Raw genomic sequence first — 72,089 nt, 5'->3', positions numbered from 1 at the left:
AAGCTACCATAGCACCCTACTAATCAAAATCATCTTATATTATATAGGAATCTAGGGTTTGGAGATGGTATACCTTCCTTGAAGTGGTGGGAGGAGCTAGGAAGCCTTAAGAAGCTTTGAGAAGTCTTAAGAATGCTTGGATCTTCAAGATAAACAAGAAAAACTTCAAGTTAAAAACTTGAAAACACTATTCATAGTCTTCTTCTTTGATTAAATGAAGAAGATTGAGAAGGAATTAATGTCTTAAACTCATGATATAGTCCTAACTAAGCATGAAGATGATTAGGGAATTTACTCACCAATTTAGGAAGCTTGGATCTTGAATTTTTGAAATTTTTGCCCATTTGCAATAGTAAAAGCCGAGAGCATGATGAACCATGCTTTGGTTTCTTTTTGATTTTGATGAAAATGATTTTGCTTGGCTTGGTTGGCTTGATTTTTGTGTTTGATTTAGTAAATTACCTAGTTGCCCTTGATTTTGTGTGGTTAAAAAGTCACCACATCTCCTTCCTTTCTTGTCATGCCTATGTCACCTTGCACATGTCATAATGCTCCCACTTGTCCACACCTTGTGGTTTGATGATGTCACAATCCCTGGCTTCTTGTACAAGCTTGTCTCTTGGTCACTTATTTGTTTTACGGTTCGCTTATCTTTCGTTCTCGTTTATCGTTTGAGGGATCATACCCGGGATCTTATTACTTAGGTTCCCTTAACCTTTCTCAATATATTATATTCCTTCTATGATCCTCTCTTATAATCCTTTAATTTAAATCCTTTTTATCATGTTACCTTATACTCAATTCTCTCCGTATCTTGTGGATTTCCGGGAAAAATCAAAATGTTCGGAATTGGATTCTGACGATCTTTACATACACTTATATACCACATAGAGTACTAATAATATCCCATAAGATCAATAACAGAACCCCTACATAGCGTGGCATGAAAAGTTTTCTCGTTCAGCAAAACACTATTCATAAGGGTTTCAAAATTTCTCAAAAATTGGGGTTATTACAGATACCGGTGGAGTGCTTCACACTTGAGGAGCAACTGCTAAGGATCTCTGATCGTTGTCTCCGAATTATTTTTAAAGGTTAGATTCGATCCCTCAAATTTTTATTCACGATTTATATGCTTTTATTTGGATTTTATGTGTGTAAAAGTGTTTTTCCACGCCCCCGCTGCGTTTAAAAATCCAACAGGATCTGGAAAATTTTTGGGATTAATGGTCTCCAAGAGAGGGATCGAGGCCAATCCCGAAAAAATAAAGGCAATCCTAGACATGGAGCCACCAAAAACTATCAAAGATGTTCAAAAGCTCACTGGAAGGGTTGCTGCGTTGGGACGCTTCATGTCCAAATCTGGGGACAAGTGCTTGTCATTCTTCAAGACCTTAAAGAAGGTTAAGGATTTTGTATGGAGTGAAGAAAGCCAGAAGGCATTCGAGGAATTGAAGAAATATATGGCCCAGGCCCCGTTGTTGGCCAAGCCAGCTTTGAATGAGGTTTTATACTTGTACTTGGCCGTTTCAGAAAGTGCCTTGAGCGCTGTGTTGGTTAAGGAAGAACTGAAAATCCAAAAACCCGTATACTATGTGAGCAAAATTTTTCATGGAGCTGAGTTAAATTATTCAACTATTGAGAAGTTTGCTTTAGCCTTGGTAATGGCCTCAAGAAAGTTGCGCCCTTACTTCCAGGCTCATAGAATTGAGGTGCTAACGAACCAACCCCTGAGAAGTATCATTCATAGTCCCAAAGCTAGTGGAAGGTTGATCAAGTGGGCAATAGAGCTGGGAGAATTCGACATCAAGTATAAGCCACGAACGGCAATAAAAGCCCAGGCATTGGCTGACTTCGTGGTAGAATATACCATACCCAACCAAGAAGTCGGGGGGCAGGAAGATACCATACCTCAAGACAAGGAAGTTGATAAGGGGGACAAAGAAAAGGATGATAAGGAGAAGGAATATTGAGTCCTCTATTTTGATGGAGCATCAAAAACAAATTCAAGTGGAGCAGGTTTGGTTTTACAAAGCCCTGATGGGTTCTTCATTGAATATGCTATAAAGTTAGATTTCCCGACCACAAACAACGAGGCAGAATATGAAGCTCTGATAGCTGGCCTCGGCCTAGCAGGGACACTGAAAGTCAAGAACTTGAAGGTCTGTGGAGACTCGAAGTTGATTATATCCCAGGTGAAGGGAGAGTTTGAGGCAAGGGATGATATAATGGCTAAGTATGTCTGCCTAGTAAGGGCTGTGATGACTCAATTCGATGAATGCCATGTTGAGCACATTCCAAGGGAGGAAAATGCTAAGGCATATGCTTTATCGAAATTTGCTTCTTCTGAGATAGAGGAAAGTTCCGGAAGTGTATACTTCCGCGTTTTGAAGACACGGAGCATTGATGTTAAGCTTGTAGCTCCTATAGGCCTGGGGACGTCATGGATAAATCCCATTAAGGCTCACCTTCAAACCGGTTGGTTGCCAAATGATGCTACTGAAGCACGGAAGTTGGCTGTTCGAGCACTAAGATACTCCTTGATAGATGGGATTTTTTATAAAAGATCTTATGTGGTTCCTTACTTAAGGTGTCTCAGGCCCGATGAGGCACGATTGGCTCTCGAAGAAGTACATGAAGGCATATGTGGGCAACACTTGGGGGCAGGGCGCTAGCTCATAAGATAACTCGTTTAGGCTTCTATTGGCCAGAAATGATGGCTGATGCCAAAGAGTATGTGAAGAAGTGTCACCACTGTCAGAAGCATGCACCTGTCGTCAGACAACCCCCCGAGATGCTGACCTCCATCAACCCCCCGAGGATTGAGAAATCCAGGAATAATTGGGTGGATGAAATACTCCAAATACTATGGGCTTACAGAACTACTTGCAAAGTCACTACTGGAGCCACTCCCTTCATGCTGGCGTATGGGGCAGAAGCAGTTGTTCCCATAGAAATATCGCACTCATCTCCCCGAATCTAGGCTTTTAATGCTGAAGAAAATGAGGAAGGGCAAAGATTAGCCTTGGACTTAATTGATGAGGTACGGGACGAAGCACATGCAAAGATAGTGGACTATCAGAAGAAAGCCTCATTCTAATACAACCTAAGGGTTATGGAAAGGTTCTTCAAGCAAGGAGATTTAGTCCTTAGAAAGGTGGAAGCTTCTTCAAGCAAAGAGTGTTCAAGGTAGAGGAACCTACAAACTGGAGACTATGGATGGTTTTTAAGCCCCGAGAACTTGGCATGCACAAAACCTGAAGGTTTACTATGTGTGAAGCAATTGAACATGATTCTCACTTGTTAAGATGACAAGTAGGTTGAAAAGCACCTTGAAGCTTTGCTTGCTTAGGATTTACATGTTTTAGCTTTATTTTGAGGTTTATTAAGACTTATGTAAGGGATGAATCCCAATAATTTATGAAGTTCAGAAAGTTTTCGAAATATATTTGAATCTTTATGGCATGGCAAGTAAATTAAGTGCATGATATAAAAGCCCAATAAAAAGGCCCAATTCGGGAGAAATAATAAAGTTAAGTCTTGTTGGGCCTGGAGGTAAGTCAAGCCCAGATAAGGGCCCAAATGTTCAAATCAAAGCCCTGTATCAGGGTCCAAAACTTGGAAGAAAATATATCAGGAAAAACCAGGGGCCCAATAAACAAGCCTGTAGAAAACGGGCCCAAGATAAAACCCAAAGGGTAAGCCCAATGCAGGAGTTGAATTGAGAGCCCAGAAAAGGGGTCAGATAAATGGAAGCCCAAAAATTGGTTAGACCAAAGTTAAGGCCCAAAACAAAACCTAGCAAAGGGTTGGCCCAAAGGAAAAACCCAGAAAAATAGGGGCCCAAGAAATTATTTATGCAAAATCCCTGACCCAATTCAACCAGAAATCGTATTGAAATCCTGATCAAAGTGTTTGAGACCGAAAAGGCTTCGACTAGGGCAAACAAAGGGGTTAATTAGGTCAAGAAACATAAATCTTGACCCAAATGGTTAGGATTCTTGATAGAAAAAAAAAGGGGTGGAAGAGAAGCCCAGTTAAAACAATGGGACCAAATGCCAAAGACCCAGGACATAGTCTGGTCCAAGTTTAAGCCCAGAAAAGGGCCCGGTTAATTAAAGAATTAGGGCCCAAATGCAAAACCCAGATAAACCCAGAAAAATGGGCCCAAAATTTTGTTGAAGCCCGGAAAAAGGAGGGATGCTGAAAACGGGCCCAATAAAGGGGATGGCATAAGATAGAGGCCCGGGGATAAGGCCCACTATATTTAAATAGGGTTAAATCATGCCCATAAGCCAAAGCCCGGTTGAAAAAATAGGGCCAAAGATCAGCCCAACAAATTCAGCCCAGGTTTAAGGGCTCAAATCCTAGTATATGCAAAAAGGAAAATAATAATAAATATGTTCCTGACCAAGTTCGATCAGGACTTGCATTATATTCCTGGTCGAATGGCCTGAGGTCGAAACCCTTTCGATCAGGGGTAAAAACAGCCTTAATTCGACCAGAACCAAGACCAATTCGACCAGAAAATATAAAAGATTCCTGGTCGAAATCCTTGAGCCCGAATTCTCGTCGACCTGGGCAACCAAAAGGAGGTTAATTCGGTCAAAACTACGGCTCCTGACCGAAAATCCTGACCGAAATTGAAATTTCCTACTCGAAAATTTTCTGCTTGAAAATTCAAAAAAAAAAAAATCCTGGCCGAAATTCAAACAGGATTCCTGATCGAAAATGCCCTCCTCGAAATGCCTTCGACCAGGGCTTAATGAAGGATAATTCGACCAGGATCCTGGTCGAATAGGATTTCTGGTCAAAATATGTAAAAAAAAGAAAAAAAGGGAAGAAAAAGAAAAATTCCTAGAAAATTATAGAAAATTAAGGAAATTACTTAAAATATTTTCTGAAAAATGTTAATATTTTCAGAAATAAGGAATAAATCCCAGAATTAAGGAAAAATCCCAGAGGGGAAAATCCAGAAAATTAAGGAAAAATCCCATAATTAAGGGAAAAAATCCTGGAAAATTAAGGAAAAATCCCAGAATTAAGGGAAAAATCCTGGAAAATTAAGGAAAAATCCTAGAATTAAGGGAAAAATCCAGAAAATTAAGGAAAAATCCTACAATTAAGGGAAAAATTCCTGGAAAATTAAGGAAAAATCCCAGAATTAAGGGAAAAACCCTGGAAATTAAGGATAAATCCCAGAATTAAGGGGAAAATCCTGAAAATTAAGGAAAAATCCCAAAATTAAGGGGAAAATCCTGGAAATTAAGGATAAATCCCATAATTAAGGGGAAAATCCCATAATTAAGGGGAAAATCCATAAAATTAAGGAAAAATCCAGAAAATTAAGGAAAAATCCTAGAATTTAGGGAAAAAATCCTGTAAATTAAGATAATTCCTGAATAAAAGGAATAAAAGAAAATCGTTGTAAATGTGTAGGTCGCTCCACACTTTACACAAAAACGATACCCTGTAAGGGAACGAACGAACTTAACTTCTGCGAAATCTTTTACAGTTTCCCAGAAGTTGGGGGGCAAATGATAGGGAGTAAAATAAGCCCTGATTGTGTAATTAATATCGCATTAATTGTATTAACAATGGGCTGATAGTTAAGCCCATTAGAGGAGGCCCAAGACCCTTGATAGGGGTCTTGAATAGCCCGGGAGTATATTTGGTGTTAAAATTAATTAGACCAGATACGGTCCAATAATGAAGCCCAATTAGAAGGGGCCCAAAATCCTGAATATTAATTAATTTCGTAATTAATTAATAAAGGATAAATCAGTTGTCAAGATGAGTCCCAATGAGGATATAAATCCTTGTGGATTGACCTCCAAGGAACCTGGTGATATAAGGAATCAACTTCCTACCTCTTAGGACTCCAAAGTCCATTCTAATTCTGAGACTTGCCCACCAAGTCTCCTTACCCAAGTCCAATTCAAGGACTCCCAACATCTATATAAGGGGTCTCACCCCACAAATCAGAACTACGTTTTTTGGCTTGATTATCTAGATTACAGAGATACGTAGGCATCTCGTAAAGGTAGATTTAAGCTACGAAACACGAGAGCAGCCATTAAAGGCCTTGAGCTCCCGAACCTTAGTAATAAATACAGCAATTAATATACCCTAGTTTTTAATCCATAACACAATTCTTTCAGACCTAGTTGTAGGATCTGTGTCACCTAAGTTAAAATCAATCCACATAGATTCAATAATTATGTCACTTTCAATTTCTACTTCTTTTTCTTCTTCAACGGATATTCCTCATCCGTTGATAAGTGGTTGTTCTTCAACGGATAAGCTTAACAGTAGTTATCCGTTGATACCATCAGTTTCCACTTCAACGGCTACTTCTCATCCGTTGATAATCTCTACACAATCAACTGAATTAATTCCAAGTGTAGAAGAACTGGTTACTGTACAATCACTTCTAGGGCTGAGGGAAGGGAGTGAAAATTTGAGTGAGAGGCTGGGTTGCTCCCAGGAAAAAGGAGAGCTTGAGAGTACAATTATGCATGCTATTTCTTCCAGCATGGCAAAAGAAAGTGAGAGGAGTACCACCTTAGTAGGTGAAGGTGAGGTTGTGAGGCGTGTGAGCCAGGGGGAGCCCTTGATGCAAGAAAATAGAGAAATTGAGAGAAAGGCAGGTACAGCGGATATAAGGGTGGAACCGGCCATTGCTAGTGAGTCAATGATTGTGGATGATGTTGAAAAGGAAAGACAATTTCAACAACATTACAAAGCTATAATTGATAACATTTCCTTGGATGCTGACACTTTTACTCATCTTGTGTCAGCCTATCAATTGTTGGCTACTCAGGGCAATGAGGAGGCAGAAAAGACTTTAAATCTAGTACATACTTCAGAATCTCTTCAAAGGGATAAAGTTGCTGTCAATAGAATGCCTTCTATAGCTGGTGAGCCATCTGAGGAATTTGGAGTAAATTCTAATGATGATGACTCTGTTTCATTTGATGGAAGCATGAACTTAGGGGGAGATAAAGGCCCTAGTTCTCTTCCAGATTTACCTGAATGGGCACTGACAAAGGAATCTACACCAGGACAATTCAATGTCTCCTTAGTCAAACAAATCATGTCTATCCAAAAGGCCATTCAGAACACTTCACATGCTGGTACCAAGGCTATTCTTCAAGCCCAGTTGGATTCTCTCCATCTCATGAAGCTACAACAATTAAGACAGAATCTAAGTGTGGATGAACTCAAACAAGAAATTGCTTACTTGAAGTCCTACAATTCTGAGAAGCTGGACTCAATCATGCCCTTTGTTACCATGCAGGAATTATTGCTGAGACTGAGAAAAGAATCAGATGCTGATAAGAAGATGACCAACTTGGAAGCAAGAGTTCAAGTTATTGAAAACTCCTTGGTCACCATTCTTCAAAATCAACAGTCTCAGACTAATATTCTCATGCAGCTGGCTAAAGCACAGGGCTAAACCACTCTCCTTGATGATAACAAAAAGGGGGAGAATAAAAGGGAGAGTAAGGGGGAGCCATCTACACAAGTTCAAATATCCAAAGTGCTAGTTCCTGCCAACACTACTTCTCCAGCACTTCAACTCAAAGGAAAGCTTGATGGAATTGACCTAATCCAGATAGCAGCAGCTGAGATTCAGGTGCAAGAGCAATGGAAGAAAATTGATGGAAGGATACACCAAGTGTTTAGCTCTACAACTACAAAATCTTTATCTGTGAAATACAAAACAAAAGTTGAGCCAATCATTATGGAGCAAAAGCCATTAAGGAGGAATAAGGTTGGAGAAACTTCTTCAAGGAACCTAAAACCTATGATACTCAAGCCAACCACCAGATTCAACAAGGACTCTACAAAGAACCCTCTAAACTTTGCTCAACTAAAGGAAGTGGATTTTCCCCTTCCAAAGCCTGATGAAGATAAAGTTTTGGGAGGTAATATTGTTAGGAATATATGTGCATTAGGTTGATGATATGTTGAACAAAACACTTAAGTAGAAATCTAGTGATTGTAGCCTCAACGGATAAGACCACTTTGGCTATCCGTTGATGGTGTAGCTTTACTTAGAAATAAGTTTAGTATTGTAGCACATTTCAGTCTCTGTATTCAAGTTATAATTCTTAGAGGTTGTAGGAAATTATAAGTCATGTTGACTACTGGAGGATATGCAAATAGGAGGGCTAATTGTAAATATTTCATGCCTTATAATTTTGTATAAATGAAGTGGTATCAACTGATAACTTAAAGGCCTTCAACGGATGAGAAACAAAGCTTCAACGGATGTCTCTAAAGCTTCAACGGATAACATCCATCAACGGATGAGTGCATCAACGGATAAAGCTTCAACTGCTAAAGCATTAACGGATAAAGCCATCAACGGATGAAAGCTTCAATGGATGCTCAGTTCCATAGCAGTTGATAGTGACAGTTAACAAAGCAGACAGAGGTACATGGGTTGACAGAGACAACTGGAATGCAGTAGCCTCTCTGAGGAACAGCAGAAAAAGCAGCCGTTTTCACTCTGGTACAAAAAGGAAAGTCAACGGATAATCCTATATTGTACTGGATAAAAATGGAGTAGAAACAAGTGGAGAACTATTTTTTAATTGTACTTTATCTTTGTCTTCACTTGTAAAACTTGGTGATATATAAACCAAGTTGTAGCTAGTAATTAGAAATGTATTTTCCAGAGCTGTTTAGAAAAACCGTGAGAGAAAATTATCTAGTTTGTACTAGGACGCAGCTGTGATCAATTCTTTGAATCACATATTTTCTGAAATACCATCTCTGGTGGAACAACAAATCCACCAGAAAAGTTTTTAAGGTCTTTGTGTTATTTACATTTGTGTTTCTGAATTTACATCTGTCTACACTTGCTTAAATCAATTCACACACATTTGTATTGTATTCACTTAGCCTTGAAACTGCTCAAAACTTGAAAAAGTTTTGAGATTTACATTCAACCCCCTTCTGTAAATCTCAGTGTTAGTTCTTTATAAATAACAATCGGTATCAGAGCAAGCTCTTGACACACAAAGAGTTTAAAGATCTTGGAAGCTAACAAAGATGAGTAAGAAGGATATTGGTATAAAGATTCCAATCCTGGAAAGAGATAACTATCATCACTGGAAAGTGAAGATGCATCTACATCTTCTCTCTCAAGATGAAAGCTACATCAACTACATTGAAAATGGTCCTCACATCCCTCACAAGGTGGCCACAGCTGCTACTACAACAGTTGCTGTTGGACAGTCTATTCCCAAGCCAAAAGCGGAATGGACTGTTGAAGATATTGAAGAGGTTCATAAGGACAAGAAAGCCATGAACATTCTGTTTAATGGCCTAGATCAAGATATGTTTGACAATGTCATTAACAGCCAAACTGCTAAGGAAATCTGGGATACTGTGCAACTTATTTGTGAAGGTACTGAGCAAGTTAGAGAAAACAAAATGCAGCTTCTCATTCAACAGTATGAATATTTTCATTTTGAAGAAGGAGAATTATTGAATGATACCTTCAACAGATTTCAGAAACTGTTGAATGGATTGAAGCTATATGGCAGAGTGTACCAAGTCAAGGACTCCAATTTAAAATTTCTGAGGTCTCTACCAAAGGAATGGAAGCCCATGACTGTTTTTCTAAGAAATTCTCAAGATTATAAGGACTTCACACTTGAAAGATTATATGGAATTTTGAAGACCTATGAACTTGAGATGGAGCAAGATGAGCTGTTGGAAAAGGGAAAGAGAAAAGGTGGATCAGTTGCACTTGTAGCTGACAATGAGAAGACTGAAGCCAGGAATGAAGAAAAGACTATGCCAAGTCTCAAAATTGGCACAAGCAAATCAGAATCAAGCAAGGGAAAGGAGCAAGTAGCTGAGGTTGAAGACAACTCCAGTCAAGATGACTCTGATGGAATTGATGAGCATCTTGCATTCCTGTCCAGGAGATTTGCAATGATGAAATTCAGGAAAAACACTAGAGCCACTAAACCACATAAGAACATGGTGGACAAATCCAAGTTCAAGTGTTATAATTGTGGCACAAGTGGACACTTTGCAAGTGAGTGCAGAAAGCCAGCTTCTGAAAAGAAGAAATTTGAGCAAGTTGATTACAAAAAGAAATATTTTGAACTGCTCAAGCAAAAGGAGAGGGCTTTCATTACTCAAGAGAAAGACTGGGCAGCTGATGGAGCTGAAGAGGATGAAGATGTGGAATATGTCAACTTGGCTCTCATGGCTGATTCTGAGGAAAATGAAGTTAGTTCATCTAGCAACCAGGTAATCACTACTGATGTATCACAACTTACTAAAGAAGAATGCAATGATGCTTTTAATGACATGTCCACTGAATTGTATCATTTGCGTGTGTCTCTTAAATCTCTTGCTAGGATTAAAGAGAACAATATGTTTTTAAGTGATAGAAATGATGTGCTAGAAAATAAGTTGATTGACCTTGAGAAAATTAAACTACATTGTTTATCTGTTGAAAATGAACTAGCTGAATCTGTTAAGAAAGTAGAGATACTTTCTAAACAATTAGAGAGAGAGCAAGAGGTGATTAAAGCCTGGAAAACATCTAGGGATGTTAGTGCTCAAATTGCCAAGGTTCAAGGAATTGAATCATTCTGTGAGAATGCCTGGGAGAAAAACAAAAAGAAAATAGAATTAATTGATGGATTGTCAACGGATGATGAAAGTTATCCGTTGAAGGAAGAAAAGGAGCATCCGTTGAAGGCTCATCAATTAAAACAGGCAGATGATTCTAAAAGAGAAAATTTGAAGAATCTCAATAGGAAGTTTGGTTCAACTTCCAAGAACTTTGTCAAAGAAGAAGCTAGCACATCCAAAGATGCCAGTAAGGTGAATATAGGACATATGACTCTAGATCAGTTGAAGAATAGGCTTAAGTTGGTTGAGGATAAAAAGGAAACTAAAAGAAAATCTAATAGGAATGGGAAGGTAGGGATTAACAAATATAACAATTACACACCTGATAAGTATGCTCCTAGAAAAAGCTGTGTGCATTGTAAGAGTGTTAATCATCTATCTAATAACTGCAAATCTGTTAAGAATGCTCCCATGCCTTTAACTTCTTCCATGCCTAACATGTCTATGTCACCTCTGCATGCTATGCCTGTCATGTCTCAACAGAATCCTTATGCATATTTTGCAAACATGCCATATGTTAATAATCCTTATTTTGCTGCATTTAGTATGCCTCAAATGCCATACAACATGCCTATATGGAATAACATGTTTGCACAATCCATGCCTTATCATATTCCTAATGTGCTAAATGATTCTGTGACTAACCCTACACTTCAACCAACTACATCTGAGACCAAGGTTGACCCAAAGTTACCTAAGTCAAAAGATACAGGAGGAATGAAGTCTAGGAAAAAGGCTAACAAGAATGGACCCAAGGAAACTTGGGTACCAAAATCAACTTGATTGATTTTGTTGTGTGCAGGGAAAGAGAAGGAATCTATGGTACTTGGACAGTGGTTGTTCAAGGCACATGACAGGAGATTTCACCCTACTCACAGAGTTTAAGGAGAGAACTGGCCTTAGCATAACCTTTGGAGATGACAGCAAAGGGTTTACTATGGGATATGGCTTGATTTCAACAGGAAATGTCATCATTGATGAAGTTGCATTAGTTGATGGTCTCAAACATAATTTACTGAGCATCAGTCAACTATGTGACAGAGGGAATACTGTTTCCTTCAATTCTGAAGCCTGTGTTATCACCATCAAGAAGGACAGCAAAGTGGTTCTAACTGGAGTTAGAAAAGGAAATGTGTACCTGGCTGACTTCAACTCTATAGATGCAGAATCAGTCACTTGTCTTTTCAGCAAAGCAAGTCAAGAGGAAAGTTGGCTATGGCACAAGAAGTTATCCCATTTGAATTTCAAGATAATGAATGATTTAGTCAAGAAGGACTTAGTTAGAGGAATCCCTCTAGTTGAATTTTCAAAGGATGGTTTGTGTGATGCTTGCCAGAAAGGTAAACAAAGGAAAGCATCATTCAAAAAGAAGCTTGAAACAGTAATTGATGAACCACTACAGCTATTGCATATGGATTTGTTTGGACCAGTCAATGTACTGTCAATTGCAAGGAAAAGATATTGCTTAGTGATTGTAGATGATTTCTCCAAGTTTTCATGGACATACTTTCTTGGATCAAAGGATGAAGCAAGTGAAATCATTATCAATCACATTAGGCAAGTCAACAATCATCCTGACTTGAAGGTTAGGAATATCAGGAGTGACAATGGAACTGAGTTTAAGAATTCCACAATGAGGCTGTTCTGTGAAGAAAATGGAATCATGCATGAGTTCTCAGCTCCAAGAACACCACAGCAAAATGGGGTAGTTGAAAGAAAGAACAGATCCTTGATTGAAGCTGCTAGAACAATGCTTGAAGAATAAAAGCTACCAACATATTTCTGGGCTGAAGCTGTTAATTGTGCTTGCTACACTCAGAATATTTCTTTGATCAATCAAGCTAAAGGCATGACTCCTTATCAGTTGTTCAAGAGAAGAAAATCAACTCTAAACTTTCTTCATGTCTTTGGATGTAAATGCTTTATACTAAGGAATCAACCTAACCACAAAGGGAAGTTTGAAGCAAAGGCTGATGAAGGGATATTTGTTGGTTATTCAGCTGGAAAATCATATAGGGTCTACAATCTAAGAACCAACATTATTATGGAATCTGTGCATGTTGTGTTTGATGATAAAAAAGATTGATGGACTAACAGATGAGGGACACCATGAAGGACTCAAATTTGACAACATTGAGATATATTGTGATGATAGTGAAGATGAGAATGGTGGAGATGACACTCCAAAAAGGATTTAAAATCTGCCTTTGGATAATGCACAGAATGCTGCATCCGTTGAAAGTCATAATTCAGCTTCCGTTGATAGAAGCAATGCAGCATCCGTTGAAAGACAAAGTGCATCATCCGTTGGAGTACAAAATGGAGCATCCATTAATCATAGTTCATCAATGGATAATCAAATTACATCATCAGTTGATAGAACTCCAAGTTCCTTGCAAAGGACCAACAACTCAGGGGGAGTTTCAACCAATCAACACTCTATCTCACATCATGACAATATTGAGGCCACCTCATCTAGAGCAAATTTTCCACCTCAAAGGAAATGGACCAAGAGTCATCCCTTTGAACTGATCATTGGTGATGCAACATCTAAAGTGCAAACTAGAAGAGCTTACTCAAGATTATTGTCTATATAGTAGTTTTCTATCACAGGAGGAGCCTAAGAGAGTGGAAGAAGCTCTATTGGATCCAGATTGGATATTAGCTATGCAGGAAGAGCTAAACCAATTTAAGAGAAACAAAGTTTGGAAGCTGGTACCCAAGCCAAAGAACAAGAGTCCTATTGATACAAAATGGTTATTCAGAAACAAGATGGATGACATCGACATTGTCATAAGGAATAAAGCTAGATTGGTTGCCAAGGGCTACTCTCAACAAGAGGGAATAGATTTTGATGAGACATTTGCTCCTGTTGCAAGACTTGAAGCCATCAGAATCTTTCTAGCCTATGCAGCCCATGCCAATTTCAAAGTCTATCAAATGGATGTCAAGAGTGCATTTCTGAATGGAGAATTGGAGGAAAAAGTTTGTGAGCCAACCTCCAGGGTTTGAAGATCCAAATTTTCCAGACTATGTGTACTATCTGTTGAAAGCACTCTATGGACTAAAGCAAGCACCTAGAGCCTGGTATGAAACTTTGTCAAAATTCCTTTTGGAGAATCACTTCACTAGAGGTATTGTTGATAAAACTCTCTTCATTAGGAATGTTAATGGCTCTAGTATACTTGTTCAAATTTATGTAGATGATATAATATTTGGTTCTACAGATGATAAACTTTGTAAAAAGTTTGCTAAGCTAATGCAAAGTAGATATGAAATGAGCATGATGGGAGAACTAGCCTATTTTCTTGGTTTACAAGTTAAACAAGTTAGTGGTGGAATCTTCATTAGTCAAACTAAATACATTTATGATCTTTTAAAGAAATTTGACTTAATGGAATGTTCACCTGCAAAAACTCCCATGACCACTGCCACTAAGCTTGAATTAAACATGACTGAAAAGTCTGTGGATATTACAAGCTATAGAGGCATGGTTGGTTCACTTTTATATTTAACTGCTAGTAGACCAGATATAATGTTTGCTACATGTCTTTGTGCTAGATTTCAAGCTGATCCTAGGGAGTCTCGCTTAATTGATATTAAGAGAATTTTCAGATATCTCAAAGGTACACCAAATTTAGGTATTTGGTACCCTAGAGAGTCTGGCTTTGATCTAATTGGCTATTCAGATGCAGACTTTACAGGTTGTAAGATAGACAGGAAAAGTACAACAGGCACCTGCCAATTTCTAGGAAATAAGCTTGTGTCATGGTTCAGCAAGAAGCAAAATTCAGTCTCTACTTCTACAGCTGAGGCTGAATATATTGCTGCAGGAAGTTGCTGCTCTCAAATGTTATGAATGAGGAATCAACTCCTTGATTATGGACTTCATGTTGATAGAATTCCTATCTTTTGTGACAACACAAGTGCCATAGCCATAACTGAGAATCCAGTGCAGCATTCAAGGACCAAGCACATTGATATCAAGTACCACTTCATAAGGGAGCATGTCATGAATGGTACAGTGGAACTACACTTTGTTCCAAGTGAACAACAAATTGCAGATATATTTACCAAGCCACTTGATGAATTAACATTCACAAGGTTGGTAAGTGAGCTAGGTATGCTTAACTTCTCTTAAAATTCATGTCTATATTGCAATTTGTATTGGAGCCTGAAATAAATTTGTTGCAAATAACAAAGTTGGCTTTAAGTAAAGATTATTCTATCAATGGATATTCCCTATCCGTTGAAAGTCAAAATTGTTCTATCAACGGATGTCCATTATCCGTTGAAAGACAAATACATTTTTGGAAATTTTATCCTTCAACGGATAAAATTGTGTTGCCTTTCAACGGATGACAGTTTACTTTATCCGTTGAGATGTCACATCAGTCGATTCAAGTGTATCACAACCGTTGATTCTATTTTCTTAACCGTTGATACTTATATATACAGCTGTATGTATTTGTATTAAAGGCAGTTTTTAGAATACTTATAGTTTATTCTTAAACGGTTGTAATCTACTTAAATATTGTTTAATCATTTTATTTATGCTTTTTAATTTGAGAAAGTATAAAAGCCCTTTTGATTTCTCATTTTTACTTTACGCTTTCTTGAATCTTCAAAAGCTTTTATTGTCCTTTTTCTGCAAAACCCTCAATCTTTTCTCTGCAACTTCTACTCACAAAAATGGCACCAGTGGTAAAGATAATGTCCCAATCTGGGTTCATCTATGAGAAAAACAATTTCATAGCTTTGGTGGAAAAGAATGAAGCCCACTCGGATTATCACAAGATGATGGATTTCATCAAGAACTGCAAACTAAGCTATGCAATGCTGGAGGCCCCAATGATTTACTGTGAAGTAGTTGAGGAGATTTGGACAACTGCTGAGTTCAATCCCACCGATATGACTATCTCCTTCTCTCTCAAAGGTAAAGATTACTGTATTAACTGTGATGATATACAGTCATGTCTTAAATTACCTGAGAACAATGCCATGACACCACACACTAATAATGATGTATCTAGCATGTTAGATTCCATAGGCTACTCACTCAACTCTGCTAGTCTAGGCAGTATTAAGAGAAAAAGCCTTAGGAAAGAATGGAGTTTTCTTGGTGATGCCTTTATCAAGGTTTTCTGTGGGAAAATTAGTAATTTTGATGCAATAACTTCATCTCTTGTTAATATGCTCTATATGCTAGTTTCTGATAGGTACTTTAACTTTAGCAATTATGTTATGCTAGAATTGGGTACTGGGTTAGGTAACAAAGCTAATAGACCAAATAACATCTATTATGCTAGATTCTTTATGTTATTGGATAACCATGTTGCTGAAGGTTTAGTCATAAACAATGAGAATAGTAAACTCATGTGTTGGGCACAAGAGAAGAGGGTCCTTGCAGACCTTTTAAGGATGGACCTCAACAGCAGTGTGCCATTGGTATATTTACCAATCATGAATGCACCTCAGGTAAGTGAGGTAAATGCTTCTTCAACTCCTACTACTTCCAACCTCATTATTTCTTTGCTTTTAAGTGTGGCCATGGAATCTGTGTCTTTGCCCCAACAGATTCCTACCAAGGCCACCAAACCTAAAGTTTCAAAACTAAAGTCAAAGAAAACCACCTATGTTGTTTCTCAACAGGCAACAGTTGTAACAACTATCATAAACCCTGAGGGGAGTGAACAGGGTGTAAGTGGTGAGGGGAGGGGTGAACATCAAGAAAACCCCCAGGATAAGGTAGGAGAGGTGAGTGATACCCCAGCTAGCCAAGCCACAGTTTCTCAAAAGACTGTGGTGGTTGAAAAGAATTCAAGCTCATCCCTAGTTGCATCCTCCCAAAAGGGTGCAGCTATTGAAAATAGTCCCCATCCAGGGACATAGAACAAAAGAGGGAGGGACACTGAAGCCACACACTCACTTGCAAAAGCCTTCACAAGAAGAAAGAGGGTCAAAACCCAAATTTCTACATAGGGTGCACATACTGCACAGATACACCCACCTGTATCTGTGCCTTCTCAAATTCAGCTTGATGTGACTCCAACAAATGTGGAGTCACAGCCTCATTCTCTAACAATTGACACACATCAATCACCAAATTCTCCATTACCATCTCTGGATGTGGACATGTTATTCACATCAATTCCTGATTCTCCCTCTTTACAACTCAGGGAGAAGCCCCACTCAAATACAGGTGATCATCATCTTTTAGATGATTTTTTGGATCATCAGCCAATTCTTTCAGACATAGTTGACGGATCTGTGTCACCAAAGTTAAAATCAATCCACACAGATTCAACAATTATGTCACTTTCAATTTCTACTTCTTTTCCTTCTTCAACGGATATCACTCATCCGTTGACAAGTGGTTGTTCTTCAACGGATAAGCTTAACAGCAGTTATCCGTTGATACCATCAGTTTCCACTTCAACGGTTATTTCTTATCCATTGATGGTCTCTACACAAACAAATGAATTAATTCCAAGTGTAGAAGAAATGGTTATTGTACAATCACTTCTAGGGCTGAGGGAAGGGAGTGAAAATTTGAGTGAGAGGCTGGGTTTCTCCCAGGCAAAAGGAGAGCTTGAGAGTACAAATATGCATGCTATTTCTTCCAGCATGGCAACAGAAAGTGAGAGAAGTACCACCTTAGTAGGTGAAGGTGAGGGTGTGAGGAGTGTGAGCCAGGGGGAGCCCCTGATGCAAGAAAATAGAGAAATTGAGAGAAAGGCAAGTACAGAGGATATAAGGGTGGATCCAGTCATTGCAAGTGAGTCAATGATTGTGGATGATGCTGAAAAGGAAAGACAATTTTAGCAACATTACAAAGCTATAATTGATAACATTTCCTTGGATGCTGACACTTTTACTCATCCTGTGTCAGCCTATCAATTGTTGGCTACTCAGGGCAATGAGGAGGCAGAAAAGACTTTACATCTAGTACAAACTTCAGAATCTCTTCAACGGGATAAAGCTGCTGTCAATAGAATGCCTTCTACAGCTGGTGATCCATATGAGGAATTTGGAGTAAATTCTAATGATGATGACTCTGTTTCATTTGATGGAAGCATGAACTTAGAAGGAGATGAAGGCCCCAGTTCTATTCCAGATTTACCTGAATGGGCATTGACAAAGGAGTCTACACCAGGGCAATTTAATGTCTCCTTAGTCAAACAAGTCATGTCTATCCAAAAGGCCATTCAGAACATTTCACATGCTGGTACCAAGGCAATTCTTCAAGCCCACTTGGATACTCTCCATCTCATGAAGCTCCAACAACCGAGACAGAATCTAAGTGTGGATGAACTTAAACAAGAAATTGCTGACTTGAAGTCCTACAATTCTGAGAAGCTGGACTCAATCATGCCCTTTGGTACCATGTAGGAATTATTACTGAGATTGAGAAAAGAATCAGATGCTGATAAGAAGATGGCCAACTTGGAAGAAAGAGTTCAAGTTATTGAAAACTCTTTGATCACCATTCTTCAAAATCAACAGTCTCAGACTAATCTTCTCATGCAGCTGGCTAAAGCACAGGGCTTAACCCCTCTCCTTGATGATAAAAGAAAGGGGGAGAATAAAAGGGAAAGTAAGGGGGAGCCATCTACACAAGTTAAATATCCAAAGTGCTAGTTCCTGCCATCACTACTTCTCCAGCACTTCAACTCAAAGGAAAGCTTGATGGAATTGACCTAATACAAATAGCAGCAGCTGAGATTTAGGTGAAAGAGCAATGGAAGAAACTTGATGGAAGGATAAAACAAATGTTTGTCTCTACAACTTCAAAATCATTATCTGTGAAACACAGCACTAAAGTTGAGCCAATCACTATGGAGCAAAAGCCAGTAAGGAGGAATAAGGGTGGAGAAACTTCTTCAAGGAACCTAAAACCTATGATACTCAAGCCAACCACCAGATTCAACAAGGACTCTACAAAGAACCCTCTAAACTTTGCTCAACTAAAGGAAGTGGATTTTCCCCTTCCAAAGCCTGATGAAGACAAAGTTTTGGGAGTCAATATCATAAAGCACAAAGAGACCAAGGATGAAGTGGAAAGAATGAATATGGCTATCATTTATAAAGAGGGGAAGAGAATCTGTGTGATTCAAGGTCATCCCAAATTCTCAATAGCCAAGAAGGAAGAGATCATGAGGTTAAAGGAAGAAGGTAGAAAGTTGGGAGCTGACAAAAGAGCACATGCAAAAGCTGAAAAATAGCTAAAGTCAAACCAACTTGAAGGAAAGAAGAAAGGGATTGAAGACAGGAGTGAAGACAAGACTGAAAACACAAATGAGGATGTTGGGAATCCACTTGGTGAAAGAGTGGAGGAAAGGAGTGAGGAAAGGAAGGAATGGCAGAAGGGGAACAGAAGAAAGGCCAAGGCACAAAGGAGGAGTGAAGATAACACTGAGGAAACCAAATCACAATCTAAACCACTACCTTCCATTCCTGAGCCTGTTATTGTTGATCCCAATATAAATATCCATGGTGAACCAATCATCCCTAAAGAGGAACCTATTGATTGGGACACCATCCAATTGCCTACCTTCTTAAATACTCCTCCACCACCAAAGAAACAGAAAAGGAAATCCAAATCCACACCTCCCCTAACCTCAATGAAATTCACTCAGAAACAGAAACCTAAGCCCAAGCCACCAATCTCTAAAGATGATTATGTTCACATTTGTGACATAAAAGAATGCTCAGATATTGAACTCTACCTAGATGAGCTGGAGGAAGTAAGATGAATAGATGCCTACAGACACCTACCAGAAAGACTAGTGTTCAAATATAAAGGCACAAGAAATGAAAGGACTTGGCCACTTCATAGAGTTCTTAATGAGGGTTATTCTACTTTGATCAGAGTTTACTCAGCTATAAAAAGGGACACTGGTTTTACCAGAATTGCAAAGACTGAGATTCTCAACAAGGTTGCCAGCATAATGAAGACTTGGAGGGAGCCAAATTCATTGCCTAGAACATTATTCATCCCAGAGCATGGAATTGCAATTCATAAATCACCTCATTGGTTGATGGAGTTCAGAGATGATAAAGGAGTCAGAAGATTTTTCAGACTTGAAGACCAGCTCAAGATTGCCAGCAATGAAACTCTCAAGGACATGCAATCTAAGTTGGGTATCAGTGATGAAGATGAAGCTGAATTCTACAGACAACTCCAACTCCAAGTTGAGGAAAATGACAGGGGGCTAGGAAAGAAAACAAGGGAACAAAGGAAAAGAAGATGATTTGCTCAGGCTAAAGGAGCACCCTTGGAAACACTGTAAATCTTCAATTCTATCTCAGTACATACACTTTTGCAGCTTTTTTGAATTTCTATTTAGTTTCAACTCATATATTTGTTACGTGTTTTGTTATCATCAAGTTAACCCTGAATTTATGCCTACAATTCTTATAGACATAAATAGGGGGAGATTGTTATGAATATATGTGCATTAGGTTGATGATATGTTGAACAAAACACTTAAGTAGAAATCTAGTGATTGTAGCCTCAACGGATAAGACCACTTTGGCTATCCGTTGATGGTGTATCTTTACTTAGAAATAAGTTTAGTATTGTAGCACATTTCAGTCTTTGTATTCAAGTTATAATTCTTAGAGGTTGTAGGAAATTATAAGTCATGTTGACTACTAGAGGATATGCAAATAGGAGGGCTAATTGTAAATATTTCATGCCTTGTAATTTTGTATAAATGAAGTGGTATCAACTGATAACTTAAAGGCCTTCAACGGATGAGAAACAAAGCTTCAACGGATGTCTCTAAAGCTTCAACGGATAACATCCATCAACGGATGAGTGCATCAACGGATAAAGCTTCAACTGCTAAAGCATCAATGGATAAAGCCATCAACGGATGAAAGCTTCAACGGATGCTCAGTTCCATAGCAATTGATAGTGACAGTTAACAAAGCAGACAGAGGCACATGGGTTGACAGAGACAACTGGAATGCGGTAGCCTCTCTGAGGAACAGCAGAAAAAGCAGCCGTTTTCACTCCGGTACAAAAAGGAAAGTCAACGGATAATCCTATATTATACTGGATAAAAATGGAGTAGAAACAAGTGGAGAATTATTTTTTAATTGTAATTTATCTTTGTCTTCACTTGTAAAACTTGGTGATATATAAACCAAGTTGCAGCTAGTAATTAGAAATGTATTTTCCAGAGCTGTTTAGAAAAACCTTGAGAGAAAATCATCTAGTTTGTACTAGGACGCAGCTGTGATCAATTCTTTGAATCACGGATTTTTTGAAATACCATCTCTGGTGGAACAACAAATCCACCAGAAAAGTTTTTAAGGTCTTTGTGTTATTTACATTTGTGTTTCTGAATTTACATCTGTCTGCACTTGCTTAAAGCAATTCACACACATTTGTATTGTATTCACTTAGCCTTGAAACTGCTCAAAACTTGAAAAAGTTTTGAGATTTACATTCAACCCCCCTTCTGTAAATATCATTGTTAGATCTTTATAAATAACAAATATCATAAAGCACAAAGAGACCAAGGATGCAGTGGAAAGAATGAATATGGCTATCATTTATAGAGAGGGAAAGAGAATATATGTGATTCAAGGACATCCCAAATTCCCAATAGCCAAGAAGGAAGAGATCGTGAGGTTAAAGGAAGAAGGTAGAAAGTTGGAAGCTGACAAAAGAACACATGCAAAAGCTGAAAAACAGCTAAAGTCAAACCAACTTGAAGAAGAGAAGAAAGGGATTGAAGACAGGAGTGAAGGCAAGACTGAAAACTCAAATGAGGATGTTGGGAACCTGCTTGGTGAAAGAGTGGAGGAAAGAAGTGAAGAAAGAAAGGAATGGAAGAAGGGGAACAGAAGAAAGGTCAAGGCACAAAGGAGGAGTGAAGATAACACTGAGGCAACCAAATCACAATCTAAACCACTACCTTCCATTCCTGAACCTGTTATTGCTGACCCCAATATAAATATCCATGGTGAACCAATCATCCCTAAAGAGGAACCTATTGATTGGGACACCATCAAATTGCCTACCTTCTTAACTACTTCTCCACCATCAAAGAAATAGAAAAGAAGATCCAAATCTACACCTTCCCCAACCTCAATGAAATTCACTCAGAAACATAAACCTAAGCCCAAGCCACAAACCTCAAAGGATGATTATGTTCACATTTGTGACATAAAAGAATGCACAGACATTGAACTCTACCTGGATGAGCTGGAGAAAGTAAGGGGAATAGAAGCATACAGCCAGCTACCAGAAAGGCTAGTGTTCAAGTATAAAGGAAGCAGTGAAAGGACTTGGCCTCTTCATAGAATTCTAAATGAGGGATATTCTACCCTGACTAGAGTCTACTCAGCCATAAAAAGGGACACTGGTTTTACCATAATTGCAAAGACTGAGATTCTCAACAAGATTGCCAGCATAATGAAAACTTGGAGGGAGCCAAATTCTTTGCCTAGAACATTATTCATCTCAGAGCATGGAACCACAATTCATAAATCACCTCATTAGTTGATGGAGTTCAGAGACAATAAAGGAGTCAGAAGATTCTTCATACTTGAAGACCAGCTTAAAATTGCCAGCAATGAAACTCTCAAGGACATGCAATCTAAGTTGGATATCAGTGATGAAGATAAAGCTGAATTCTACAGACAACTCCAACTCCAAGTTGAGGAAAATGACAGGAGGCTAGGAAAGAAAACAAGGGAACAAAGGAAAAGAAGATGATTTGCTCAGGCTAAAGGAGCACCCTTGGAAACACTGTAAATCTTCAATTCTATCTCAGTACATACACTTTTGCAGCACTTTTAAATTTCTACTTAGTCTCAATTCATATATTTGTTAAGTGTTTTGTTATCATCAAGTTTAGCCTGAATTTATGCTTACAATTCTTGTAGACATAAATAGGGAAAGATTGTTAGGAATATATGTGCATTAGGCTGATGATCTGTTAAACAAAACACTTAAGTAGAAATCTAGTATTTGTAGCCTCAACGGATAAGACCACTTTGGCTATCCGTTGATGGTGCAGCTTTACTTAGAAATAAGTCTAGTATTGTAGCACATTTCAGTCTCTGTATTCAAGTTATAATTCTTAGAAGTTGTGGGAAATTATAAGTCATGTTGACTACTGGTGGATATGCAAATAGGAGGGCTAATTGTAGATATTTCATGCCTTGTAATTTTGTATAAATGAAGTGGTGTCAACTGATAACTTAAAGGCCTTCAACGGATAAGAAACAAAGCCTTCAACGGATGTCTCTAAAGTTTCAACGGATAACATCCATCAACGGATGAGTGCATCAACGGATAAAGCTTCAACTGCTAAAGCATCAACGGATGAAAGCTTCAACGGATGCTCAGTTCCATAGCAGTTGATAGTGACAGTTAACAAAGCAGACAGAGGCACATGGGTTGACAGAGACAACTGGAATGTGGTAGCCTCTTTGCAGGACAACAGAAAAAGCAGTCGTTTTCACTTTGGTACAAAAAGGAAAGTCAACAGATAATCCAATATTGTACTGGACAAAAATGGAGAAGCAACAAGTGAAGAACTATTTTTAATTGTACTTTATCTTTGTCTTCACTTGTAAAACTTGGTAATATATAAACCAAGTTGCAGCTAGTAATTAGATATGAATTTTCCAGTGTTGTTTAGAAAAGTACAGAGAGAAAATCATCTAGTTTGTACTAGGACACAGTTGTGATCAATTCTTTGAATCACAGATTTTCTAAATACACATCTCTGGTGGAACAACAAATCCACCAGAAAAGTTTTTAAGGTCTTTGTGTTATTTGCATTTGTGTTTTGAATATACATCTGTCTGCACTTGCTTAAAGCAATTCACACACATTTGTCTTTCACTCACTTAGCCTTAAAACTACTCAAAACTCAAAAAGTTTTGAGATTTACATTCAACCCCCTTCTGTAAATCTCATTGCTAGTTCTTTAGGAATAACAGTAATATGTCTAAAAGGGATGAGATGCCTCTTAATGTGCTTCTCAAGGTTGAGGTCTTCGATGTTTGGGGAATTGACTTCATGGGGCCATTTATTTCATCGTGCAATAATCTGTATATCTTGTTGGTCATTGATTATATCTTAAAATGGGTTGAAGTCAAGGATTTACCGACAAATAATGCGAAGGTAGTTTTAAATTTTCTTCACAAACAGTTATTCACAAAATTTGGTACTCCAAGAGTCATAATCAGTGACGAGGGATCGCATTTTTGCAATCGCAAGTTCACTGCTATGATGCAACAATATAATGTGAATCATCACATTGCTACTGCCTACCATCCTCAGACTAATGGTCAAGCTGAGGTATCTAACAGAGAGATCAAGCGTATTCTAGAGAAAGTTATGTGTCCATCAAGGAATGATTGGTCTTTGAAGCTTAATAAAGTTGTTTGGGCATATAGAACAGCATACAAGACTCCGTTTGGCATGTCGCCATTTCAGCTGGTTTATGGTAAGGGGTGTCATTTGCCTGTAGAGCTCGAGCACAAGGCCTATTGGGCTTTGAAGAAGTTAAACCTTGATTTGGATGCAGCTGGTAAGAAGAGGATGCTTCAATTGAATAAACTCGACGAGTTTCGACTTCAAGCGTATGAGAACAACAAAATGTATAATGAGAAAGTCAAGAGGTGCCATGGTAGGGGTATAGTGCTCAAATCATATGTGCCGGGGCAACAAGTTCTTTTATTCAACTCTCGTCTCCGTCTTTTTCCTGGAAAGTTGAAGTCGAGGTGGTCAGAGCCGTTTGTTATCAAAACTGTGTTTCCATATGGAGCGGTGGAGATTTTTGAAAATGATCCAGGCCAAGCGTTCAAAGTGAATGGACAGAGGTTAAAGCATTACTATAGGGATACGGAGAATCGCGAGGTGGTTAGTGCTATTTTATTGTCAACTTGATCTCGAGATTCTACGTCAAGCTAGCGACGTAAACCAAGCGCTTCTTGGGAGGCAACCCAAGTTTATTGTACATTAGTAGATAGAGAAAGAAGAAAACAAGGAGAAAAAAAATAGAAAAAGGAAAAAATTCAAGTTCAACTACAGAAGCACGGCGCACCCGCGCTGAGGAGTGTGGCGGCCGTGCTGTTTTTCCACAAAGCGCGTGCGCCCGCACTGGAAGCAGGGCAGCCGCGCTGGATTTCCAGTAGCAAGGCGCGCCCGCGCTGCCAGGCGTGGCGGCCGCGCTGCACCCTTGTGGTCGAAAAAAAAAGAAGGAAAGTAACAGAATTTCGGGGACTTCAATACAAAATCAATTCCTACCCAATTTTTCCTCTTCCACTTCTCTTATTTCCCTTTCCAAATCAATTTCAATCACCCCCATTATTCCCATAATCAATTCCCACTTCTTTTCTATAACTAATTCTCTCCCAAATTCCTATATATACACACACTTATACGCAAACTCTTCCATCACTTCTCAAAGTCTCAAACATAAATCTCTCTATACACACATCTCTTATTCTCTCTTATTCACTTCCAATGGCACCCAAGATACAGCGAACCCAAGTTAGCAGCAGCACTACCGATGAGGCGGAGTATGTGAGTCCTAGGTTTTCAACTCCGGAGGCTGAGGCGGAGTATGTGAGGCTGCTTTCGAAGCCCATAGCCAAGGAGCAAGGTTTGCTGCCATCAGAAAAGGATGGTAAGTTGCTGGAGATGATTGTGGAGATGGGGTGGATTGCTTTTTGTGAGGCACCCGTTGCGATACCGATGAGTGTGGTTCGCGAGTTTTACGCAAAGGCGTAAAAGAATGGTTTTACTGTGGTGAGGGGGTTGCTTGTGGACTATAGTGCTAAGACTATTCGTAGGGTGATTGATCAGTCCGAGAGGAGACCGGGGCAGGAGGATTGGAATGCGAAGACCGGTGATGATTTTGACTTGGATTTGATAGTTGCTACGTTGTGTGTGCCAGAGACTCATTGGAAGTTCAAGAAGGGCATGAACGAGTATGCCACTTTCCCTCCCTCGTGCATGAACAGGTTTGCACGTGCATGGAATTCCTTTATTTATGCCAACATCATGCCATCTTCTCACGTGCATGATGTTACTGTGGAGCGTACATGGTTGTTATGGGGGATTCTTCAGGGATATTATGTGGATCTTGGGATGGTGATTTATCAGGGTATCTTGAGGTTCTTGCGAGGGAGTACTACGGGTTCTATACCCTATGCGTCGATTATGATGAAGTTATATGTGGCGGTTGGAGTTCATTGGCCTGTACAGGAGCAGTTGCAGCTTTCTAGTGCCCCAATTGACAGTTCTATGTTGTTGAGTATGCATGAATGGTATGGTGGACAGCCAGATCCGAAGGGGCTTGGTTATTCTTATGACCACTTATCGGGTGGTCGTCAAGCTGATTAGACGTATGCTGGTGGTTCTTTCCAAGCTAGGAAAGCAGCATGAAGAGCTTAGTTGGGTGAAGAGGTCGGTCCTTCACGATCACAGCAGCAGCAGCAGGAAGCACAGGGTAGTGCTGGTATGAGTTCAGCGCAGTATAGGCGCTTGATGAGGAGGATGGATGCGATGCATGACGTCCATAGTCGATTTGCACAGGACTTCACCCAGGCGTTAGGGACTGCATTCAGAGCTACAGGAGTTGATATCCAGTGGCCAATATTCGGTAAGGATGTTGCGTACCCGCCTCCAGACACTCCTGACACACCACCCCATGAGGGTGATGACCCTGATTCTGAGTAGGTATGCCTGATTCCTTACTATTACCTTCACTGAGGACAGTGAATATTTTAAGTTTGAGGGTAGTAGTTTAATGAATATATGTTTATGTGTGTCTCATATAGTTGCATATTCATGATAGTTTAGTTCATATAGTTGCATATTTGCCATGTAGTAGTTTTTTTATTTTGCTTGATAGTTGTTGCATATAGTTTCAATAATGTGCATTATATCATGATCCCTTAGATGATTTTTCTGATTGATTTGTGATATTGAGGCTAGTGTGGTGATGTCGTGTTTAGTGATATTAAGTCTTATCAAGTTGATTTCCATGCTAGAAACAATAAATTTCACCAAGTCTTATAGGTTGCTTGAGTGCTAAATCATGATCATGTTTTATTGTTTGTTGAGGTTTAATCACTTGTTTATATTTAGAATTTAGGATATTCTCTTATTGATAAAATAACATGGAAATTTAAAAATTGGAGAAAAAATTAGATTTCATTGCTAGTTATTGTGGCTAGGTGTCAAATGGCTAGTAGCCGGCTCATTTTATATGAGTAGTCTAGGGTTGAACGAGATGGAGCGAAACACACTCGTTCAGAAATCATTCGAAAAGAAAAAAAAAGACAAGAAAAAAATAAAAGACAAGAAAAAAAGAAAAAAAATGTGTTGATACATAATTAATCACGAGTGGGCTCTTTAATACTCGAGTTATTAAGTTCTTAGGGGACTTTGTGCCTAGTAACCTAAGGCTTTCATAGTCTGGGATCCACTAACCTAACGCTCGCAACATGGGTATTAATGTATAAGTCATGGACCTCATGAAAGGAATATGTCATAAGTCCAATCATGTATTAGGATTTAGGAATAACTTTTATGTAATCTGTTTTGATTTCATTGATATTAATAAAGACTTGTTTTGTTTTTATTACGGGCTTTATCTATTTAAGTGTTTAAATAAGATATACCATAGTTTAGAGTAAAGCTTTTTATGGATTATGATGAGATCATAATAGTGAGACCTAAAAAGATGATAACTCTAAACTTAAATAGTTCCTGATCATAGGATTATTAACTGGTAATTAATAATCCGTAAAGATCGGTACATACTATGCTTGCTTCATTATGAAGGATGTCTGTTCTCATAGACATTTGTGTGGTGACACTATAGCTAGTATGTAGGTACTTATTATAGAATAAGTTCACTGAACATGACTCGCACAGCTGAACAACTGATGGAGTTCACTCACGTGTCAGCAGTTGTTCACTTAGTGATAGTTGTACAAGTATCCTTTGACTTGAGGTCATCATAGTCATCTTGTGTACACTGAACTATGCTTTGGTTTAGTTCTTAGTCTCCAGGGACAATTATTAGGGCTCTACTGGGTATAGGAATTTTTACACGAAGATAGTGTATGATCAATAAAGGATCTACCCCTTCCAGTGAAGGAAGCGAATGTTCAAGGCTGATCCAATTATGCTAGTTCAGGAATCTCAATTTTTGGAAATTAAATCAAGAGAGAGAATTATTTCTAAAGTGTTTAGAAAAAGGATTAATGATTAAAAGGTGTTTTAATTATTAATGAGAATAATAAATGGGATAATAATAATAATATTTATGGGAAAATTTCAGCTGAAAATTTTGCCTATAAATACACTATTATAGACACTATTTTTATGTTAACCCCAGAAACCCAAAAGTTTTAGAAAAACAAATTCTCTCCACCTCCCCCTCCTCCTAAAAGTCGTTTTCTTGGTGGATACCGGTGGAGTGCTTCACACTTGAGGAGCAACTGCTAAGGATCTCTGATCGTTGTCTCCGAATTATTTTTAAAGGTTAGATTCGATCCCTCGAATTTTTATTCACGATTTATATGCTTTTATTTGGATTTTGTGTGTGTAAAAGTGTTTTTCCACGCCCCGCTGCGTTTAAAAATCCAACACCTCACTCATTGCACGATCAAATAAGCATATTTGTGTTGTTTATGTGTTAGCAATAAAAGCATGAATCCATATAATAACTCCGATATAAGAATTAAAGTGTTATAAGGCATTTTGAGTTTAGCTTTTATTCTATTTATAATCTTGATGAGTAGTGAGTCATGATTAGTGATCTAGTTGCGATAGTATATTTGATAAGCAAATACACACACACATGTTTTTGGCTTGTAAGTTGATTTACAGGATTTCATTGATCTTTATGCGAATAACTGCATTTGTTGAGATGTTGTTGGTTGGTTGGTTAAGTTATTCTATTGGGATCGTTGCATTCATATAGTTTGCATTCATGCATTTTTATTTCTTGTTCTTTGAGTCTGTTTATGCTTGAGGACAATCATCGGTTCAAGTTTGGGGGTGTTAAGTGGCATTTATGTCTACTTAGAATGCTCTATAAAGGTTTGAATTGATGTTTTGTACTTAAGTTTGTTTTTTTGATGTGTTTTGTAGTATTTTTGCATTTCAGGCAAATAACAAGGATCCAGGTGATGTAGCATTGTTTTTTATGCTAAAATGGTGTTAGGAAAGTGTCATGAAGATTGCTTGTGCAAGGGCCATCTCAAACCAGCAAAATAAAGAAGGCAAAAATAGTTTCTCCAGAAGGTCAGCGCGCCCGCGCTGTAGTAGTGCGCGGTCGCGCCGAAGTACAGAAGGACAGCGCACCCGCGCCGTGTAGGGATAATAAAATCTTGATTCCACTACAAATCTGTTTCTTGGACTCCTGGATTGATTGGACTGCTATATATTGATAACTTAAGATCGTTTTTGAAGAACAAGACGTACCATAGCTTAAGGAGAAGGCGAAAGAAGACCGCATAGCACAATTTAACCAAGGCGAAGAGGATCTAGTTTATTCTTGTGATTCTTTGTTTAAGTTGTAATCTTAGATGCTAGTTTTCTTATTTGTTGAACCTATACTCTTGTTTATCGTACTTGGTTTATTATTATTCAGTATAAAGACTATGTTTATTATACCATATTTTCATCAGAACCCACGTTGATGATGAGTCCGATTATGGGCTAATCGTTATCGTGGGGTTCTAGCGAATTTACTTATGAATTTCTTTAGTTAATTTGTTTTGATACCTTAGTGTGTGGTGATTGTATGATAACCTGGTATTGGTTGTGCTTATTCATTTTATGAGCGTCGCGAACTTATAAAATAGTGTGTTAATCTCTAGTGAAGCAAAAGTGAATTTAGGGGTTTAGAACTTGCCATGCTAGCATAGGTTCATGTATTTGTTATACATGATTCGTAGATAATTTTAACCATCTTACTTGCCATGTGTAATCACGATAGATAACTTGCACTTTAAACCGTTATGTTGTCAAATTCTATAGACATATAGGGTCTCAATATAAATGGTGTCTATTCAGCTTTTATCTCTTTTGTGGATGTCTGGTAGTAGGGTATCCGTACAACGAAAGTTGGCATTTACTAGTTTCGTGTTATCTGATTAGTGTCATCACCATTGCATGCTAAGGTTAAGAAAAAAAGGCTATTGAATGAAGTAGTAACGAAGTTATAATCACATGTTTGTGTCATATAGTAATCAATCCCTTTTTAATCTCTTAGTTAATTGCATGTTAGTTAATAATCTTAGTTATAAACAATCTCAACTTGTGATTATCTTAGCATTGAATAATAACCATAACAATGTTGCATAAGTACATTGATTAAAATTAACCTAAACCAGTCTCTGTGGGAACGAACTAGAATTAATTCTATATTACTTGCTATATCTGCGTGAATATTAGCGCGTATTTTTGTCCTAACATCCAGAAATAAATCGGAGCTGAAACGAATGGAACTCGGTTTCCAAATAATTCTAGTAGGGGGTAGTACACGGGGTATGGAGGAAAAATTGAGGCGGCCCATTTTTTTGGATATCTTTTAACAATTTGTTTTTATATATTTATGAAATTACATTCACATTTATTTGGGATTATCCGAAAGTGAATCGGAGCTCAAACGAATGGAACTCGAAATCCGAATAATTCTCGTTGGGGGTAGTACATGAGGTATGGAGGAAAAATTGAGGCGGCCCTTTTTTGGATATCTTTTAATAATTTACTTTTATGGATTTATGAAATTGCATTAGGGTTTATTTGGGATCGTCCGGTAGTAAATCGGGCCTGAAACGAATGGAACTCGATTTCCGAATAATTCTTGTAGGGGTAGTATATGGGGTATGGAGAAAAAATTAAGGCGGCGCGTTTTTTTGGATATCTTTCATACTTTGTCCCTATGGATTTATGAAATTCCATTCGCGTTTATTTGGGGTCATCCGGAAGTGAATCGGGGCTGAAATGAATGGAACTCGGTTTCTGAATAATTCTCGTATGGGGTAGTACACGAGGTATTGAGAAAAAATTGAGGCGGCCTGTTTTTTGGATATCTTTTCATGATTTGTCCCTATGGATTTATGAAATTGCATTCACGTTTATTTGGGGTCTACCAGAAGTAAATTGGGGATGAAACGAATGGAACTCGGTTTCCGAATAATTCTTGTAAGGGGGTAGTACATGAGGTATGGAGGAAAAATTGAGGCGGCCCATTTTTTGGATATATTTTTATAATTTGTACCTATGGATTTTTGATATTCTATTCGCGTTTATTTAGGGTCGTCCAGAAGTGAATCGGAGCTTAAACGAATAGAACTTGGTTTCCGAATAATTCTCGTAGGGGGTAGTACACAGGGTATGGAGGAAAAATTGAGGCGGCCCAATTTTTGGATATCTTTTAATAATTTGTACCTATATATTTATGAAATTGCATTCGCGTTTATTTGTGCCCGTCTTTAAGTGAATCGGAGCTGAAACGAATGGAACTCGGTTTTCGAATAATTCTCGTAGGGGGCAGTACACGAGGTATGGAGGAACAATTGAGGTGGCCCGTTTTTGGATATTTTTTCATAATTTCTCCCTATTAATTTATGAAATTGCATTCGCGTTTATTTGGAGTCATCCGGAAGTGAATCGGAGCTGAAACGAATGGAACTCGGGTTCCGAATAATTCTCGTAGTGGGTAGTACACGAGGTATGGAGGAAAAATTGAGGCAGCCCGGGTTTTGGTAATCTTTTAATAATTTGTGAAAGGAATATGTCCTAAGTCCAATCAGGTATTAGGATTTAGGAATAACTCTTTATGTAATCTGTTTTGATTTCATTGATATTAATAAAAAACTTGTTTTGTTTTTATTACGGGCTCTATCTATTTAAGTGTTTAAATAAGATATACCATAGTTTAGAGTAAAGCTTTTTATGGATTATGATGAGATCATAATAGTGAGACCTAAAAGATGTTAACTCTAAACTTAAATAGTTCCTGATCATAGGATTATTAACTGGTAATTAATAATCCGCAAAGATCGGTACATACTATGCTTGCTTCATTATGAAGGATGTCTGTTCTCATAGACATTTGTGTGGTGACACTATAGCTAGTATGTAGGTGCTTATTATAGAATAAGTTCACTGAACATGACTCGCATAGCTGAACAACTGATGAAGTTCACTCACGTGTCAGCAGTTGTTCATATAGTGATAGTTGTACAAGTATCCTTAGACTTGAGGTCAACATAGTCATCTTGTGTACACTGAACTATGCTTTGGTTTAGTTTTTAGTCTCCAGGGACAATTATTAGGGCTCTACTGGGTATAGGAATTTGTACACGAAGATAGTGTATGATCAATAAAGGATCTACCCCTTCCAGTGATGGAAGCGAATGTTCAAGGCTGATCCACTTATGCTAGTTCAGGAATCTCTGGCCAGAGTAAATGAAATTAGAAAGGAGTTTCTAATTTGCATAGAACTACGCATAATAAATGGTAAGCAAGTGATTAAATTAGATAGGCTTGACACGAGATCCATGTCTTGTATTTAATCGGGACATTGTAGGGTAGAAAGAGTTTATTGTATGGTAACTATTCACTGAATAGGTTCTTAGTATTCTAAGCAGTGAATTCATATTATCCGGATAGTCGCGATATGCTGAGAAGTATCCCTCACGATGTAGAATAAATGTGATTAATTAATTAATCATATTTAATAAATTATAGAATTTTTATAAATAATGATAAAATAGTTTTATTATTATTTATTTCTACTACCGGCTTAATATTGAACCTACAGGGTCACACCATAAAAAAGAGAATGATTTTATGGTGGAGGAATTAATTAATAATGGCTAATAATTATTTATTTGTGAAATAAATAATTAATTGGCAAATTTAATAATTGATTAAATGAGATTTAATTGATTATAAATTAATTAAGAAAAGTTCTTAATATTATTAATTAAGGACTTAATTTTTGGAAATTAAATCAAGAGAGAGAATTATTTCTAAAGTGTTTAGAAAAAGGATTAATGATTAAAAGGTGTTTTAATTATTAATGAGAATAATAAATGGGATAACAATAATAATATTTATGGGAAAATTTCAGCTGAAAATTTTGTCTATAAATACACTATTATAGACCCTATTTTTATTCTAACCTAAGACCCTATTTTTATTCTAACCTAAGAAACCCAAAAGTTTTAGAAAACCAAATTCTCTCCACCTCCTCCTCCTCCTAAAAGTCGTTTTCTTGGTGGATACCGGTGGAGTGCTTCACACTTGAGGAGCAACTGCTAAGAATCTCTGATCGTTGTCTCCGAATTATTTTTAAAGGTTAGATTCGATCCCTCGAATTTTTATTCACGATTTATATGCTTTTATTTGGATTTTGTGTGTGTAAAAGTGTTTTTCCACGCCCCCGCTATGTTTAAAATCCAACAATGGTATCAGAGCATAGGTTGTATGCATATAGATCTGTGGTAAAAAATTCAGAATTTTATGTGCTTGTATGAATTAATTATAATTTTTACAAGTTATATCATAGATTAATTTTGTCTGATGAGAAATCGTTTCTCAGAATAATTTTGAGTGTTGATCTGGGTTCTATAAGTGTTGTAGATCGTCTGGGTATTTTTTTCATAATTTTGTGATGTATAGATTTTTTATTATGAATTTTTGAAGTTCTTGTAATTAAAATTCATAATTAAATAAAGATATATATGTATATATATTTGTACATCTATTGTCATCTGCTGTTGATTGATGTCTGAGATGGCACGGAAACAAAGCAATGCACGGACAAAGAAAAGAAGGCAGACAAAGGTACAGGTTCTGTCAGGCGCGGCGGCTGCTGTCGGGCGCGTGTGGCGCACGCGCGCGGGAAGGGCTATTGCGCATTCGTGGAATGCGTTACACCCTTTAATGGCTTAAAAGGGGTGTAACGCATCACTGGAATGCGTTACAGGTCCTGTAACGCGTTCTTGTAATGCGTTACAGCCCGTCTGTTAATTTTAAAATTGATTTTCTGGGAGTTTCGTTACTCCGTTTTAGGCGTACAATATACCGTTGGATTCGGTTTTCCGAGACGGATCTAATGGAGTGATCAATTTTAGTTATATAAAAGTTTTGAACTGTTTATATTTCCATGAAGTGTTTTAAAGCTGTTTTTGATCGTTTGAATTGATTTTAAATGCTTCATGTGATACATAGAGATGAATAATGCTTAGACCAATGTGCTAGATGATGTAACATGCCTACCTTGATGTTTATTCATGTTTATATATGTGATATATGCTTAGTTTATCATGCGATGATAGATATAGGTGAACTTAAATGAACATAAGGCGTTTGTTAGACAACCTAGTATAGTGAAATTGTTTCATAACCTTAATAACAATATTATGAATACAATCATGAGATTCTTGTGTTTGTGAAACACGTAATTGAATATAAATTTTCGATATGAGAGAAAGGATGATTCTGTCAACAACAGATTTTTATCTGTAAGAAAGGGTTATTAAGTGACACCTCTTGACAATGCTCCACCCGATCTGGGAATCGTCAGATTATTGATTATTGATTTGAACTATTTAATTTAAAAAGGAAGAATCTCTTTATAATATGATTATGATTGTAACGTAATATAATCCCTCTAAAATTAAATAATATCAAGTAGTAATTGGCCAATGACACAACGGGCTTGTGTCGGTCATAGCCTTCCAACATGATAGAAAGTAGTTCTTATTTTTAAATCATTGTCGTTTCGTGCCACAGCCGAGGGCTTTGATTTCGAAATAAGAAATACTTGTCTATTACATAGAGATGTGTACATTGAATAAGAATCTAAAGGTCGTTACGTGCCACAGCCGTGGGCCTTTGGGGACTGATTCAATTGTACGGAATGTTGGGTTAGACTTGACTTAGAATATTGAGTTTGTCATGCCACAGCCGTGACTCAATTATTCAAGAGGCTAAAGTTTGATTAGGGAATAACATAAGATGTAATTGAAAAGAGTTGTCTGCCTATTGAACATTACATGGCGTTTTGTGCCACAGCCGGGGTTGTGTGATGGAATGTAGGATCCCTATTCCCACTAGCATCATGAATGCTTAATTTTTCACGTAGAGGGTTGAATAAATTAGATAAACTAGTGGGAGCCACTTATGAATAAAGACTCGATTCATATAGTGTTTTAAAATGAAATCGAATATTTGCTAAGTGTTGTTATGTGTTTATCATTTACAGATTTACAATATACGTTATGTCTTCTGCACTATCACTTAGGTGCATACTAGATGCTCACAAATTGACTGGTCCTAATTATGCTGACTGGCTTCGAAACTTGAGAATTGTTCTCAGGATTGAGAAGCTGGAATACGTGATTGACTCACCTAAGCCTACTGAACCTGCTAGTGATGCACATAATGATGAACATGTTGTGTATGGTAAGTGGATAGATGATGCAAATGTTACTCAATGCATCATGCTAGCTTCCATGAACATTGAGCTACAGAAGCAACATGAGCATATGGATGCTCACACTATCCTCATGCATCTACAAGAGCTGTATGATGTGGCGGGGAGGACAGCTCGATATGAGATATCGAAGGAGTTGTTCGATTGTAGGATGTATGAGGGATCATCTGTGAATGACCATGTACTTAAGATGATCAATTTGATTGAACGCCTTGGACAACTTGGTTTTGCCAAGGATGGGGAGCTGAGCCAAGACTTGGTCTTGCAATCGCTTCCGAGTTCGTTCTCGCAGTTTATTGTGAACTTTCACATGAATAAGTTGGATGTCAGCCTGCCTGAACTCCACAACATGTTAAAGACTGCGGAATCGAATTTTCCCCCTAAGAAGAGTTATGTTCTTCTAATTGGTAAAGGTTCCAATCCTAAGAAAAGGAAGAGGAACTCTTCCAAGAAGAAGAAAGTAGGTGAGAAAACGCCGGTTCCACCAAAAGCTGAAGACCCCAAGAGCAAAGTTGTTTGCTTTCACTGTAACAAGGTGGGGCACTGGAAGAGGAACTGCAAGGTTTACCTTGCAGAATTGAAGAAGAAGAAGGGTAGTGAGACTACCGCTTCTGATTCAGGTATGTTCATGATAAAAGTGAATATGTCATTAAATCAAATTTCTACTTGGGTATTAGATACCACATGTGGTTCTCATATCTGTAATTTGTTGCAGGGACCAAGGAGAAGTAGGACTCTTGAGGAAGATGAGGTGATTCTACTGATGAGAAATGGAGCAAGAGTTGCTGCTGAAGATGTAGAATCATTTCATTTACATATGCCTACGGGAAAGACTATTGTTTTAAATAATTGTTATTTTGTTCCCTCGATTGTGAGGAATATTATTCCCATGTTAGACTTGGCTGGATTTTCATTTATTATTGAGAATAATGAATGATCTATTCTTAGAGATAATATTCTTTATGGACGTGGTGCTTTAAATAATGGTCTGTATATATGTGACATAATTTACTTCAGATTGAACAAACTAATAAAAGAAAAAGGATGATGAAAATCTCACTTCATAGTGGCACTGCAGTCTCCATTTAGTAGACATTGAGAGATGACTGCAAATTTGCTAGGAATGGTACACACAGATGTATGTGGACCAATGTCTAAGCAAGCCACGGGTGGATTTTCATACTTCATTACTTTCATAGATGATAGATCTAGATTCAGATATGTGTTTGATGAAATACAAGTCTGAAGCCTTTGAAAAGTTCAAAGAGTATAAGTATGAAGTGGAGAAACAAACCAAACATAGTATTATAATTCTTCGATTAGATCGAGGTGGTGAATACTTTAATGGAGTGTTTCTAGATTATCTCAAAGTAAATGGTATAGTCTCCTAGTGGACTCCTCCAGATTGGTATCTGAAAGGAGAAATCGAACTTTGTTAGACATAGTTCGGTCCATGATGAGCTACGCAAATCTTCCAGTATTCCTATGGGGTTATGCATTGGAAACCTCAGCATATTTACTGAATAAGGTGCCTTCCAAATCTGTTCCTCAAACTTCGTAGATATGGAAAGAAAGGAAACCGAGTCTTAAACACGTTAAGATTTGGGGATGTCCAGCTTATGTCAAGTAAGTTGACCCAGATAAGCTGGAATATCGATCCGTAAAATGTAGTTTTGTGGGATATCCTAAAGAGACTTTAGGGTATTACTTTTACACCGATCATCGGGTGTTTGTCTCCAGACATGCTACCTTCTTGGAAAAGGAGTTTATCCTTGAAGGAAACAGTGGGAGCAAAATTGAACTTGATGAAGTTCAAGAAGCACAAACTACTACGGATCAAGTGGAAACACCTGTTCTGACTGAACAACCTTTTGTGGAACAGCCCATTCATAGATCAGGGAGAGTGTCTCGCCAACCTGAGAGGTAATATGGCCTTGTCATTGAGAATGACAATGAATTGTCGATCATTGATGATGACGACCCTGTGACCTATAATGAGGCTATGAGTAGTGTTGACTCAGAGAAATGGCATAGTGCCATAAATTCCAGAATGGAATCTATGTATACGGTATACAAAAGATAGATTATAGCAGATGGCCAGGTGGAGACCTATAAGGCCAGGCTTGTGGTAAAAGAATTCAAACAAAGCCAATGGATTGACTTTGATGAAACCTTTTACCTGTAGCCCTGTTAAAATCGGTTCGGATTTTGCTTGCGATTGCTGCTTACTACGACTATGAGATCTGGAAATTAGCCAGATGGTTTTATTTCCAAGGGAAATGAAAACCTAGTGTGTAAGCTACTGCGAACCATATGTGGTTTAAAGCAAGCTTCTCGAAAGATGGAACATTCGTTTTGATGAGACAATCAAAGAGTTTGATTTTATCAAAAACGTAGATGAACCATGCGTTTACAAAAGGGTTAGTGGGAGTGCGATAACATTTCTTTTGTTGTATTGAATTAGAGTTGACACACATAACAACATAGCAGACCCACTCACAAAGCTACTTTATGAAAGTCACTTATATCGTCATAATGACAAGATGGGTATTAGATACCAGAGTGATTGGCTTTAGTACAAGTGGGAGATTGAAAGGAATATGTCCTAAGTCCAATCAGGTATTAGGATTTAGGAATAACTCTTTATGTAATCTGTTTTGATTTCATTGATATTAATAAAAGACTTGTTTTGTTTTTATTACGGGCTCTATCTATTTAAGTGTTTGAATAAGATATACCATAGTTTAGAGTAAAGCTTTTTATGGATTATGATGAGATCATAATAGTGAGACCTAAAAAATGATAACTCTAAACTTAAATAGTTTCTGATCATAGGATTATTAACTGGTAATTAATAATCTGCAAAGATCGGTACATACTATGCTTGCTTCATTATGAAGGATGACTGTTCTCATAGACATTTGTGTGGTGACCCTATAGCTAGTATGTATGTGCTTATTATAGAATAAGTTCACTGAACATGACTCGCATAGCTGAACAACTGATGGAGTTCACTCACGTGTCAGCAGTTGTTCACATAGTGATAGTTGTACAAGTATCCTTAGACTTGAGGTCATCATAGTCATCTTGTGTACACTGAACTATGCTTTGATTTAGTTCTTAGTCTCCAGGGATAATTATTAGGGCTCTACTGGGTATATGAATTTGTATATGAAGATAGTGTATGATCAATAAAGGATCTACCCCTTCCAGTGAAGGAAACGAATGTTCAAGGCTGATCCACTTATGATAGTTCAGGAATCTCTGGCCAGAGTAAATGAAATTAGAAAGGAGTTTCTAATTTACATAGAACTACGCATAATAAATGGTAAGCAAGTGATTAAATTAGATAGGCTTGACACGAGATCCACGCCTTGTATTTAATCAGGACATTGTTGGGTAGAAGGAGTTTATTGTACGGTAACTATTCACTGAATAGGTTCTTGGTATTCTAAGCAGTGAATTCATATTATCCGGATAGTCGCGATATGCTGAGAAGTATCCCTCACGATGTAGAATAAATGTGATTAATTAATTAATCATATTTAATAAATTAGAGAATTTATATAAATAATGATAAAATAGTTTTATTATTATTTATTTCTACTACCGGCTTAATATTGAACCTACAGGGTCACACCATAAAAAGAGAATGATTTTATGGTGGAGGAATTAATTAATAATGGCTAATAATTATTTATTTGTGAAATAAATAATTAATTGGCAAATTTAATAATTGATTAAATGAGATTTAATTGATTATAAATTAATTAAAAAAAGTTCTTTATATTATTAATTAAGGATTTAATTTTTGGAAATTAAATCAAGAGAGAGAATTATTTCTAAAGTGTTTAGAAAAAAGGATTAATGATTAAAAGGTGTTTTAATTATTAATGAGAATAATAAATGGGATAATAATAATAATATTTATGGGAAAATTTCAGCTGAAAATTTTGCCTATAAATACACTATTATAGACCCTATTTTTATTCTAACCCAAAAAACCCAAAAGTTTTAGAAAACCAAATTCTCTCCACCTCCTCCTCCTCCTAAAAGTCGTTTTCTTGGTGGATACCGGTGGAGTGCTTCACACTTGAGGAGCAACTGCTAAGGATCTCTGATCGTTGTCTCCTAATTATTTTTAAAGGTTAGATTCGATCCCTCGAATTTTTATTCACGATTTATATGCTTTTATTTGGATTTTGTGTGTGTAAAAGTGTTTTTCCACGCCCCCGCTGCATTTAAAATCCAACAATTTGTCCCTATGGATTTATGAAATTACATTCGCGTTTACAAGGGGTCGTCCGAAAGTAAATTGGAGCTGAAATAAATGAAACTCGGTTTCTGAATAATTCTCGTAGAGGGTAGTACACGAGGTATGGAGAAAAATTAAGGCGGCCCATTTTTTAGATATCTTTTAATAGTTTATCTCTATGGATTTATAAAATTGCATTCGCGTTTATTGGGAGTCGTCCGGAAGTGAATCGGAGCTGAAACAAATGGAACTCGGTTTCCGAATAATTCTCATAGGGGCCCCTCGAGATATGACATGACCGCCTTCCCATCAACGGCTGCGGGTGGCGGTGATGGTGTCTGCTCGACCCCGTTCAAGTTCCCTTCTTGCTTTCGCTTCCGGGTGTTACCACTGAATTGCCATTTTTTGTCATCTTTTCTCCCCAAGACGAAACCCCCTCATTCTAGCACCAAATGTTGTAGGGAGAATTCCGTACAACATTATTTTAGAGGTTAATGGCCAGAATAATGGTTAAGGATGGTGTTTGAGGGCGGGGGAAGTTTGTATATGGTGGTGGCTAAGTTTGTATGATGGCTCCTCAAGAAAGGATAGGGTTTTATTTATTCTCCGTCAAGTGTCAACTCATGTCTCATATAAGTGCCTATGTACCCTATTTATAGGGATCAAGTCTCACGTAGTTTTTGGGCAACAAGTCACCTAGGCTAGGGTTAGGGTTTTTCGACCAGTGTAGCCCAAGCCCGTGTCCAAGTCAGGCCTTCAGCCAATTAGTCACGTAAATCTCGACCGGCCCCACACTCTTCCTACATTCTCGCGGCATCTCCGCATTTTTTCCCGTGATTGTATGAACAACTAAGTCATCTTTGAGTATTTTCTATATTTCATACAAATTCACCTAATGCAAGTCGGCCTGCTCGCCTCGCACCAGCTCTTCTTAAATCAATAAATGAGCCATTTCTTTCATCATTCCACTAGATACGAGCACATGAGCCCAGCTCACGTGGGGATAGCCTTCTTAATTCACCCTCAATTCGGGCTGGAAGTCATGTGGTGGGCTTGCAGCATACTAATTCTGATTATAAGATGATGCTAACACAAACAATTTGTCCAGGCGCCCAATTCGCATGATGGGGGCTCACCTCGTTATACGGGCCAAAAAGTTTCCAATAATCTGGGCCCAAGATGGGCCCAAAAGGTGCATAACGGAACGAAAAAATGTGTTGGAGTTTGAGTCCGCTGACCAACGAGCTGAACTAAGATGGAGTTCAGAGACGAGCTACGAGCTGAGTCAAGTCAAAGAGCCCTTAGTTGAGCTTGTTAGCTTGGGTTCGTGAACAGCTCAACATTCAAAAAAGAGGTAACTAATCGCCAACGCCAAGCCCCAGCTTTACCGAAAATTCAAGAAACAACTAATCGAAGCAACCCAACACAATCTTTTTATGAATATATATAAAACTCGGCCGGTCGATTAAAATCATCACAGCACCGGCGGCACCTAAGTCCGGCATTGTCAAACCTTCCGGCCGCCGTGAATCAAGCAAAGAGCTGGAGTCCGTAGAAGAGCCTCAGTCATTGAAACCTCCTTCCACCACCGGTCAGATCCGGTACCGATCACCTTCGGCCGCCGAACTCGTGACTCAGTCTCAACTTGGTGACAAAACCATGAGGCGGAATCGGCAGAACGAGTCGTTTTCTGATAAATTTTACAGAAACCGAGGCTTAATTCTGGTCATTTCGGTGCCTCTACTTTTAATTACCTTTGTTTTGTTCCTTATGCCAACTCGTGATGACGCTGTTCCGCTGAATCGTAAGATTACGCCCGATTCTTCCCGGGATTATAAGTTCGCTGTGATTTTCGATGCTGGTAGTTCAGGTAGCAGAGTTCATGTCTTCTGTTTTGATAAGCATTTGGATCTTGTTCCTATTGGCAATGAGCTTGAGCTTTTTCTACAGGTGTGCTTGTTTTTACTTTTGTTTTCCCTATTTTATCATTATGTGAAGCTTTCAGTGTCAGATATATCAACTTCGTTTTTACTCTACTTCAGAAATTCAATTTTGCATTACTACCACTCTGTTCGTTTTTTATCAAAGTTTCTTGACAAACCTAATCGTCATATTTAAATTTGTGTGCATCAACTTTGGAATTGAGCCTCACTCTAATAAATATATACATATTTCATTTTTGCAATGTGCCTTATGGTTTCTCCATTTTTGAAAGCTGGACTTGCTTATTTACCGATGATCATGCAGTTATTACTCTTGCCATTGCAGTCTTGAGTCATACTATATCAGATGTGACACAGTTTTATGATTAAAACAGCTTAATGAATCTATACTAGACTATAATCAGCTAGAGGATATTTGTATGTAGCTTGGTATAACTATAAAAAGACTAATGTCTTTGATCTTTAGTAAATGGTTTGAATCCCGTCAACAACATAATATTCTATTAGAATTATGAATTAATTACATTTAGTAAAAGCACATAAATTTTTAATATAATTATTGATATTATAATCTTAAAATATACAATTATAACCATTCCAATGTACACCAATTTTATATAGATCTAATTAACGCGACTTATCAAATTAAAATTATAATAACTATTACAAAAATTAAAACAATTATATAATATTTTAACATAATTAATAATTTTACAAACTATTAAAAGAAACCCGTGTATCATACGGGTTATAAGCTAGTATCTTTAAAGTGTGACATTGTAAACAAGATAAATCATAGAAATGTCTGATCAATTTTAAAGGATGCCGAGTAAAAAGTGCAACACTTCAATTTCTTAAGGATGCTTGACTTTTTAGAACAGTCTTTTGTCTTCTTCTTTTTTCAAATGTTGATCTTCAACTGTCATTAATAATAAACTAATGTACTATTGCTTAGTTAAAACCAGGGTTGAGTGCATATCCAAAGGATCCAAAGGCTGCAGCACTTTCTCTACGACCCCTTTTAAAGAAAGCTGAGGCTGCTATACCTCGGGAGCTGCGTCCTAAAACAGCAGTCAGAGTTGGGGTCAGTGAGTTTTATGGCTAAGAAGTTACGAAGTTCAGTGAATACGAGAATCTCATAATACGTGGTAATAATATATTTTAGTATGCATATCTGAATAAGATTGGTATATGTTGTCTATTTAGGCAACAGCAGGTCTAAGACAATTGGGAGTTGAGGCATCTGACAAAATCTTGCAATCGGTAGGGTGCTTGGACATCTATTTATATTTCCGGTTTTATGTATTCTTTTTTACTTACGGCTTTGATCTCTCACACCCACCATAGGTAAGAGATTATCTCAAAGATAGCAGCAGCCTCAAAGCCAAGTCCGATTGGGTGACTGTACTTGATGGATCGCAGGAGGGTGCTTATCAGTGGGTAGGTTAACACAAAAGTTTAAATTTATGTTTGTTGGTCCCTTTAAGCGTAAATACCATGTTACATTTTCTTATTTTAACTGGTTAAGTACTTCATTTTCTGAAATTTGCATTGGTTATCTTCATTGTGTACCTGTTTATCTTAGATGTTTTATATATGAATATGAAAATGATTTCTAGAAGATAGATTGTTGACTTTAAAAATACAGTGCTTCCTCAATATTCTTATGGAAATGTTTTGCATGGATTTCTTTTTTATGCTTGTGCAGGTCACCCTAAACTATTTATTAGGGCGTTTAGGGAAAATGTATCCAGATACTGTTGGAGTAGTAGACCTTGGAGGTGGATCTGTTCAGATGGCATATGCGATCTCAGAGAGCGATGCTGCCAAGTCTCCAAAAGCAACAACTGGAGAAAATTCGTATGTGAAGGAGATGTACCTTAAGGGAACAAAATATTACCTCTATGTTCACAGGTATGTGATTATCATTAGGGTTTGAGTTTGGCATTAGTTTGAGTATTTTCTTTGACATAGTTGCACGTCATTGTTTGAGGCATTTATGAGTTGATAAAGTTATCATCGTGTTTTACTCCCATAACCTGGTTTTCTTGTGCTTCGCAAGTTACTTGCACTATGGTTTATTGGCAGCTCGAGCTGAGATATTGAAAGTTACTGAAGATTCTGGAAGCCCGTGCATTGTGCCTGGCTATGATGGTATGTCCAACTTTTTAGTATTATTAAGGTTTATACTGTATTGAGAACTAGACAAAGTACCGTTCAGTTCATTGAAAGTATAATATTCAACGTAAACATATCATCACTTGCTACTTGAAAAAAAAATTTGAGGAGGTACATGTATGTATGTTGAGACCCCTCTTAAAAAATTATTGAGACGATCAGGTTCTGCTTGAAACTACTTCACAACACATTACTCGTTTATAAAAATACACAATATTTAATACAATTAGTGCATTCAGTTTTACTTGATATCTTTTAAACCTATAATAAGAGTGAAAAAGAAATTGTGTTATTTAAAAAAACATTTATTCTTATTGATGCGGAGCATAAAATAATTAAATTAGTTGTTAAATACTTTATTATGTTATTTAGATATGAGTACTTTTTTAGTTAGGAATATTCTATAAAATAAATGTACATTTGGTAGTAGATAATTAATAGGTATCAATTATTGCTAAAAGGAATTTTTTTTTTTTTAAATCTTTACTTTGCCTCCAAGTTAATTGTCCGCCAAGTCATAGGAGTTCTATATAAACAATTTTAATCTCTTTTTATTGAATAGAGTTGATTAATATGAATTAAAATCTGCGGATTTTTGTGTGTTTCTTGCTGATTCTCTGCGGATATAGACCTTATCCCCTTGTTTTACCCTTTCCCCGACCCTGTCCTGCATCACTTATTTATTTATGTAGGATATGATTCATGCGAGATTAATTTTTAGGTGAGAACAGTGAGGTGTATAGGACATGATTCATGCGAGAACGATTTTTAGGTGAGAATAGTGAGAACAATGGTTCTCACCCTCTTAAAAAGTGCTCTCTTAAAACGTGCAGAACAATTCATGTTTATTTTAATATTGTTATCACGCTAATATATGTTCTCACTAGAGCGTGGCCATGTATGTATATTGTATATTTGTATTGCTAGGTCTCTAAAAATATTACATAATTTAAAAAACAATTTTGTGTACTGCTAAAAGACACAATATTTTATAACTAAAAATCATTGTATGTTGTTGTAGAACCAAATGCATTGCATCCTGCATCATAATGAATAGATATTAGTTGTTGATTAAACTAATATAAGTTGATATTGATTTTATGTTCTGATTAAACTAAAGTTCTAATTTGATCCTGATCATCTGACGGAATTCCCCTGAAGTCTAATGTTTGATTCTTCCTATAGTACATTAACATTTAGCGAATGCATATCTTTGTCTTCCATATAAGATATGAGAAACATATTTATGTTAATCCATCCTCCAAAAGTTCTGTGCATTTTTTTAATAATCCACTCTGCACTCGAATGAATAGAATTTGCGTAGTGATTAGATATCAGAATTTGTCAAATTTTTACTGCATAGAAATTGACATTACTGAATTGTTCATCTGAAAATGTGAAACTTGCAAATCTATTTCCATCTAAGATGTGTGATAAACCTTTTGTACTTTTGTGTTGCATTTCGATATCATTGCTATTTACTATATACGGCACTGTTTAGCAAATGAAGGGTCCTGTGCGGAACTAAATTATATCTTATTAAACAGGATTACAAAAACCACCAAGCCCTAAAAACATATATTTTGGAATACAAAATTAATTTTCGGGTAGGAGAAATCACCGTAGTCCTAGAGGCTGCTATAGTACTATTAGACGCTCCACAGCACTGTAGGCCCTGAAATGTAAGAATGCTGCTGAAGTAGCGCTTTAATCTGACAAATTTCATTAGGGATTTGATTCTGGTTTGGAACCATGTTGGAAATAAAATGTTTGAATAAGTGGAAATTTTCAAAATGAAAGTATAGACAGGAAATTGTCCGCGTGTCCTCGGAGAAGTTTTAGAAGGTTTGTTAAAGGCATTGTACCTACTTTACAGACTGACCCAACTCGGGAGTTCCATGACTAGGTTGTTTTTTTACGTTACTCATGTCTTACCGGGGAATATTGTATCATCCACAGAGGTTTTATATATTTCACCCTCGGAAGATCTAGTGGTATACATCTGACCTAAAATGTAACTTAAAAGTTGAAACCAAGGCAAAAGCAATTCAAGTAATAAGTTATGCATTTATCGTTTAAACTATCAAATAAGAAAATGACATCTAAGTTAAGTAAAAAGATCCTTGTGTTAGGGTCTAGTTAGAAAATGACACTATCACTTATTTTCAGCTGCTTACCAAATAGCATTTAATAATTAATATCCTGAATGTAGGTAATCCAGGTAGGCAAAGGTTAAAAAATCCTTGTGCTAGAGCATCTCAAATAAAGGCACCCCTTAAGAACGCCAACTCGTTAATAATTTTTTGAAATTGTATGTTTCATCCCTGTCATATTTGTTAACTTCTAACTCCAATAGTTGGCACCTCATATCAGGGGCGTAAATGGGTCCCCTAATATATAAAAGAGAAACTAGATATAATATATTAAGTTTGAATGATATATGATTTAAATACAAGTATATGTGTTTTATCTATTTTAACGACTTTTGGCACCCGTGGGCATCCTTGTAAATCTGATAGGCAGGCACCAAGAGAGTCATGCTACATAGATGTTGGCATGCTTCTTGGAACCCTTTTGACAGAGGCTAACAACCATTTATAAGTTACCATTTATATTATTTATTATTATTATTTTTTCCATCATCCATATTACTCTTAGCAACTTCTATTAAGAATATACACAACAGATGGCAACTCCAAAAGTTGCCAATGGATTAACCTGTGTAAGTTAGAGGAATGGTATAATAATGGTTAGAGTTAAATATACTTTTGGGCAATACATATGCGTTTTTACAAGTTCTGTACGTTACCAACTTCAGGAAACCGTAGAACTCCGATAGGTTGGCCATGCCACATTAGCATTAAGTCATTGACAACCTCTTGGCAACTCCCATTGGAGATGCATTTAGGGTTTAAATCCAGTTATAAGCAAAAAAAAAAGACTTTAAAATCTGAAGCCAAGGAGGGAGTGGCATTGCAAAATTTAAGCCAAATTAGGAGCTCTCCGGTAAATTACATACATATATATTCATATATACGTGTATGTATATGGATTATATGTATGCACAAACTACAAATATATAACATATATCATTGGGTATAACATTTATGTATGTACGTTGATATGTAATTATAGTATTTACTCTGTGGTAGTGTATGTAATGGCTAAATCTATATTATTATAACATATAAATGTATGTATATATTAAATATACCCAATTTATATAGTGAAACGTATAATCCGCCTAATGACCGTCTAGGCGGGCGCCTAACCATCTAGGAGATTAGGCGGTACAGGGTCGTCTTGCCTCGTCTTTACGTCTTTACAAGTATGCCTGTAATATATGGCATGTTCCTAACCTTTAATTACATGAAGACTTTCTTTTTATCACAGTATTTACAAGCATGAGTAACCTATAGTGTTTGGGGCTTAAATTACCAAAAAAACATGATAACACTGACGTCCCTCTGACTGGGTACAGTTTCAAAATATGACATGTAAACATGTCGGACCAACCAGCATGTATTTAGTGCCAAAGCCCACACAGTTTGTGAAATGGAAATTATTAAGACTTTTAATCCTTTCTTTAAACCGATGTTCTTGTGAATATGTTTGTTTGATTGTTCACTATCAGCATGGCAACTGAGGTGAAATAAGAAAGTTTGGAACTAACTGTAGTTTGGTTTGTTGCTCTTTCTTTTCATCTTGGGGGAGAACTCAACATAAAAACATCTGGGCTACTAGTCACAGAAGAGGCACTGCTAAGTTATATATTTTATTTTCTCAATCTAGAGTTGCAACTAGTCAAGGATTTCTTTTTGGGTCAATAGTGGCATATTTAGCTAGTCAACCTATGTCTATTAATATGTCATCTTTTCATTGTTTTTAACTTAATAAGTTGATCACTAGCATAGTAGGTAGTTTTCTTGTGAAACTAATTGGAATTTGGGTTTAAAATGCTACCAATTTTACCTTGTTTTGCGACAACGTCACTATTTAATGCTTTTAGGAACATATAAGTACGGAATAGCGGTTTACAAAGCTTCACATTCGCCATCGGGTTCAAGCATGCAAAAATGCAGAGAAGTAGCCACGAAGGCCCTTAAAATAAACGAGTCAGTATGTACCCATATGAAATGCACATTTGGTGGGGTATGGAACGGTGGAGGTGGTGATGGACAGAAGAATCTTTTTGTTGCATCATTTTTTTTTGATAGGGCTGCTGAGGTATGTCATTTCCTTGGTAATAATGAATTGTGTCTGGAAGTTAAATTGTTAACGCTAGCTGCAAAAATTCATTGACTGATATAGTGTTATTTATAGGCTGGTTTTATAGATCAAAAACTGCCAGTTGTCAAAGTCCGTCCAGTGGATTTTGAGGATGCTGCTAAGCGTGCTTGTGAAACGAGTCTTGAGCAGGCCAAATCAACGTACCCTAAGGTAGAGGTGGATAATCTTCCATACTTGTGCATGGACCTTGTCTACCAGTTCACATTGCTGGTAGATGGTTTTGGTAAGTTACACACTGCAGCACGACATCGTATTATGACTGAACCTGTGAGTGTAGATTTTGGTTAATGACTGACTGCTTGCGCTTCCCTTAATTAACTACTGCTTGTGCCTTTTTAAATAGCCCTGGATCCATGGCAAGAGATTACATTGGTGAAGCAAGTCAAATACCAAAATTCTCTAGTTGAAGCAGCATGGCCATTAGGCAGTGCCATTGATGTTGTCTCCTCGTTGTAGCAACTCGACTAATTGTAGCATCACCCACAATGGGACTGCAGTAGTGGTCTTAGTGCTGCTGCAATTTTCAAGTTCAGCTATTGTCTGCATCATGCTCTTGAGTTCTAGCAGAGTTGATTCGCTTTGTTTTTGCCCCATATTTAAGTTGATAGTTCTATTGTCGGTTGTATCAAGAATAATGATAATCCAAAGTTCCGTCTATCTTTGTATCAGAAATACTGGTTTTAGACTTTCTGAACTACATATAGAAATCAATTGATTTATTTTGCCATGATTATCACGGAATGGTTTTTTTTTTTTTTGACAAGAATCACGGAATGGTTTTTAATTAAGAAGCAAATATAAAACAGGGACTTCACACCGGGTGACCACTTTTTGTTACCGGAGATTCAGCTATGCACAATTATCAATGTCGGGTGATAATAATTTATCCCAGCGATAATATTTATTTAGGCTATTGATCATCACCATGATAGCATAGTTATCGCATTTTTAGTATAGTATCATTATTTTTTATTATTATATTTTATTTTATTTTATTGCACACTAGGTGTTTGTATTTTTTCCCATCTAAAAAAACTCTTTTTTGGAATTTTGTTTTTGCTTATTCTCTGATAGCTATTGGTAAGGTGTATATTCATTATCCTTTCTAAGGGTTTGAGAATTGTTCCGGGAGTGGTAATAAAGGTAGAGTCCTTGTGCATGCTTATTTTATCACTCATTCTTGTAAACATCACCTTCGATCAAATTCACAAATTGCTTTTATTAAAGAGGTGATTAATAAAGATCTTGACATCTTTAGAGCGGTTGATGTTGTTATTCGTTAAGTTGAGTAATAGTTTTATGGTGAGTGCATGACTATATATTCATTTCGCAAGAATTGTAAATATACTAATGAAGACAATCATTTTGACCCCTGCATAAGAGTTGTAATGTTCAATTTCTTACTATAATCGAGGTATTTATTTGTCTAGATGCATTGTCAGCAGTGTTGTGGATCTTTCAAATTCTGAAATTGTTGCATATTCTCGTGTTTTGGATTCCACAATACTTGACAGTTTTTCAGTGCTCATTTCATACTGTGAAGTGTATTCCCCGGGCTTGTAGGTTTGCTTTTTCAAAAGTTGTAAAGAATGTTTTGGTTACAATTATAAATGACCCTTTCTCTTGTGATTCATGAATACATCTTTTTATTTTACTGGTACGTACTCTCAGAGTCTACATTCCATGTGAACGTCAAGAAAAAAGATCGGGGAATAGAAAGGTCTTACAACAAAAGTGGATCCTTATCATGCTGGCAACTTGGAGTGAGCTTCGAGATACTTTAAAGTTACTTGACACTTCATTTGAAAAGATATCATGTCCTCCTAATCTCACAGTCTCCTTAAAAAAATAATGTAAAATAGTGTTTGAGAAAAATTTCTTATGGTCATTATTCAGCAGCATTTAAGGTTTTAACATCATATGGAGTTGCATCTGATATCCCTCAAACTAGAATTTTACTTGAAGAGAAGCACCCATATGTAGCTGCTCCGACATTGCCTACCGCTCCATGTATAGAATAACCTCTTTTGGTTAATGATGAAATCATGATTCGCTGTATTAAATCCTAATCGAAAGGGACTTCTTGCATATCTATTTAATTCTTTTTGTGGTTTCGATTGTGTCATGGCTAAAAAGCTTATTATAATCATAACACTAGTTGTAAATTTGTAGTTAAATGATAACTATCATGCATCTTTAGCGGAGTTTATTGCGAGCGCACCCTTGACGCTGCTTCTCAAGCCTGATGGTGTAGTCAGGCCAATTGCAGTAGGTACCATATGAAGATATTTAGATTCCAAATTAACTATGAAGAAGGTGGGTAAGGATAGGTCTGCTTAACTGGGGAATTTTCAATTTGGTGTAGGAATTTCAAGAGGAGTCGAGGCTGTCTTACACGTAGTTAGTCGGTTTGTTGAGGTACATAAGTCAAATCATAATCTATCTATGCTTTTGAAGGACTTCAAGAATGCCTTTAATATGATTGATAAGGAAAAAATACTTGAAGAAGTCAGAGTAGGTGTCTGTCTATATCTTCTTGGGTGGAGTTTTTTAATGGGCAACTGGCTAGGCTATTTATGGGGTCCGAATTTATATGGTCAGCTCGTGGTATACAACAAGGGAATCTATGTTAAGAGGAAACACACACATATTCGAGATTCAATTATACCATTACGGAGTACACACACAAATACACAACAATATATTTTACGTGGAAAACCCACGTCCCGGCTTGTATTATTAATCAAAACAATTATCAATAATACATCAATATATAACATCTCAATGGTGTCCCAAACTGATATTTGAGCCCACCAATGCTCAAGCATCTCTCATACGATACCTAAGACGACTACATCTCTTAAGCATACATCAAAAAATAACATGATTATGTATATATAGCCATCACAAACTTGACCACCGAGACTAATAACCTAATCCCATTATAATTATAATTGTCTACCCATACAATGATACAATTATTACCCAACTCAATTATGATAATAATTGTCTACCCATGCAATTATTACTCAACTCAATTATGATAATAATTTCCTACCCATATAATTATTACCCGATCAAATTATATTTTGTATCACCAAACCCATATCACATATTGGGTTTAACCCCAACAATCCTCTCCTTCAACTCAATACAATTTCACAACCGAATTAACGGTCACCTTCAAGCCATCAACGTCCGTTCGCCAATGCCTCCCCTAGAATAAGAATCTCTTCATCTTGTTCTTCCAATTTTTGAGAATCACTAAGCCCGGTATAAAGACCTCCAATAACTCAAAACTACCGTTCTTCATCATAACGGCATATCTATCCACAAAATCACGTGCATCAACCACGAGTGCCTCCTTTCAGCATTGAGTCACTCGATCCTTACTTTCACAATCCTTCGGCCTCTTTTGAATAATATCATGAGCATCATCCAAATTCTTCACCTGGTTGATTAGTCATCAAACCATCGAAACTATTGTAATGATCACGTTCATCTTCCACCTTCAGTCTGAACAAATTGATCCACGGTGCAAGTTAACCAACATACCGCACGTAACTTTGTCAACAAATCCATCAATGTACTTTACAATACCAATTGAACCTCAAACGTTCTGTGAATACAATCTGCGATTAATACATATAAATCAAATAAGTGTGTGCGTGAGTAAAAGAAATCAAACAGAGAAAGGAAGAATATAACCAAATGGAAATCCTCGAGTCCAGTTGAAACTGTCTCCTTAAAGCTATTTCGCCTCTCACCGTATGTGCGAGTCGATAGCCTCCCAGGATAAAACGAGATACCAGTATAATCGATAGATCGAATATACTCTCAGCGAACTTGAACTAAACCCGAGAACTATCACCGGAATATTGGAAAAAATTAAGACTACAGAGACCGAGAATGAAAGAGAGGACTCTTATTCCCTTGACTTAATAAAACTGATGCCCTAAGACTCTATTTATAAAGAGAGGCTTGAAAGGACTTGTTTTTCTTTTCGATGTGGTACATGGTATTTATAAGAAAAACTAAGGAATAGGTTTGTGCTACTCTCGATGTGGTACAAAACCACTTTTCATATTAAAAGGTAAAACTTTGGAACATCAGTTCTCATTCACCTTTTACTCATTTTGAGCGTGTAAATATGCGTTGGAATCCCCTCGAAGAGGAGAATACGTTCCAATAAATACACACCACTAACACATAATGTGTCTCACTCATATAGAGTCTCAAAATGATTTATAACTTAGTCTAAAATACTAAGTTTGTCCAACAATCCCCCACAAATGAGATTGATGGTCCAGTAGCACGCACCACATAGACAGACAAACGCGGAGCTTGACTTGGTGATAGTTCCGGCGGTCAGATATAGCATACGATAGGTAGAGAATGCTCCTTGAACCTTCGCTCGAATAAGTATATCGACTTTACTGGTAGACAGTATGACGCGATGTCCTTGAACTGTTCGACCGTTTGTGTAAACGATGACATACTCATCACTATATCTTTCCTGACTCATTCAGTTCTCATGATTATGTCCATTTTGGCCATGGAACATCGTCCTGGTTCTGCAGGAGTTTTTAAAGAATTGTGCCTCGCAATTCTCCTTTGAAGCGGCCCCACTTCTCTCCCACATAGGTGATCTTTATCTTATAGAGTAACCCGCGTTTACTCAACTGAATTCCATGCGTTCACTCCTAAACTCCATGTATTCATCAAAGATCATTAAAAGCTCAAAGCTTAACCTCGTACCTTACGGGTCTCACTGTTTCCTCATCATAGGAACAGGCCAGGGGTTACCCCCACAGTGATTTGGTCATCATGATTTAGTTGTCCCATTGAACCAAGTTCTTGGGATCTCCAGTCAGCAATGGTTGGGTGTCCACCATGATGTCGTTAAGCAATAGGCTTAAGGCCCATCCCTCTCGATGATTTCTCAACCACTTCTTTTGATAACCCTTTGGTTAGTGGATCCGCGATATTATCTTTTGACGGTATATAGTCAATAGTGATAATTCCGGTTGAGATCAATTGTCTAATGGAACTGTGTCGTCGTCGTATATGACGAGACTTTCCATTATACATCGTGCTCTGCGCTCTGCCAATAGCGGATTGACTATCACAATGAATCCCTATTGCAGTTACAGGCTTTGGCCATCTTGGAATATCCTCCAGAAACTGACGTAGATATTCAGCCTCTTCGGCGCATTTATCTAGTGCCACAAACTCAGCTTCCATCGTGGAATGAGTTATCACCGTTTGTTTTGAGGATTTCCATGATATTGCCACTCCAGCTAATGTAAACACATAGTCGCTCGTAGACTTAAGTGCTTTCTTGCTAGATATCCAATTTGCGTCAGTATATCCTTCTAATACTGATGGGTATCTGCCATAGTGCAGTCCATAGTCTCGAGTTCCCCTCAAGTACCTTAGTACCCTTATGATCGCTTTCCAGTGATCAGCTCCCGGATTACTCGTAAACCTACTGAACTTGCTAATTGAGTATGCAATGTCTGGTCTTGTACAACTCATGAGGTACATCAGACTACCAATTATCCTCGAGTATTCCAATTGGGAAACAGCTACACCTTTGTTCTTGGATAGGTGCAAAGTCATATCCACAGGTGTCCTAGCTTTTCTCAAAGTCATCCTTAAGAAACTTCTCAAGGATCTTGTCAATATAATGTGGTTGACTTAATGCGAGACCCTCTGATGTTCTAGAAATTTGAATTCCCAGAATTATATTTGCTAGTCCCATGTCTTTCATGTCAAATCTTGATTTCAACATGTCCTTGGTAGATTTGATCACTTTATCATTGCTTCCGGCAATAAGTAGATCATCTACATATAGCGTCATCATGACATAGCCACTCTCGTTATCCTTGTAATAGGCACAGCTATCACATTCATTAATTTTGAAGCCATTAGCCAGCACGACCTCGTCAAATTTTTCCTGCCATTTCATAGGCGCTTGCTTCAAACCATACAATGATTTCACCAATCTACAAACTTTCCTTTCTTGTCCTGGGACAACAAACCCTTCGGGTTGTTCCATATAGATTTCCTCATCTATGTCATCATTTAGGAAGGCTGTTTTCACATCCATTTGATGTACAGTTAGATTACGCATTGCAGCAATAGCAAACATCATCCTTATGGACGTTATTCTCGTTACAGGAGAATATGTATCAAAATAATCAAGGCCTTTTTGTTGCTTGTATCCTTTAATCACAAGTCTGGCCTTATACTTATCAATAGTGCCATCATTTTTCAACTTCTTCTTGAAAACCCACTTGCTACCTAATGGTTTGCAACTAGTTGGCAAGTCCACTAGTTCCCAAGTATGATTCTGCATAATTGAATCAACTTCATTCTTGATGGCCTCTTTCCACATAGGTCCATCAGGTGAGGTAACCGCCTCCTTATAGGTTTTTGGGTCACCTTCTTCGAGCAAATAGGTCATAAAATCAGACCCATAGGATTTCTCCGTTCGTTATCTTTTGCTCCTTCTCACTACCCCCACATTTTCGTCTTCACTTTCGTCACTCTCATTATCGTCATCTACAGACTCATGAGATCGTTTAGACGTCGTAGGTTGTTGGTTTCCTGGATTACAGGGAAACATCGTCTCAAAGAATGAGGCATTCCTTGATTCCATAATGGTATTCTTTTGAATATCAGGAATCTTGGATTCATGAACAAGAAACCGATATGCAGTACTATGTGGAGGATATCCGATGAAAATATAATCCACAGTCTTAGGACCTATCTTCACCTTCTTCGGTGTAGGGATCAGTACCTTTGCAAGGCACCCCCACACTTTCAGGTGTTGGTAACATGGTTTCTTTTTCTTCCACATTTCATAAGGACTTACATCCTTATTCTTGCGCATCGTAATATTTAAAATATTATTTGCGCTTAAGATGACTTCTCCCCACATCGATTGTGGAAGCCCAGAGCTTAACAACATCGCATTCATCATTTTTTCAGAGTGCGATTCTTCCTTTCAGCCACACCATTTGAGTGAGGGGAGTATGGTGCAGTGACCTCATGGATTATACCATGTTGTGAACAGAATTCTCCAAATGGTTCAACATATTCACCTCCACGATCACTTCGTATCGTTTTGATTTTCTCAGTCTGTTGTGTCTCAACTTCTTCCTTATAGATTTTAAATTTATCTATAGCTTCGTCTTTGCTTTTCAACAAATATACATAGCAGTATTTTGTACAATCATCAATGAATGTAATAAAATACTTGTTTCCTCCTCTTGTTGGAGCGAATTTTAAATCACATATGTCGCTATGTATTAGGTCTAGCACTTTGGTGTTCCTTTCCACACGTTTAAATGATGATCTCGTTAATTTTGCCTCAACACAAGTCTCACACTTATGTTTTGAATCGATAGTAAGTTTAGGTATGTATTCTTTTGCACTTAAACGTCGTAAAGTGTCATAATTTACATGTCCTAATCTAGCATGCCATAAATTAGGAGACTCAAGCAAGTAAGCAGAAGAATTCTTCATTTCATTATCGTCCTTAACGGACATTACATTGAGCTTAAAAAGCCCATCGGTTAAATAACCCTTGCCTACAAACATACCACTCTTAGACAAAATAACTTTATCTGACTCTATTACAATGCGAAAGCCATGCTTACTCAATAGAGAACCAGACACAAGGTTCTTGCGAATATCAGGCACATAAAGTACATTCTTCAAAGTCAGATTCTTCCCAGAGGTCATCTTCAGGATCACCGTGCCTTCACCCTCAATGGTAGAAGTTGTTGAATTCCCCATGTAGAGCTTCTCACCAGCATCGGAAGCTTTGAGGCTAGAGAAAATCGCCTTGTTTGAGCAAACATGCCTAGTAGCACCAGTATCAATCCACCATTCACGTGGATTAGAACCGACCAGGTTCACTTCAGAGACCGTGGCACAGAGGTCTATATCACCCATCTCCTTGGAGATATTCTCTACCATGTTTGCTTCTTTCTTCTTGTCAGGCTTCTTGGGCTTCTTGCAGTCAGAAGACCTATGACCAACTTTATCACAGTTGTAGCACTTCCCCTGAAATTTCGACTTCGAAATCCCTCCTTTGGGTGCCAGCTTTGCCCCTTTACTAGAATTAGTCTTCTTGGGCTTAGAGCTTTGAGCATGCTCCACCATGTTTGCCTTCTCAGTGGCAACATTAACTTTCTTCTCGGACCCTCTGTTGTCTTCTTCAATACGAAGTCTAACAATAAGATCCTCCATAGACATCTCCTTTCGCTTGTGCTTAAGGTAGTTCTTGAAATTTTTCCATCCAGGTGGAAACTTTTCAATAACAGCAGCAACTTGGAAAGACTCACTTATGACTATTCCCTCAGCATGAATGTCATGAATGATCACCTGCAGTTCCTGCACCTGACTAACCACAGTCTTAGAGTCTGCCATCTTATAATCAAGAAAGCGGCCAACAATCCACTTTTTTGCCCCAGCGTCCTCGGTTTTATACTTATGGTCAAGTGACTCCCATAAGACCTTAGCTGTTGGCTTAGCGCTGTATACGTTATACAATGAGTCAGACAAACAATTTAACACATAGTTCCGACAGATGTAGTCGGAGTGCTTCCAAGCATCAGCAGCATACACAGTCTGCATGTTACTCTCAGCAGTGAGCAACGGTGGTTCTTCCTTAAGGAAGCGATCCATATGCAACGTGGTCAGATAAAAGTGCATCTTTTGTTGCCAATGTTTGAAGTTCGTTCCGTTGAACTTCTCAGGTTTTTTAGCATGTGCAGCAAGCACAGTTGGCATAACAGGTGCAGCAGGCACCACATGTGGAACAGATGGTACGTGCGTCTGTACTACAGGTGTATGCACACCAGTAGGCACCGCAGGTATGATCGGAGGAGTGAATCCTGCCGATTTCTGTCCAAGAGGAACACTAAACTGTCCAATGACAGTGTGTCCCACAGGCACATGACCCGAAGGCACATGTCCAACAGGCGTTTGACCCCCATCAGATCGTACGATCCGTGCGTTAGGGTTAATCGGCTGCTGGTGAACCCCATCAGATCCAGTGATCTGTGCGTTGGGATCAGCCGTCATGTTCATCGGATCGTTCACAGTTTGGTTCTCCATCGATCTGTTACTCAACAAAACAAGCAGATACAGATGTATCAGTCACAGATGTATATAAAAAAAATAGCTTTAAGATTGTGAATACAATCTGCGATTAATACATATAAATCAAATAAGTGTGTGCGTGAGTAAAAGAAATCAAACAGAGAAAGGAAGAATATAACCAAATGGAAATCCTCGAGTCCAGTTGAAACTGTCTCCTTAAAGCTATTTCGCCTCTCACCGTATGTGCAAGTCGATAGCCTCCCAGGATAAAACGAGATACCAGTATAATCGATAGATCGAATATACTCTCAGCGAACTTGAACTAAGCCCGAGAACTATCACCGGAATATTGGAAAAAATTAAGACTAAAGAGACCGAGAATGAAAGAGAGGACTCTTATTCCCTTGACTTAATAAAACTGATGCCCTAAGACTCTATTTATAAAGAGAGGCTTGAAAGGACTTGTTTTTCTTTTCGATGTGGTACATGGTATTTATAAGAAAAACTAAGGAATAGGTTTGTGCTACTCTCGATGTGGTACAAAACCACTTTTCATATTAAAAGGTAAAACTTTGGAACATCAGTTCTCATTCACCTTTTACTCATTTTGAGCGTGTAAATATGCGTTGGAATCCCCTCGAAGAGGAGAATACGTTCCAATAAATACACACCACTAACACATAATGTGTCTCACTCATATAGAGTCTCAAAATGATTTACAACTTAGTCTAAAATACTAAGTCTGTCCAACACGTTCCTCCAACCCAATTCATCACGAACCTCGAACCTCGGCTCTGATACCACTTGTTAGGAGGAAACACACACATATTCGAGATTCAATTCTACCATTATGGAGTACATACAAAAACACACAACAATATATTTGACGTGGAAAACCTACGTCCCAACTTGTATTATTAATCAAAATAATTATCAATAATACATCAAGACACAACACCTCGATGGTGTCCCAAACTGATACTTGAGCCAACCAATGCTCAAATGCTCAAGCATCTCTCACACGATGCCCAAGACGACTACATCTCTTAAGTATACATTAAAATAATAACATGACTATGTATATATAGCTATCACAAACTTGACCACCAAGACTAATAAACTGATCCCATTATAATTATAATTGTCTACCTATACAGGGCTGAGTTCTATGGAGTCCACCTTTTTGTCGGAGTCCTCAGAGTCCATCTACGTTCTGCAAATAAAATATCTTGTAAAACGTGTTATTTTGCAAAACATGTTACACAAATAGCATAACTTCAACAAAATCATGCAAATCTCATATATTTACAGTACAATATGTATGTTCTGCAACATGAACATTTATGTTCTGCAAACTAAACATATTTTGTAGAATAATATATTTTTGCAATGTTCTGCTTGTAAAATGTATGCAATCTACAAGATTTTTAATAGAATAGTGATGTTTGTCGAAAAATAATATGTTTTGCAATATTTTAAGCTATATTTTACTTGCAGAACATATATGGACTCCGAGGACTCCAATTAAAAGGTGGACTCCATAGAACTTTACTAACCTATACAATTATTACCCAACTCAATTATGATAATAGTTGTCTACCCATACAATTATTACTCAACTCAACTATGATAATAATTCCCTACCCATATAATTATTACCCAATTCAATTATATTTTATAATACCAAACTCATATCACATATTGGGTTTAACCCCAATAATCCATTGAGACATCTCCTCTTTGCACCGACTTTACATCCGTTAATTCTTAAAATATGTGAGGTATGTGCTCTTTTTATTCAAACATGGTATTTGGATGATGGTAATATGATTGGAGATTCAGTCGAGGCATCTAAAACCTTGACTATTATTCAATTGGAGGGGCCAGGATTGGGTTTGGAGCTTAATATAGGAAAGACAGAATTTTTTTGTCCTATTTCTGACCCATGTATTTCTCAAGATAGACTTTTTCCTCCGGATTTTGGTAGGCCTCAAGTAGGGGTCAAATTTTTTGGTGGTTATATAAGTATGGACAAAGAGTTTGTAGAGGAATTTACTAAGAAGAAAGTGGTAAAGTGTGTGAAGCTTATGGGTGCTTTGGAGAAACTTAATGATCTTCAATGTGAGCTTATGTTACTTAGGGTTTGTATGGAACTAAGTAAACTCTATTATATTTTACGTGTTAGAAGGAAATACACACACATTGAGTCACATGATCCTTACTTTCACAATCCTTCGGCCTCTTTTGAAGAATATCACGAGCATCATCCAAATTCTTCACCTGGTTGGTCAGCCATCAAACCATTGAAACTATTGCAATGATCCCGTCCATCTTCCACCACGAGTCTGAACGAATTGATCCATGTTGCAAGTCAACCGCCATACCGCATGTAACTTTGTCAGTAAATCCATCATTGTACTCCACCATACCAATTGAATCTCGAACGTTCCTCCAACCCAATTCATCACGAACCTCGAACATCGGCTCTTGATACCACTTGTGAGGAGGAAACACACACACACATATTCGAGATTCAATTATACCAATACAGGGTACTCATACAACAATATATTTACCGTGTAAAATTCACGTCCCAACTTGTTTTTTTAATCAAATAATTATCAATAATACATCAATACATAACACCTCAATGGTGTCCCAAACTGATACTTGAGTCAACCAATACTCAAGCATCTCCCACACGATATTTAAGACGACTAAATCTCTTAAGCATGCATCAAAATAATAACATGACTATGTATATATAGCCATCACAAACTTAGCCAACAAGACTTATCTAATCTTATTATAATAATAATTGTCTACCCATACAATTATTACTCAATCCCGTTATGATAATAATTGTCAATAAATACAATTATTACCCAACTTGTATCATCAAACCCATATACATATTGGGTCTAAACCCAACATTACACACCTACCCCCACCACATTGTTTTGGAGAAGTTTCTGCTCAGTTTAATATCGTATTGAGGGAGACACTAGACAATATTGTAATTTTGGAAGGGCCTGGATTTGATGACCTTCAGGAGGTTGGCGACTTTGCCTGTACGTTCAGGTGGTATGGGTGTGTGTTGGGGTTAAACCCAATAGGTCGTATGGTCTTGGTGATAGAAAACATAATTGAATTGGGTAATAATTGTATGGGTAGACAATTATTATCATAATTGAGTTGGGTAATAATTGTATGTGTTGACAATTATTATTATAATGGGAATGGGTAATAATTGTATGGGTAGACAATTATTATTGTAACCAGATTAGGTATGTCTTGTTGGCTAAGTTTGTGATGGCTATATATACATAGTCATGTTATTGTTTTGATGTATGCTTGAGTATTGTTTGACTTAAGTATCACTTGAGTGAATACCGTTTGGTGAGATTGATTGTATTATTGATAATTGTTTTAATTAATAATACAAGTTGGGACGTGGGTTTTTCCGCGTCATATATTGAGTGTGTGTTTTGCATTGTTTGTTTGGTTCTATACTTGTGTGTGTTCCCCCTAACAATTGGTATCAAGAGCCAAGGTTCATGATGGAGAAGGTTGGGGGATTTGAAATTGAATTGTTTAATGGAAGAAACAATTTTACCTTATGGAAAAGTACGGTAAAAGATCTATTAATTCAACGAGGGTTATATGCGACTCTCGGAGGGAAGAAGCCTACTGAAGTTGATGATACAAAGTGGGAAGACATGAAGTTACGTGCAGCATCAACGATCCGGTTGGCCCTTTCACCGGAAATCAAGTATGATGTTCTTGAAGAGGACAATCCCAAGAATTTGTGGGAGAAGTTAACTAAAACTTATCACTCAAAGTCTTTGGCCAACAAGCTGTTTCTCAAGAAAGATTTGTTTGGGCTCAAGATGGAAGAAGACGGAGATTTAAGAGATCATCTGAATCGTTTTAATGGCATAATCAACCAGCTAAATAATTTGGATGAAAAATTAAAGGATGAGGACAAAGCTGTTCTACTACTAGTGTCTCTACCGAAGAAGTATAATACTGTGATGACTTCTTTATTGGTTGGGAAAACGAAATTAGATTTGGATGAGACTATTGTTGTTCTTCTGGAGTCCGAAAGATTGATGAAACAAGAATCGAGTGACACATCTGATGGAAGTGCATTTATGGTACGTGTGCGTGACACGGAAAAGAAGTATGCTAAGAAACATAACCCTAATATCAGGTGTTTTTATTGTGAGGAATTGGGTCATATACAATTTATGTGTCCAAAGGCAAGAGAAGACTTGAGAGAGTTGAAGAAAAATCGAGGGGGTAGTGTTTCGCTTGTAGAAGCTGATGAAGATGTTCTTTTGGTTCAAGAAGAGAAGGAATCAAAAGAAGAATGGGTGCTTGACTCGGGATGTTCTCATCACATATGTGGTAGGAGGGAGTGGTTCTCGTCCTATAAAAAGTGTGAGGGAAAGATTGTAACTTTACCGAACGGTAAAATGGTAAAGGTTGTTGGCATTGGTGAGGTAACAATGAAACGTCACAACGGTCGTGTTCAGAAGTTAACTCAAGTAAGATACATACCGGAGTTAAATCGAAATCTGATTTCGTTGGGTAAATTAGTTGATTTGGGATATACTGTTATGATGAAAAACAGTATGTTGAAAGTCACTAAAGGAGATTTAGAGATACTCAAAGGTCGAAAAGATAACAGAAATCTTTTTGTACTAGAAGGAGGGGTTATTGTTCGAGGGGAGGTATTGGGCGATCGACGTCGATGGCTTGATGGTGACTGTTAATTCAATTGTGCATGAAATCATATTGGATTGAAGAGGAGGATTGTTGGGGTTAAACTCAATAAGTAGTATGGTCTTGGTGATAAAAAACATAATTGAATTGGGTAATAATTGTATGGGTAGACAATTATTATCATAATTGAGTTGGGTAATAATTGTATGTGTTGACAATTATTATTATAATGGGAATGGGTAATAATTGTATGGGTAGACAATTATTATTGTAATCAGATTAGGTATGTCTTGTTGGCTAAGTTTGTGATGGCTATATATACATAGTCATGTTATTGTTTTGATGTATGCTTGAGTATTGTTTGACTTAAGTATCACTTGAGTGAATACCGTTTGGTGAGATTGATTGTATTATTGATAATTGTTTTGATTAATAATACAAGTTGGGACGTGGGTTTTTCCGCGTCATATATTGAGTGTGTGTTTTGCATTGTTTGTTTGGTTCTATACTTGTGTGTGTTCCCCCTAACAGTGTGTATACTGTAGGAGACACTAGACTATTTGCATTTATGGCTTCTCGCATCCAATCTATTGACTTGCATGATCATATTTTACGAGGATGTGAGATAATTCCAATAGGAGATCATTTCACTTTAGCACAAAAATCGCTCCAAATTGTGCTATCTAGTGTAGATTTGGATAAATAATCCACTAAAGGGTCTGTCCCCCCAAAACTAATGCACTATTTTGTTGGGTTTCGAGCACATAAACGCAACGAAAACAGTAATTAAAAACGTAAAAAATCAGAATTTTCGAAACCCGCCGCAGGATCCATGCGAAAAATAGATATTTAATTCGTAGATCATATTGTTTACCTTAAGAAACTTTACAAATTGGTTGACTAATGGAGATCCAAAGCTTATTCAATCACTACGCATCCCTCTCTCGCGATCTACGTTCTATCAGTATCCACACGAATGCTTGAACGCAAGGATTGAATGTGTACTAGCACAAACTCGTTTCTTCTTGATCTCTCCATTTTCTCTCTTGGTGGCTAGGGTTTTAGCGAAAGTCTTGCTTACAAAATCAGTCACACAAGAGATATTATATAGATAGTAGAAAAAGAATTATAACTCTTAACTAATTAGGAGTTATTATTAATTCGAAATTTCTATTTGTATAATAATTAAGTCACACTTAATTATTTAATAAATGAATTTCATAATTAATATTAGTAAATTCGAATATCAATATTTATCTAATTAATTAAGTTATACTTAATTCATATTATAAATAATTCGAATTACTTTATTATAATTTAAATCCAATTTAAATTAAATCCTTCAAGCATTATTTGTGTGTGACCCTATAGGTTATTATTACGTTGGCAACGAATTTTAAATCTAATTTAAAATCGTAAATAATGAGCGGCATCTAGTAATACATCATTGCTACCCAAATAATAATAATTGAATCGATGATCGATTAAACCTTTCGTGAATAATGTACAATGTAATATAATCCCTTTAACCAAATATTATAGATTAAACTAGAGGCATGTAATGTGTCATCCTCATCAATGTTTAATCCAGGTTTCTTTGATCAATGAGTAGACTATTATATCAAATCAACATTTAAGCGTGGCAACGCATTTCATAGTCTAGCTCACACAAGATGCCAATAATATCACTCCTAAAATAGGAGGGTTAAATCACATCTAGATCATTCATATTTCTCATATGATTCATAATATACACAATGTCCACTTTTATCATTACCCGGTCAATAACAACTTTTAATGAAATCAATGTATATTAATTCTCGTATAGAAATATAATGGCTCTAGGTCTAAGGACCATTAAATCATTATCACTGTGAGAATTACTTATGACACAACAGACATGTAAAATCTCACATTGGGTTTGTCCAACACCATGTACATATACATCTGCCTGTGTTTTTTTAACTTTAATATCATCATACCTATGATCAATGAGATGTGATCATCAGTCAACAAACACACCAGTCTTAATGCATTATTATTGTCTCTTAATAATAATATTCGACTAGGGATCTTTAGGAATATTGATATTATTCTCATAATCTCATTTCTAAGTCGTGTATTTAGAGATATAGAATTGCATATCATATTCCAAGAACATTTATTAATTTAACATTTATATCGCAGTAAATTAAGAATTAATAAATTATAAAGGAAATAATCGATTGAACATAAACATTAATAATCCGAATGTCTTAAACTAAAACACCATAGTGTTGTCTTTAGGTCACAAACACTAAAATATTTGACAGACCTTCATTTTAGTGGTATTTGCAAGAATCTACCTAATAAATTTATTTTTTTAGAGAGACAAATTGCAATTTTTCAGTGATTAGAAACCACACATATTCAAAAAAAATTATTAGCCATGCCCATCGAGAGATTACGATACCGTATTACGCCTACGGAGCCACGCATATTTATATATATATTTGAAATAACTTTTAAAGATATATTAATTTATATATATGTGATTGCGGTTGCAATTAGATTTTTATAATTTTAAAAATAATAAATTTATAACTAAATCGTAAATTAATAAGTATTTAAAATTAAATTTACGATGATTCATATTTAGGAGTTATCTGTAATATACGGATCGATCACGTATGGTTTTTTACTCTTGATGCGGTCAAGCGGGCCCTAATGCTCTTGGTTAAAAACTTAAAACTTAAAAGCGGAAAACAACTCCTGACAAATATAAAAGGCGGAAAGCAACAACGTGTCATTTACTTATCCAAAAGAGAAAGAAAAAGGCTAACACGCGGCACGTTAAGGACCAAAACTTACAATTATCCACCGTTGGATTAAGTCGTCTATTGCTTGTGGATAACGATCCCCACATTTTTCTCTTTTTCAAACCTCATCCACTTTTCTCAACTCCACAAATAGTTTTATTACTATTACTATTATTATTATTACTATTCTCATCCTCAATCAATTAATTGAACATGGCAGAAGTTGTGTGCAAGTCCAACGTTTTCTCGCTCTGCAATGGAACTAATATTACCAAGTACCATCTACACAAGCGTTATAGACCCACAAATCTTTCATTTAGGTCAATTTCATGTTTTCATGGTCGGAGAGTCCTTGTTGCGCCGTCTAATCCTGCGTTTGTTGGTGGTACTAGTCGGAAAGCTTCCAATATTCAGGTATGCTACTTTTATATTTTAAAAATGTTTTTTAATCATGGATTTATGTGTTCTTGTTTTTTTTTGTTCTGGATCTGTTAGGTTATATCGTTTTTATTGTTATCTAGATCTACTTTTTAACGGACAATTGAAGTATTACTCGGGTTTAATTTATTTTGAATTAAAATTTGTAGATATATTTTGCTTGTGTTGTTATAAGTGATTAATCAGTTGCTTAAAAAATATAAGAATTGTACGATACCATGTTGATTCCAGATTTTAACCCTTAATTTAAACTATATTTTGTCTTTAAAATTTTTATGATATTTGCTGTTATAATTTGTGGTTGTAAACCTATTTGTTCGTTATCTATGTTGTTTTGATGCTTAAACTGATACTATGATTTAATTGGGGGGATGTTTTTGTATACATAGATGAGTATTGGAATTGCGAAAGCTCAAAGATGGTGGGAGAAAGGGACCAAAGCAAACATGCGACAAGTGGTAGGAGCTCAAGACCTTGTGGATTCTCTACACAACGCAGGGGATAAACTGGTGGTGGTTGATTTTTACTCCCCGGGTTGTGGTGGCTGCAAAGCTCTTCATCCCAAGGTATCCTATTTGAACAAGTGTTTTTTTATGTTGAGGAGCCATGTTTGTGAATATGTTTATGATCTTTGTTTGTCTAATTAATTGTCTTGATTTGTTTTTGGCAGTTATGTCAATTAGCAGAAATGAACCCAGATGTGCAGTTTCTACAAGTAAACTACGAGGAGCACAAGTCCATGTGTTATTCCCTCAATGTTCATGTGCTTCCCTTCTTTCGTTTCTATAGAGGAGCTCATGGTCGTCTCTGCAGTTTCAGCTGCACCAATGCTACGGTTAGTTTCCTTAATTTCCATTTAAGTGCTGGACTTGTGATTTTTGAGGTTTAATTTTCTGATATAATTTCTAATCTTAGGCTCTTAGCTTTGCGGTGTACATCAGATACTACCTGCAGATTGTGTTGTAATCCATTGTTTTCTTTGTGATTATTTTGTACCTGCAGATTCTTACCATTGTACTTACGGTAAACTATTTTAAAATCTTACAGATCAAGAAATTCAAAGATGCGTTGGCAAAACACAGTCCGGAGAGATGCAGCCTAGGGGAACCAAAGGGCCTAGAGGAGAAAGAGCTCGCTGCACTTTCTTCCAACAAGGATCTCTCATTCACATACACACCGAAGCCAGAGCAACCAGCTCTTCCAAAGGAAGAGGGGATCTTGACCGGACAAGCCGTGGTATCTGACACAATTCAGCATCCTCCACTTCCTCTTCCTAGACCTTTGGAGATGAATCTTAAAAACACAAAGAATAAGACCTTGGTTTCTTCATGAAAATAATTGAAATAGTCTCCGCGGTAAACGTACGACCTTTGTACAGTTTCTATTGGTGTTACTGGTCAAGGTTCAAGTAGTTAGCTAGATTTAGTTGCACATATTGTGTTGGTGATGCAGCCAGCTTTTAGGATCTCTTTCGTTTTAATATTCCAGATCCAAGCTGCTTATATCAGTTAAAACCGGTAATGCATAACTGCATATAAAGGTTTTATTGTTGGCTCTCTGCATTTTAGTTCTGACAGAGCCTTTCGATGTATAACATACATAAAAAGGGATATATATTATAGCATCCTTTACTTGTATAAATATTAACGAGCGTGGCTTTTAGATCTTGGTAATACTGTGCCATTGAATTTTTTTTTATGATTCAAGGAATTATGAATTATGCTGCAATGTGTTGCCAACATTTTCTGCGGGAACATGGTTTTAAAGATTTAATTGATTGAAACGCACCGTTCGTAACGGTTAAATTGTAGGTTCCCTACTAAGCCTACCAACCCCTTCTCTTCACCTGATACAAGGCAGTCGAAGTCCCCGCCGGCCGCCGCCCTGCAGATCTCAATCTAGCGACGGGCACCTGGAACAGATTAAACACATCCTCCGAAAGCAGAATGATTATCTTAGCATTATAAATTTTGAATTATGTTTATAAAGTAATTTTTTTTGACAGGAAATTATGTTTATATTTAAATGGAGACAGCCTATTCACTTTTAAAACAATATTGATTACAAGTTGGTTCTGACAGTAGAGCGTTGAGTAGAAATTATTAAACAGTCGAGACGAAAATATACGGGTTTAACTCGGAGTTGTAGTTTTGTATGAAGATATTTGGGCAAAAAGTGAGGTGCAAGATAAACTCCATTATAATCCTTGAACTCATATATGGGAAATAATCGGGAGTCAACGTGGGTTGGGGGGACAGTCAACCAACCCACAGCAATGAAACATTGCGGGGAAAGCAATACGGGTCTTGCCTTCCGCAATGAAATATTGCGGAATGTTTTCATGCACAGGAAACATTGCGCATTCCGCAATGTTTCATTGTTGGGCCGCAATGTTTCATTTTTGGTTAGGCTCCCCGTTTTTAATGTTCAAACTGCCCCTCTCTTTAACTTATTCTAATATTTAACTTATTTATATAAGTATAAAAATAATATTAATGTTCAACAGTAATTAATTTTTTAAAATATGTTAACATTAAATATAAGTAGTAGTAATATATTAAAATATTATCAATTTTAATAATAAATTTATCAATTTAATTTTTTCGGTACTTTTTCTTTAAATTCTCGTATGAATAATTTTAGTTTAAAAAATAATATTATTAATTTTATACTTTTTAGTGAATTGAGTTATTTTAGTTTAAAAAATTTATCAACAGTCAAACTTATTTTTTGTGCAAAACTTATTTTTGTGCCAATATTAATAAGAATTTTAAAATTCACAAAATTAAATTTGGCATAAAAAAAATTTGCTGAAAACATTTCATTTGACTGTTGAAATTACCGCAATGAAACATTGCGGCAGTTGAATTGACTGGTCAATAGAGCAGTCAATTCAATGGTCCTGATTTGTTGGTTGGATAGGGTCCCTATCCAACTATGGCTGTGGATAGGGACCCCTCATATATATACCCGGCAACTTTTCGTATCCTATACAAACATGTTTTTGTGTATTAAAGCTTTAACATGAACTCGACCTGTATTTGAATTCGTGTACCAATTTGGTGACATAAACCCGAAACTAATATATTCGTGTTTATCCGCTTTAATACACTGAGGTACACGGATTATATATGAAAAAAGTAATTGTTAAAAAATGTAATAAATAATTAAATGGTCTTAAATAATGAATAACAAAGTTCTTAATAATAAAAAAGCATGGACAAGTGAAAATGTTCTTGTATGCAACAAATTATAAATTGTTCAACATTCAAAAAAAAACATAAAGTCGCCGAATTGATCTTTCTTGTTTTTTTCATCCACGGCCACGAATCTAAAAATAAATAGCATAGATTTAGTTTGCCATTGATAGGGATAAATAAATCCTGATTGTATAATTAAATATTACATTGATTATACAAGGTGTGGGCTGCTAGGCCTAATAAGAAGATGTATGATATTCAGACCAGAAAGGTTAACACATTGATCAGACCTGATGGACCATATCAGGCCTGATGGAACAAAGAAGGCCCAAAACCCTGATTATTTATTAATTTCGTAATTAATTAATAAGGGAGAAAAACAGCTATTAAGATAAGTCCTAGTGGGGATACAAATCCTTGTAGATTGGCCTCCAAGGAACCTCATGTGATAAGGAATCAGCTTCCTACTTCTTAGGACTCCTAAGTCTATCCTAGTTCAGAGACTTGACCACCAAGTCTCCTATACCAAGTCCAATTCAAGGACTCCCACATCTATATAAGAGGCCTCCCCCACAGATCAGAACTACATTTTTTGACTTGATCCTTGACAATCAACAAGGTACGTAGGCATCTTGTTAAGGCAGATTGAGTCACGAAACACAAGAGCAGTCAAATCAAGCCTCGAAACTCACGTTCCTTAGTAATAAATACATCAATTATATATATTAGTTTTTAATCCATAACATTTGGCGCCGTCTGTGGGACAGCACAACAACAACCATGACGAGAACACGGAGAACACTTAGAGCTCTGGAGGAAGGAACACCATCGGGGACAACCCAGGTGATTTCGTCAACCGTGGAAATACCCCCTCACTCAACTTATGCATCTACTCAAGGGGAAGCCCAGATAGGGGCAACTCAACCTCAGCCACAAGGGACGACTCCCCCGACTATTCAAGGTACGAATCCTCAAGTTCAACAAGTACATGTACCTGTGAATTCTCGACCCGTCGGGTATGAATATTCAACTGTTGTTACTACTAACCCCCCTTATGGGATGCCCCTTTACCCCGAGATTGGAGGAAGCGGACATGCTGGCCGAAGTGAAGCACGAGGGCAATCGCCCCCCTACATACGAGGTTTGGCTCCTATCCCCGAGGATCGGGAATTTTCTGGTCCTTACACTGAGAGAGACTCCGAATCTTCGGATGATGAAGTAGCCCCAAGAAGGAGGCGTGCTGGCAAAGAGCCGATGGCTGATGGAAGCCAACACCCTCAAAGCACCCAAGGGGCGAATCCCCAAGAAATGCAGGAAATGATCAGGGCTCATGAGGCTGAGATTCAAAGGTTGAGGCGCGACTTGGAGGCGCACCAGACCACCAGACCCCAAGCACCTCCTAGAGGGAGAAATCCTCCTCCCATCATAGACCTGGACGGTCCGGTGCAGAGAAGGGCTGTTGTCCCAAGGGCTGATCCAAGCAATCTTCTTCCCCTTGGAGATCCTGATGATCCTACTCCACCCTTCACTGAAGGAATAATGAATACCCATATCTCAAGGAAGTTCAAGATGCCAACTATCAAAGCTTATGATGGCACGGGAGATCCCGCTAATCATGTTAGAACATTCTCTAATGCATTGTTGTTGCAACCCGTGAATGATGCTATAAAGTGTTGGGCCTTCCCTCAAACCCTGTCGGGTATGGCTCAAAGGTGGTACAGTCGCTTGCCACCAAACTCTATTGGGTCGTTCAGAGAATTAAGCCAGGCTTTTATTAAGCAATTCATCAGTGGGAGAGTTCATGAGAAAAGTTCTGCATCTCTTATGAGCATTGTGCAGGGGACAAAGGAATCCTTGAGAGATTACCTGAATCGTTTCACAAAGGAGGTTTTAAAAGTCCCATGCCTTGATGATAAGGTAGCCATAATAGCACTGCAACAAGGAATTAGGGATGAGTTTTTTAAGATGTCCTTGGCCAAACGCCCCCTGAAAGCATGTTGCGGCTCCACGAGAGGGCAGGGAAGTATATCAAAGTCGAAGAAAGCATGAGGAAGACCGTAGTGAGTAATGAGCCCGCTATAGGCAAGAAGCGGAAGACTGATCTGGAGTATATCGCTAAGGACAAATATCCTAGAACCGAGCAAAATCCTGATTCAACCCCTAAGAAGGGAGGACCTGGGCAAAATTTCATCGAATACGCTAAGCTGAATGCTCCTAGAAGCCAGATCTTGATGGAAATCAAGAAAGATCGAGATATTCGTTGGCCTAAGCCCCTGAAGGCTGATCCTGCCAAGCTAGACAAGAGCAAGTATTGCAGATTTCACAAAGATGTTGGTCACGACACCGATGAGTGTAGGCAGCTGAAAGATGAAATTGAGTTTCTCATTCGAAAAGGAAGATTGAACAAATACACTGGAGAAAGAGGGGACATGAATAATAATGGAAGGAAGAACTTTGAAGATCGTAGGAGGGACCAAGACGATCAGGGGCGAAACCCCCAGCCTAGAGGACCAGTTATAAACACAATTTATGGAGGGCCACGACCTCGAGGGCCTGTGATAAACACGATCTTTGGAGGTCCAACTGCTGCTGGATTATCCAAAAATTCAAGAAAGGCATATACTAGAGAGGTTATGCATATTGTTGGAGAAGCCCCGAAGAGGGCCATGACAGAAGTAACATTGGCTTTTGATGATTCTGACCTAGAGGGTGTGAAGTTTCCTCATGACGACCCGCTGGTCATAACACCGGTAATAGGAAATAGCCCGGTCAAGAGGGTCCTTGTGGATAATGGTGCTTCAGTGGATATCTTGCTCCATGACGCCTTTCTAAGGATGGGGTATAACGACTCCCAGTTGACACCAACCGACATGCCGATATATGGATTTGCAGGAGTATAATGTCATGTGGAAGGGATAATCAAGTTGCCAACCACCATAGGTACGGAACCAAGGCAAGCAACGCCGATGTTGGACTTTGTGGTGGTAAAAGCTAGTTCAACCTGTAATGCTATCATGGGAAGAACAGGGATACATGCCTTCAAGGCAGTCCCTTCTTCCTACCATTCAGTCATGAAGTTTCCCACCCGGAACGGGATTGGAGAAGAGAGAGGAGATCAAAAAATGGCTAGAAGCTGTTATGTGGCCTCTTTGAGGGCAGATGGAGTCGGGGGGCAGGTTCTTCCTATTGAAGATATGGATGTCCGAGAAAATGATGAGAAGAGAGCAAAGCCAGCAGAAGACTTGGTTTCGATTTCTTTAGACCCCGAGAATCCTGAGAGGATGACTTTCATTGGAGCCACATTAGAGGAGCCCCTTAGAGGGAAGTTGGTGAAATTTTTGCAAGAAAATAGTGATGTGTTTGCATGGTCAGCAGCTGATATGCCAGGCATAGACTCGGAGCTGATTACTCACAAGTTAAACGTGGATCCAAGCCGGAAGACAGTGAAACAAAAGAAAAGAAACTTTTCCCCAGAAAGACAAGAGGCTATAAAACAGGAAGTAGAGAAGCTCTTAGAGGCTGGTTTCATTGAGGAGATTCAATTTCCGGAATGGTTAACAAACCCTGTAATGGTGAAGAAGGCTAATGGAAAGTGGAGGATGTGTATAGACTTCACTGATCTGAATGATGCATGCCCTAAAGACTGTTTTCCGTTGCCAAGGATTGATACTTTGATTGATGCCACTGTTGGGCATGAGATGCTGAGTTTCATGGATGAATTTAGCGGATACAATCAGATTAAGATGCACAAGGATGACATTCCAAAGGTATCATTCATCACTGACTTTGGTGTTTATTGTTATCTTATTATGGCATTTGGTCTTAAGAATGCAGGAGCCACCTATCAAAGGTTGGTAAATAAAATTTTTAAGGATCTTATTGGTAAGACTATGGAAGTCTATGTTGATGACATGTTAGTTAAGAGTCTAGTAAAGACTGATCATATAACCCATTTGAGGGAA

The 72,089-nt window shown here is 37.4% G+C and overlaps 2 protein-coding genes across 2 annotated transcripts; both read left to right on the top strand.

Moving 5' to 3' along the window:
* Positions 1-40,689: 40,689 nt before the first annotated feature.
* LOC141713740 (apyrase 2-like) lies at positions 40,690-48,576 on the top strand. The gene is made up of 9 exons (XM_074517304.1): positions 40,690-41,385; positions 42,334-42,462; positions 42,585-42,641; positions 42,726-42,818; positions 43,087-43,292; positions 43,441-43,532; positions 47,566-47,783; positions 47,880-48,069; positions 48,190-48,576. The coding sequence occupies exons 1-9, from the start codon at positions 41,095-41,097 to the stop codon at positions 48,300-48,302; spliced, it is 1,389 nt and encodes a 462-aa protein (XP_074373405.1). The 5' UTR covers positions 40,690-41,094; the 3' UTR covers positions 48,303-48,576.
* A 16,069-nt stretch (positions 48,577-64,645) lies between these two features.
* On the top strand, positions 64,646-66,591 carry LOC141713739 (thioredoxin-like 1-1, chloroplastic). The gene is made up of 4 exons (XM_074517303.1): positions 64,646-64,903; positions 65,317-65,493; positions 65,598-65,762; positions 65,975-66,591. The coding sequence occupies exons 1-4, from the start codon at positions 64,703-64,705 to the stop codon at positions 66,257-66,259; spliced, it is 828 nt and encodes a 275-aa protein (XP_074373404.1). The 5' UTR covers positions 64,646-64,702; the 3' UTR covers positions 66,260-66,591.
* Positions 66,592-72,089: the final 5,498 nt, after the last annotated feature.

This window comes from Apium graveolens, chromosome 3 (genome assembly GCF_009905375.1).
Source record: "Apium graveolens cultivar Ventura chromosome 3, ASM990537v1, whole genome shotgun sequence".
NCBI classification, from domain to species: Eukaryota; Viridiplantae; Streptophyta; class Magnoliopsida; order Apiales; family Apiaceae; genus Apium; species Apium graveolens.
Note: the sequence above shows the minus strand (reverse complement) of the source record. Positions and strands in the feature narration are given on the sequence as shown.

What these genes read in the sequence shown, in the direction of transcription:
- LOC141713739 (XM_074517303.1), top strand. Translation starts at nt 64,703, where the DNA reads ATGGCAGAAGTTGTGTGCAAGTCCAACGTTTTCTCGCTCTGCAATGGA. An exon ending in GGAAAGCTTCCAATATTCAG is followed by an intron (nt 64,904 to 65,316) that starts GTATGCTACTTT and finishes TTGTATACATAG; the next exon opens with ATGAGTATTGGAATTGCGAA. An exon ending in TCAGCTGCACCAATGCTACG is followed by an intron (nt 65,763 to 65,974) that starts GTTAGTTTCCTT and finishes AAAATCTTACAG; the next exon opens with ATCAAGAAATTCAAAGATGC.
- LOC141713740 (XM_074517304.1), top strand. Translation starts at nt 41,095, where the DNA reads ATGAGGCGGAATCGGCAGAACGAGTCGTTTTCTGATAAATTTTACAGA. An exon ending in CTGACAAAATCTTGCAATCG is followed by an intron (nt 42,642 to 42,725) that starts GTAGGGTGCTTG and finishes CACCCACCATAG; the next exon opens with GTAAGAGATTATCTCAAAGA. An exon ending in TTTTTGATAGGGCTGCTGAG is followed by an intron (nt 47,784 to 47,879) that starts GTATGTCATTTC and finishes TGTTATTTATAG; the next exon opens with GCTGGTTTTATAGATCAAAA.